Consider the following 54,935-nt stretch of genomic DNA (forward strand, 5'->3'; position numbering starts at 1 on the left):
GGGCAATAAATACAGTGAGTTCCTTTGTAATGGCGAACGGTCAACTTTGAGGCCACTCCCCCGCCACACGGTAATACTTTTGAAAGAGTTTTTGGAATGCGTCTATTCCCTATGGTGTCCTGAGTAGACACAGTGAATTTCAGCTCAATTGCATGAAGTATGCGAGGCGTGAAAAGTTTTGAAGCAGGGCCACAAATAGGCAAAAAATGGCCACAAAAGTCAAAATGGCGGACTTCCTGTTGGGTTTGGAGGGGGGGTCCAAGAGACTTTTTTGTGCGTCTTGGGGTGATACACATGTGTGCTAATTCTCATGATCCTGTGTCAAACTGGCCAGCGGGGCTACGCATTAGGGCAATAAATACAGTGAGTTCCTTTGTAATGGCGAATGGTCAACTTTGAGGCCACGCCCCCGCCACACCGTCAGACTTTTGTAAGAGTTTTTGAATGCGTCTATTCCCTATGGTGTCCTGAGTGGACACAGTGAGTTTTAGCTCATTTGGATGAAGTATGCGAGGCGTGAAAAGTTTTGTAGGAGGGTCACAAATCGCCAAAATTAACAGAAATTTCAAAATTGCGGACTTCCTGTTGGGTTTGGAGGGGGGGTCCAAGAGACTTTTTTGTGCATCTTGGGGTGATACACATGTGTACCAATTTTCATGACCCTACTCAAAACAGGCCAGGGGGGCAGGCAGAAAAACGTATGAAAACACAACATTTTGTGTAGCCAGTAGGTGGCGCTCTGTCAAAGCCTCAATATTGTTGTATAGATGTGTTTAGGGTCAGACTCTGATCATACATGTGACATTTCGTACAGATCGGACAGAAAACGAAGAAGTTATAGAGACTTTCTGTGTCCTCAGAAATGGTCAAACTTTGAGGCCACGCCCCGGCCACACCGTCAGACTTTTGTAAGAGTTTTGGAATGCGTCTATTCCCTATGGTGTCCTGAGTGGACACGGCGAATTTCAGCTCAATCCGTTGAAGTATGCGAGGCGTGAAAAGTTTGGCAGCAGGGTCACACATCGCCAAAAATGGCCACAAACCTTCAAATGGCGGACTTCCTGTTGGGTTTGGATGGGGGGTCCAAGAGACTTTTTTGTGCGTCTTGAGGTGATACATATGTGTGCCAATTTTCATAATCCTGTGTCAAACCGGCCAGAGGGGCTACGCGTTGGGGGCGCTATAGAGCCATTTTTATATGTGCATTTCAAAAGTCAGCAAATTTAAAAATTTTTCGGGCGAATGAATTTTTCTACCAAGTTTGGTGAGTTTTTTGGGCATGTTAAGGCCTCCAAAAATGCGATCTCGGAGGGGGAAAAAAAAAAAAAAAATAATAATCCTAAGGGTTTCAATAGGGCTCTTGCACCATTCGGTGCTCGGGCCCTAAAAATGAAAAATAATAATCCTAAGGGTTTCAATAGGGCTCTTGCACCATTCGGTGCTCGGGCCCTAATTAAAGCTGCAAGCAGCATTGCGGGCCCTCGCGCACCTTGCGATCCGCGGGGTCATCGCAGTCTTCTCTCCTATGCTCTCGTCTCTTATACTCTCCTGTCCTATGCTCTCCTCCTCTCATTTCCACAGATATACAACAAACACATGTTTACAACCAAACTTTCCTGCTACCAGTAGGTGGCGCTATGACCGTATCATCCCATTAGCATATATATTTGTTCAGACTCGGGTCCATAGCAGTACTGTAAGATTTTGTCCACATTGCATGAAGTATATGGGTAGTACTACATAGAATAGAGCGAGTTCCTTTGTAATGGCGAATGGTCAACTTTGAGGCCACTCCCCCACCACACGGTAATACGTTTGAAAGAGTTTTGGAATGCGTCTATTCCCTATGGTGTCCTGAGTGGACACAGTGAATTTCAGCTCAATTGCATGAAGTATGTGAGGCGTGAAAAGTTTTGAAGCAGGGTCACAAATAGGCAAAAAAATGGCCACAAAAGTCAAAATGGCGCACTTCCTGTTGGGTTTGGAGCGGGGGTCCAAGAGACTTTTTTGTGCGTCTTGGGGTGATACACATGTGTGCTAATTTTCATGATCCTGTGTCAAACTGGCCAGCGGGGCTACGTGTTAGGGCAAAAAATACAGGGAGTTCCTTTGTAATGGCGAATGGTCAACTTTGAGGCCACACCCCCACCACACCGTAATACTTTTGTAAGAGTTTTGGAATGCGTCTATTCTGTATCGTGTCCTGAGTGGACACAGTGATTTTCAGCTTGATTGGATGAAGTATGCGAGGCGTGAAAAGTTTTGTAGCAGGGTCACAAATCGCCAAAAATTAACAGACATTTCAAAATGGCGGACTTCCTGTTGGGTTTGGAGGGGGGGTCCAAGAGACTTTTTTGTGCGTCTTGGGGTGATAAACATGTGTGCCAATTTTCGTGACCCTACTCAAAACAGGCCACAGGGGCAGGCAGAAAAACCTATGAAAACACAACATTTTGTGTAGCCAGTAGGTGGCGCTCTGTCAAAGCCTCAATATTGTTGTATAGATGTGTTTAGGGTCAGACTCTGATCATACATGTGACATTTCGTACAGATCGGACAGAAAACGAAGAAGTTATAGAGACTTTCTGTGTCCTCAGAAATGGTCAAACTTTGAGGCCACGCCCGGGCCACACCGTCAGACTTTTGTAAGAGTTTTGGAATGCGTCTATTCCCTATGGTGTCCTGAGTGGACACGGCGAATTTCAGCTCAATCCGATGACGTATGCGAGGTGTGAAAAGTTTGGCAGCAGGGTCACACATCGCCAAAAATGGCCACAAACCTTCAAATGGTGGACTTCCTGTTGGGTTTGGAGGGGGGGTCCAAGAGACTTTTTTGTGCGTCTTGAGGTGATACATATGTGTGCCAATTTTCATAATCCTGTGTCAAACCGGCCAGAGGGGCTACGCGTTGGGGGCGCTATAGAGCCATTTTAATATGTGCATTTCAAAAGTCAGCAAATTTCAAAATTTTTCGGGCGAATGAATTTTTCTACCAAGTTTGGTGAGTTTTTGGGCATGTTAAGGCCTCCAAAAATGCGATCTCGGAGGGGGAAAAAAAAAAAAAATAATAATCCTAAGGGTTTCAATAGGGCTCTTGCACCATTCGGTGCTCGGGCCCTAATAATCCTAAGGGTTTCAATAGGGCTCTTGCACCATTCGGTGCTCGGGCCCTAATTAAAGCTGCAAGCAGCATTGCGGGCCCTCGCGCACCTTGCGATCCGCGGGGTCATCGCAGTCTTCTCTCCTATGCTCTTGTCTCCTATACTCTCCTGTCCTATGCTCTCCTCTTATTTCCACAGAGATACAACGAACACATGTTTACAACCAAACTTTCCTGCTACCAGTAGGTGGCGCTATGACCGTATCATCCTATTAGCATATATATCTGTTCAGACTCGGGTCCATAGCAGTACTGTAAGATTTTGTCCACATTGCATAAAGTATATGGGTAGTACTGCATAAAACACAGCGAGTTCCTTTGTAATGGCGAACGGTCAACTTTGAGGCCACTCCCCCGCCACACGGTAATACTTTTGAAAGAGTTTTGGAATGCATCTATTCCCTATGGTGTCCTGAGTAGACACAGTGAATTTCAGCTCAATTGCATGAAGTATGTGAGGCGTGAAAAGTTTTGAAGCAGGGTCAAAAATAGGCAAACAATTGCCACAAAAGTCAAAATGGCGGACTTCCTGTTGGGTTTGGAGGCGGGGTCCAAGAGACTTTTTTGTGCGTCTTGGGGTGATACACATGTGTGCTCATTTTCATGAACCTGTGTCAAACTGGCCAGCGGGGCTACACATTAGGGCAAAAAATACAGGGAGTTCCTTTGTAATGGCGAATGGTCAACTTTGAGGCCACGCCCCCACCACACCGTAAGACTTTTGTAAGAGTTTTGGAATGCATCTATTCCCTGTGGTGTCCTGAGTGGACACAGTGAATTTCAGCTCAATTGCATGAAGTATGTGAGGCGTGAAAAGTTTTGAAGCAGGGTCACAAATAGGCAAAAAATGGCCACAAAAGTCAAAATGGTGGACTTCCTGTTGGGTTTGGAGGGGGGGTCCAAGAGACTTTTTTGTGCGTCTTGGGGTGATACACATGTGTGCTAATTCTCATGATCCTGTGTCAAACTGGCCAGCGGGGCTACGCATTAGGGCAATAAATACAGTGAGTTCCTTTGTAATGGCGAATGGTCAACTTTGAGGCCACGCCCCCGCCACACCGTCAGACTTTTGTAAGAGTTTTTGAATGCATCTATTCCCTATGGTGTCCTGAGTGGACACAGTGAGTTTTAGCTCATTTGGATGAAGTATGCGAGGCGTGAAAAGTTTTGTAGGAGGGTCACAAATCGCCAAAAATTAACAGAAATTTCAAAATTGCGGACTTCCTGTTGGGTTTGGAGGGGGGGTCCAAGAGACTTTTTTGTGCATCTTGGGGTGATACACATGTGTACCAATTTTCATGACCCTACTCAAAACAGGCCAGGGGGGCAGGCAGAAAAACCTATGAAAACACAACATTTTGTGTAGCCAGTAGGTGGCGCTCTGTCAAAGCCTCAATATTGTTGTATAGATGTGTTTAGGGTCAGACTCTGATCATACATGTGACATTTCGTACAGATCGGACAGAAAACGAAGAAGTTATAGAGACTTTCTGTGTCCTCAGAAATGGTCAAACTTTGAGGCCACGCCCCGGCCACACCGTCAGACTTTTGTAAGAGTTTTGGAATGCGTCTATTCCCTATGGTGTCCTGAGTGGACACGGCGAATTTCAGCTCAATCCGTTGAAGTATGCGAGGCGTGAAAAGTTTGGCAGCAGGGTCACACATCGCCAAAAATGGCCACAAACCTTCAAATGGCGGACTTCCTGTTGGGTTTGGAGGGGGGGTCCAAGAGACTTTTTTGTGCGTCTTGAGGTGATACATATGTGTGCCAATTTTCATAATCCTGTGTCAAACCGGCCAGAGGGGCTACGCGTTGGGGGCGCTATAGAGCCATTTTTATATGTGCATTTCAAAAGTCAGCAAATTTCAAAATTTTTCGGGCGAATGAATTTTTCTACCAAGTTTGGTGAGTTTTTGGGCATGTTAAGGCCTCCAAAAATGCGATCTCGGAGGGGGAAAAAAAAAAAAAAAAAAAATAATAATCCTAAGGGTTTCAATAGGGCTCTTGCACCATTCGGTGCTCGGGCCCTAATAATAATCCTAAGGGTTTCAATAGGGCTCTTGCACCATTCGGTGCTCGGGCCCTAATTAAAGCTGCAAGCAGCATTGCGGGCCCTCGCGCACCTTGCGATCCGCGGGGTCATCGCAGTCTTCTCTCCTATGCTCTTGTCTCCTATACTCTCCTGTCCTATGCTCTCCTCTTATTTCCACAGAGATACAACGAACACATGTTTACAACCAAACTTTCCTGCTACCAGTAGGTGGCGCTATGACCGTATCATCCTATTAGCATATATATCTGTTCAGACTCGGGTCCATAGCAGTACTGTAAGATTTTGTCCACATTGCATAAAGCATATGGGTAGTACTGCATAAAACACAGCGAGTTCCTTTGTAATGGCGAACGGTCAACTTTGAGGCCACTCCCCCACCACACGGTAATACTTTTGAAAGAGTTTTGGAATGCATCTATTCCCTATGGTGTCCTGAGTAGACACAGTGAATTTCAGCTCAATTGCATGAAGTATGTGAGGCGTGAAAAGTTTTGAAGCAGGGTCAAAAATAGGCAAACAATTGCCACAAAAGTCAAAATGGCGGACTTCCTGTTGGGTTTGGAGGCGGGGTCCAAGAGACTTTTTTGTGCGTCTTGGGGTGATACACGTGTGCTAATTTTCATGAACCTGTGTCAAACTGGCCAGCGGGGCTACACATTAGGGCAAAAAATACAGGGAGTTCCTTTGTAATGGCGAATGGTCAACTTTGAGGCCACGCCCCCACCACACCGTAAGACTTTTGTAAGAGTTTTGGAATGCGTCTATTCCCTGTGGTGTCCTGAGTGGACACAGTGAATTTCAGCTCAATTGCATGAAGTATGTGAGGCGTGAAAAGTTTTGAAGCAGGGTCACGAATAGGCAAAAAATGGCCACAAAAGTCAAAATGGTGGACTTCCTGTTGGGTTTGGAGGGGGGGTCCAAGAGACTTTTTTGTGCGTCTTGGGGTGATACACATGTGTGCTAATTCTCATGATCCTGTGTCAAACTGGCCAGCGGGGCTACGCATTAGGGCAATAAATACAGTGAGTTCCTTTGTAATGGCGAATGGTCAACTTTGAGGCCACGCCCCCGCCACACCGTCAGACTTTTGTAAGAGTTTTTGAATGCGTCTATTCCCTATGGTGTCCTGAGTGGACACAGTGAGTTTTAGCTCATTTGGATGAAGAATGCGAGGCGTGAAAAGTTTTGTAGGAGGGTCACAAATCGCCAAAAATTAACAGAAATTGCAAAATTGCGGACTTCCTGTTGGGTTTGGAGGGGGGGTCCAAGAGACTTTTTTGTGCATCTTGGGGTGATACACATGTGTACCAATTTTCATGACCCTACTCAAAACAGGCCAGGGGGGCAGGCAGAAAAACCTATGAAAACACAACATTTTGTGTAGCCAGTAGGTGGCGCTCTGTCAAAGCCTCAATATTGTTGTATAGATGTGTTTAGGGTCAGACTCTGATCATACATGTGACATTTCGTACAGATCGGACAGAAAACGAAGAAGTTATAGAGACTTTCTGTGTCCTCAGAAATGGTCAAACTTTGAGGCCACGCCCCGGCCACACCGTCAGACTTTTGTAAGAGTTTTGGAATGCGTCTATTCCCTATGGTGTCCTGAGTGGACACGGCGAATTTCAGCTCAATCCGTTGAAGTATGCGAGGCGTGAAAAGTTTGGCAGCAGGGTCACACATCGCCAAAAATGGCCACAAACCTTCAAATGGCGGACTTCCTGTTGGGTTTGGAGGGGGGGTCCAAGAGACTTTTTTGTGCGTCTTGAGGTGATACATATGTGTGCCAATTTTCATAATCCTGTGTCAAACCGGCCAGAGGGGCTACGCGTTGGGGGCGCTATAGAGCCATTTTTATATGTGCATTTCAAAAGTCAGCAAATTTCAAAATTTTTCGGGCGAATGAATTTTTCTACCAAGTTTGGTGAGTTTTTGGGCATGTTAAGGCCTCCAGAAATGCGATCTCGGAGGGGGAAAAAAAAAAAAAATAATTAAAGCTGCAAGCAGCATTGCGGGCCCTCGCGCATCTTGCGATCCGCAGGGTCATCGCAGTCTTCTCTCCTATGCTCTCGTCTCCTATACTGTCCTGTGCTATGCTCTCCTCCTCTCATTTCCACAGATATACAACAAACACATGTTTACAACCAAACTTTCCTGCTACCAGTAGGTGGCGCTATGACCGAATCATCCTATTAGCATATATATCTGTTCAGACCCGGGTCCATAGCAGTACTGTAAGATTTTGTCCACATTGCATAAGTATATGGGTAGTACTGCATAAAACACAGCGAGTTCCTTTGTAATGGCGAATGGTCAACTTTGAGGCCACTCCCCTGCCACACGGTAATACTTTTGAAAGAGTTTTGGAATGCGTCTATTCCCTATGGAGTCCTGAGTAGACACAGTGAATTTCAGCTCAATTGCATGAAGTATGTGAGGCGTGAAAAGTTTTGAAGCAGGGTCAAAAATAGGCAAAAAATTGCCACAAAAGTCAAAATGGCAGACTTCCTGTTGGGTTTGGAGGCGGGGTCCAAGAGACTTTTTTGTGCGTCTTGGGGTGATACACATGTGTGCAAATTTTCATGATCCTGTGTCAAACTGGCCAGCGGGGCTACGCGTTAGGGCAATAAATACAGTGAGTTCCTTTGTAATGGCGAATGGTCAACTTTGAGGCCACGCCCCCGCCACACCGTCAGACTTTTGTAAGAGTTTTTGAATGCGTCTATTCCCTATGGTGTCCTGAGTGGACACAGTGAGTTTTAGCTCATTTGGATGAAGTATGCGAGGCATGAAAAGTTTTGTAGGAGGGTCACAAATCGCCAAAAATTAACAGAAATTTCAAAATTGCGGACTTCCTGTTGGGTTTGGAGGGGGGGTCCAAGAGACTTTTTTGTGCATCTTGGGGTGATACACATGTGTACCAATTTTCATGCCCTACTCAAAACAGGCCAGGGGGGCAGGCAGAAAAACCTATGAAAACACAACATTTTGTGTAGCCAGTAGGTGGCGCTCTGTCAAAGCCTCAATATTGTTGTATAGATGTGTTTAGGGTCAGACTCTGATCATACATGTGACATTTCGTACAGATCGGACAGAAAACGAAGAAGTTATAGAGACTTTCTGTGTCCTCAGAAATGGTCAAACTTTGAGGCCACGCCCCGGCCACACCGTCAGACTTTTGTAAGAGTTTTGGAATGCGTCTATTCCCTATGGTGTCCTGAGTGGACACGGCGAATTTCAGCTCAATCCGTTGAAGTATGCGAGGCGTGAAAAGTTTGGCAGCAGGGTCACACATCGCCAAAAATGGCCACAAACCTTCAAATGGCGGACTTCCTGTTGGGTTTGGAGGGGGGGTCCAAGAGACTTTTTTGTGCGTCTTGAGGTGATACATATGTGTGCCAATTTTCATAATCCTGTGTCAAACCGGCCAGAGGGGCTACGCGTTGGGGGCGCTATAGAGCCATTTTTATATGTGCATTTCAAAAGTCAGCAAATTTCAAAATTTTTCGGGCGAATGAATTTTTCTACCAAGTTTGGTGAGTTTTTGGGCATCTTAAGGCCCCCAAAAATGCGATCTCGGAGGGGGAAAAAAAAAAAAAAAAAAAAAAAAAAAATAATAATCCTAAGGGTTTCAATAGGGCTCTTGCACCATTCGGTGCTCGGGCCCTAATTAAAGCTGCAAGCAGCATTGCGGGCCCTCGCGCACCTTGCGATCCGCGGGGTCATCGCAGTCTTCTCTCCTATGCTCTCGTCTCCTATACTCTCCTGTCCTATGCTCTCCTCCTCTCATTTCCACAGATATACAACAAACACATGTTTACAACCAAACTTTCCTGCTACCAGTAGGTGGCGCTATGACCGTTTCATCCTATTAGCATATATATCTGTTTAGACTCGGCTCCATGGCAGTACTGTAAGATTTTGTCCACATTGCATAAAGTATATGGGTAGTACTGCATAAAACACAGCGAGTTCCTTTGTAATGGCGAATGGTGAACTTTGAGGCCACTCCCCCACCACACGGTAGTACTTTTGAAAGAGTTTTGGAATGCGTCTATTCCCTATGGTGTCCTGAGTGGACACAGTGAATTTCAGCTGAATTGCATGAAGTATGCGAGGCACGAAAAGTTTTATAGCAGGGTCAGAAAACGGTAAAAATTAAAGCTGCAAGCAGCATTGCGGGCCCTCGCGCACCTTGCGATCCGCGGGGTCATCGCAGTCTTCTCTCCTATGCTCTCGTCTCCTATACTCTCCTGTCCTATGCTCTCCTCCTCTCATTTCCACAAATATACAACAAACACATGTTTACAACCAAACTTTCCTGCTACCAGTAGGTGGCGCTATGACCGTATCATCCTATTAGCATATATATCTGTTCAGACTCGGGTCCATAGCAGTACAGTAAGATTTTGTCCACATTGCATAAAGTATATGGGTAGTACTGCATAAAACACAGCGAGTTCCTTTGTAATGGCGAATGGTCAACTTTGAGGCCACTCCCCCGCCACACGGTAATACTTTTGAAAGAGTTTTGGAATGCGTCTATTCCCTATGGTGTCCAAAGTTGACACAGTGAGTTTTAGCTCAATTGGATGAAGTATGTGAGGCTTGAAAAGTTTTGAAGCAGGGTCACAAATAGGCAAAAAAATGGCCACAAAAGTCAAAATGGCGGACTTCCTGTTGGGTTTGGAGGGGGGGTCCAAGAGACTTTTTTGTGCATCTTGGGGTGATACACATGTGTACCAATTTTCATGACCCTACTCAAAACAGGCCAGGGGGGCAGGCAGAAAAACCTATGAAAACACAACATTTTGTGTAGCCAGTAGGTGGCGCTCTGTCAAAGCCTCAATATTGTTGTATAGATGTGTTTAGGGTCAGACTCTGATCATACATGTGACATTTCGTACAGATCGGACAGAAAACGAAGAAGTTATAGAGACTTTCTGTGTCCTCAGAAATGGTCAAACTTTGAGGCCACGCCCCGGCCACACCGTAAGACTTTTGTAAGAGTTTTGGAATGCGTCTATTCCCTATGGTGTCCTGAGTGGACACGGCGACTTTCAGCTCAATCCGTTGAAGTATGCGAGGCGTGAAAAGTTTGGCAGCAGGGTCACACATCGCCAAAAATGGCCACAAACCTTCAAATGGCGGACTTCCTGTTGGGTTTGGAGGGGGGGTCCAAGAGACTTTTTTGTGCGTCTTGAGGTGATACATAAGTGTGCCAATTTTCATAATCCTGTGTCAAACCGGCCAGAGGGGCTACGCGTTGGGGGCGCTATAGAGCCATTTTTATATGTGCATTTCAAAAGTCAGCAAATTTCAAAATTTTTCGGGCGAATGAATTTTTCTACCAAGTTTGGTGAGTTTTTGGGCATGTTAAGGCCTCCAAAATGCGATCTCGGAGGGGGAAAAAAAAAAAAAAAAAAAAAAAAAATAATAATCCTAAGGGTTTCAATAGGGCTCTTGCACCATTCGGTGCTCGGGCCCTAATAATAATCCTAAGGGTTTCAATAGGGCTCTTGCACCATTCGGTGCTCGGGCCCTAATAATCCTAAGGGTTTCAATAGGGCTCTTGCACCATTCGGTGCTCGGGCCCTAATAATAATAATCCTAAGGGTTTCAATAGGGCTCTTGCACCATTCGGTGCTCGGGCCCTAATAATAATCCTAAGGGTTTCAATAGGGCTCTTGCACCATTCGGTGCTCGGGCCCTAATAATCCTAAGGGTTTCAATAGGGCTCTTGCACCATTCGGTGCTCGGGCCCTAATAATAATCCTAAGGGTTTCAATAGGGCTCTTGCACCATTCGGTGCTCGGGCCCTAAAAAAAAAATAATAATCCTAAGGGTTTCAATAGGGCTCTTGCACCATTCGGTGCTCGGGCCCTAATGAAAAATAATAATCCTAAGGGTTTCAATAGGGCTCTTGCACCATTCGGTGCTCGGGCCCTAATAATAATTCTAAGGGTTTCAATAGGGCTCTTGCACCATTCGGTGCTCGGGCCCTAATGACTTTTTTATGAGCAATTCTACCTGTGGAGGAAGACCTGGTCAAAGGTGAAGAGGAGCTGATAAACACATCAGAGGGGAGAGGTGAGGCAGATCGTCTAGCTCCAGGCCAGGAGGCCAGCACCTAAAAAAGAAAGAGAGCACAAACACACACATACACACACACACATGTATTCAGTTTTGATGTGATGATATATGTATATATGATATATATGTGATGATATATGCATCAAAACTGAATAAGTATAATAAGTATAATTTTCTATAATTTATTAATTTATTTAATTTATTAATTATAAAAATTATAATAAAAAAATTTGTACTCTACAAACCCAATAACAGAGTGTAGCAAAAGAACTGATTGTGCTCTGTAACAACAAATGAAGTCAAATAAACATATGTTTGAACAAATAAACATATGTTTGAACAAAAATGTTGAAAATATTTTAGACTCAGTGTAAACTCAATAGTCTCACCTTACTGCCCACTGAATAGACACTAACAGTGAACTCTTAGCACACTATTGGTCTATTAATAATTATCTGGTCTGCTTTTGTCCATTTTTTACAATATCTATCTTAGTCAAAATAGGGGGGGGGGGTTCTAACAGTTGTCTGTAACACTACAGAACCGCTATTAGGTGTAAGAAGTTAAAGTAACTACATGTTTCAGGGTCCACTCAGTGAAAACTCCAGCGTTGCATGGAGACTTTAACTGCTCTCCTCTGCCACCTGCTGGTTGTTCATTTTGTGCACTTACAGATTGGGAGGCGCTCCTAATGTCCCAGTTGTTTAGATCTGGATCTGCAGAGTTCAGACTGAGCTGGGCCAGACGCTCGGTGTTTCCAGTCCTAAGCGGTGACAGAGACTGGGATCTGGAAGTATCACACCTGCTACTTCGCCTCCTTTCCAGACTTTGTGGTTGTTTCTTCGGGCGAGATTGCCTCCTGCTTCTCTTCAACACTGGCCTCTGGAATGAAAAGAGCAGCACCTTAAAGGTAGGGTAAAAGATTTTGAAAACTCAGTGAGAGTCAGCCAGATTTGGAAACTAAACACTCGCCCCTTTCTCTCGGAACTCACCCCAAAGCCACACCTATCACACGTCCAATCACATGGACGCACATTACCTGAAGATGAGCTTCATTCGGTCTGTGACTTCAGCCATCATGCACGTACCTCTCTGGTGCGCGCAGAGCAGGAGGAGAGTGACAACCAGCCAATACTCCGCGCAGGGTCGTCCCGGAGGATTGGGTGATGTTTTAGCGTTTTACTGCTTCCACAGATTATTCATATTCTTCATTTTAATGTGAAACTGGATAACTAATTAGTTGCTATCAGAATGTAAAGAGAAGTAATACTAATTTTACAAAAAGTGCGTCAGAATGAAATCTCATACTCTACCCTCAGGTGTCACTCTAAATTACTACCCTTTTGTGTCATTCGTGGACAAAAACGTCCACTTCCAAAAAACTGCTATAAAAACAGATTAATATTTTTTCTTACTTTTTTCTGCATAAATATGTTAAACAACTTCAGCCCTACTCAAAACTACCAAACATTAAATCATTTTGAGGAATTTAACCCTTTAAATGCCAGTTTGATTACTTGATGTCACAGTAATTTTTTATGAAGAAAACACAAAAAATCAGTTATTTTCCACAAAACAAAAGTTAGGTGGCTGAGGCATTATTTTTAAATCTGTCATGGATATGTCAAAGATTAGCCAAAATATTGAGTTTGATGCATTATTAGTTTTTGTGTAGCAGCAGTTTAAAATGGTATTTTCCACTTAGGTCCCATTAACTCTAATTATAATACTACATTTTTTAATATCATAGCTATAACAACATATAACCATGCATTTCTTGATATAAGGGTTTCATTTAAAAAAATAGTTAAATTTGACATTTTCTACTGTTCACCACTAAAATCAGCCATTTCCTCAAAATGATTTAATGTTTGGTAGTTTTGAGCAGGGCTGAAGTTGTTTAACATATTTGAAGCAAGGCGTCTGGACTTGTGGAGTTTTCTAGAAGACGTTTCGCTGCTCATCCAAGCAGCTTCATCAGTTCTAACTGTTTGGTGGGGAAACATGGTTTATATGTGGTTACAGACCTATGTGGTGGGTCTGGGTAAAAACTTAAAAACTGAAAAAACAATAGCACTAAATGTTTCCATACTTACCTGTGATGTTCTGGCTGACTGGGCCAGGTGTGTCTAACGACTGGCTAACGACTATGAAACTGCCGGAGGGGGACTGGTTGACAGCCCTTTGTTCTTGCTGTGAGTATGTGCAAACTTCCTGGGAATGGATGGAATCACTGCATTGTATGTTACCACACACGTTACGGTTCACAGAACACATCAACGCAGTGGATATCCACTGCGTTGATGTGTTCTGTGAACCGTTCCACTTCGTTGGTCTTGATTTTGACCCGGTGTCATCCACATATCTAAACCAGTGGGTGGGGGTGGTTCCAGGAAAGGAACTCAGGGCTCTTCTCTCCACTTCTTCCATGTAGAGGTTGGCCACAATACATACATACAAAACATATGAGACACTGAAGAGGGACCCCACCGGAAACTACAAGAAGAAACTAGTCAGCTACCTACAAAAACTGGAGAAGGACCAAATCATCAACCGCAAGCTCTACTTTCGACTGTATCCTGGGGAAGCCATTCCACGCCTGTATGGACTCCCCAAGATACACAAGGAAGGAGTCCCCCTCAGACCCATCATCAGCAGCACAAACTCAGTCACATACAACATGGCTAAGCACTTGGCTGAACTCCTGACACCACTGGTAGGTAACACACCACATCACATCCACAACTCACAGGACTTTGTGAACAAGGTGGAGAAGATCCAAATGGACCCAGACGACACCATGGTCTCATTTGATGTCACCTCCTTGTTTACTTGCATCCCTACATCAGAAGCCACAGAGATGGTAAGGACGTGCCTCACACAAGACAGCACACTCAAGGAGAGAACCAACCTAATGCCAGACCACATCTGTGACCTGCTGGACCTCTGCCTGACCACCACTTATTTCCAGTACAATGGGAACTTTTACAGACAGAAGCACGGCTGCGCGATGGGATCCCCTGTGTCTCCTATTGTAGCCAACCTCTACATGGAAGAAGTGGAGAGAAGAGCCCTGAGTTCCTTTCCTGGAACCACCCCCACCCACTGGTTTAGATATGTGGATGACACCTGGGTCAAAATCAAGACCAACGAAGTGGAACGGTTCACAGAACACATCAACGCAGTGGATAACAACATCAAGTTCACTCGGGAGGACACTAAGGATAACAATCTGGCCTTCTTGGACTGCACAGTACATATTGAGGAGGACAGGAGCCTCAATGTGGAAGTGTACAGGAAACCCACACACACGGACCAGTACCTGTTGTTTGATTCACACCACCCACTGGAACACAAACTGGGAGTCATCAGGACCCTGCAGCACAGAGCACAAACTGTACCAACCAGCTCAGAGGGGAAGAAGAAGGAGCAACACCACATCAGGAAGGCCCTGCAAACCTGTGGCTACCCGAAGTGGGCACTCATCAAAGCCACAAAAACAAGACCCCCCCAACAACAAGAAGAAGGACAAAACCGGCGGAGAAAGAACATCTCCATTCCATATGTGTCAGGAGTATCAGAGAAACTCCGCAGGATCTTCAACAACCATGACATCCCGGTCCATTTCAAACTGATGACAACACTGAGACAGAAACTGGTTCACCCGAAGGACAAGATTCCCAGGGAGAAACACAGCAATGTGATATATGCAGTCCAGTGCAGTGAGGAATGCTCTGATCTGTACATTGGAGAAACTAAACAACCACTCCACAGAAGAATGGCTCAGCACAGGAGAGCCACCTCCTCAGGACAAGACTCAGCTGTTCACCTCCACCTCAAAGACAAAGGACACTCCGTTGAGGACAACAATGTTCACATTTTAGACAGGGAGGAAAGGTGGTATGAAAGAGGAGTCAAGGAAGCTATCTATGTTAAGCTGGAAAAACCTTCCCTTAACAGAGGTGGTGGCCTCAGACATCATCTTTCTACCACATACAATGCAGTGATTCCATCCATTCCCAGGAAGTTTGCACATACTCACAGCAAGAACAAAGGGCTGTCAACCACACCCCCTCCGGCAGTTTCATAGTCGTTAGCCAGTCGTTAGACACACCTGGCCCAGTCAGCCAGAACATCACAGGTAAGTATGGGAACATTTAGTGCTATTGTTTTTTCAGTTTTTAAGTTTTTACCCAGACCCACCCACATAGGTCTGTAACCACATATAAACCATGTTTCCCCACCAAACAGTTAGAACTGATGAAGCTGCTTGGATGAGCAGCGAAACGTCTTCTAGAAAACTCCACAAGTCCAGACGCCTTGCTTCAATCTTCTCTACGTATGATGACCTGGATGACTGAGAATCTTCATCAACATTTAACATATTTATGCAGAAGAAAGCAGAAAAAAACATTAATCTGTTAAGTTTTTATATCAGTTTTTTGTAAGTGGACATTTTTGTCCACGAATGATACAAAAGGGTAGTAAATTTGTTTCACCATGTTCTGGTGATGTATTTGAAAAATTTAAATTGGAATTTTAAAATGTGTCTAGAGAGATTTTTTGTTACACAAAATTGTGCCATATGCACCAACACAGATAAAATGGTGGCCAGGTAAAGAGGCAAAAATTACCCAAATGGACAAAAAAGTCCCCAATGATGCCCAAGGGTTAAGACTTTGAAAGCTCTCACTACTCAGCAAGTTCTCTTGGACTGTACCATCTATGGTTTCATTCAAATCAAATGAGCCAACTGATAGTATAATTACCATAGGTACATTGGGGTACATGATGATCTGTGCATCAGGTGAGCACTCAATAATGGTTGTTTTGGTAGAAAACTCCAACCTTGGAGCGATACCCTGGAGAAAGAGAAGAAAATATTAGTGTAAAAGCTCATATTTACATGACACATGAACATCACTGTACATAGTAGCATGTTAAAGGGTTGGACAAACGGGAAAATGAGGCGCTCGAGTCATTAGAACTTCTCGTTCCACTCCGGAGAAGGAGGGAACCAACTTGGGTTCTGGGAATAAGAAGCTCCGAGCATCCTCTTCAAAGAAAGCCAGGGTATCCCCCACTGCAAAAACAAACATACCTTCTAACATAATGACATTAATCAATGAATTTTTATGTTTTTATATAAAGGCTGACCTGGAGGACTCAGTTGCACTAGTTCAGTCCTGACTGTCTCATCTGAGGAAACATGGAGAGAAAGTTCCAGTACCATCTCAATGAGACAATATTCAAATGCATATCAGTACTGAAGACTTCAGAATTGTGTCTGTAGGAGCTATTTTGCCAATTTGTTTATTTGAATAATTTGTTTATTTTTGGGTTAGTTTTGGGTATTAATTAGCATGTTTATTTAATGTAAATTTGTTATTGATTAGTTTACTTTGTTTAATTATTGTTGTTATTTAGCATCACTAGGGGGCACCAAGGTTATTTAGGTAGGCACTAGACACGGGTAGACCAGCATGCACCTGGGTGGGCAAATGGTTTTTTACCAGCACAGGAGAGACAGCAGGGAAAAGTTTGTCTGGTTGTCTACCTGAATATGGACAAAATAAACCTGCCATCAAAATGATTTTAAGAGTGGACATTGAGTTTTTCCTACCTGCGTAAACCAGATACCCACGGTGCACAGAAGTGATTGTTTGATTAAGTTGATTGTTTTTGTTTAGTTAAAGTTTCAAACATTTTTGGACAAATAGTCACTACAGTGTCACTTACACTCAAGCATTACAGCAATGTCTCCAGGATCAACTGCATGCCTGAAAATCTAGAAGAAAAGCAAACATACTAAATTTGTTATTTTACAGATTTCATCATCAGTATACTGTATCTATACAATCATAGGTGTCTTGGTAAGTTGTAAAATCAGGTTATTATGTAACCAATTACATTTGTGTAAGTCATAAGCAAATAACTAAATACTAATGTGTGCTTTTACTTTGCATTTAATTAGATATCTTAGCTGTCTTTCTCCCACATGGATCATAATTAAAGACCTGCCTTTTCAAAGGTCATCTTCTCATGGAATAGCAGAGGGAAGACAGCAGGGAGACAGTCAGACATGCGGTACTGGCCCATGAAGCACATGCTTAGGTAGATGCCATATTTAGCAGGCAGGTGAACTCCAGGACAAGACACCTGGCAACAATTAGGAAGTACTGTAATCAGTTAAAGGGCCTGAAAGAGGGTGAAAAAAGTCCTATAGTGCTGAACAGGAATATTTATTGTTTAACAATAACAATAAATACACACAGTAATTGTTCACTCACACAGTTAGCCTTAAAGCTAATGTCTGACTTGGCAACAATTCTAATGTTTATTTATATACATATGTACATACAGTTAGGGAAAAAATTATTTATTGAACCCCTGCTGATTTTGTAAGTTTGCCCACTAACAAAGACATTTTAATTCTATAATTTTAATGGTAGGTTTATTTGAACAGTGAGAGACAAAAAATGCATTTTCAAAAAAGTTTTAATTTGCATTTTTCATGAATGAAATAAATATTTGATCCCTTTACAAAACGTGCTTTACCACTCACGACCCGTTTTCAATGCATTGGCTGAGGGAAGGAGGTTCTCACCCAAGATTTGACGGTACATGGCCCCATCCATCCTCCCTATGATGTGATGCAGTTGTCCTGTCCCCTTGGCAGAAAAACACCCCCAAAGCATAATGTTTCCACCTCTGTGTTTAATGGTGGAGACGGTCCTTACCGTTGTCATTAGCACTGAGATCATTGATGTGAGATCTTGCATGGAGCCTTAGACCGAGGGAGCTTAGCAGTTATTTTATGTTTCTTCCATTTGTGAATAATCAAATAATCAAAACACCAGCTGTTGTCACCTTCTCACCCAGCTGCTTGGTGATGGTCTTGCAGCCCATTCCAGCCTTGTGTAGGTCCAGTTTCGTCCCTGACATCCTTGGACAGCTCTTTGGTCTTGGCCATGGTGAAGAGTTTTGAATAGATTGATTGAAAGCTTCTGTGGACAGGTGTCTTTTATACAGGTAACAAGCTGAGAGGGCTCCCAATGTTAGCTCCTTACCTGTATAAAATACACCTGAGAGCAGAAATCTTGCTGATTGATAGGAGATCAAATACTTATTTCATTCATGAAAATGCAAATTAATTTATAACTTTTTTGAAATGCATTTTTTGTTATTGTTTCATCTCACTGTTCAAATAATCCTATCATTGAAATTATAAACTGCTCATTTCGTTGTAACTGGGCAAACTACAAAATCAGCAGGGGTTTAATTTTGTTTTCCGATATTTGTATCTATTACAATAATCATAGGTGATAGTCAAGATGAGATTAGACAAAACTTTAATATACCAAGAGGAAATTCTTTTGCCAGAGGACATTAAGGAGCAACTTGGACATTGCAAATAAGAAAACTATAAAAAATATATAAAATTCTACAGTACACAGCGAGCAAGGGAGGATGAACAACTGAATAGTAATTTATAGAACATAACATACTATAAAAATTACCAGTATATCAAGACGTCTGCAAGGAGTGATACAATAGTGTTAGTGTTAGTTAGCAATAAACACATATTAAATATTGAAATAACTCCTAATAAGAAGGGTTTATTTATTCTATATATTCTTTACTATGTTGATAGCATATGAACATTTACTTGTCCAGTAGAACTACTTTACTTTATTTTTACTTTACTGTATGTACACAAATAGCACCTAAGAACTTTATTTTTTGTCTCACGCGTATGCCGAATTGTAAATAAAGCTTTTAGACTTCACCGTACTGCAGGTCCAGTGCTAGCATAAACGTATGTTAGCTTGTGGAAAGGAAAACACTAAACCGACGGTGTGAGTCAAAGAACACCGTTTAACGTGCTGTTCTCCCTTAAAAAAGTAATAAAATATTTACTACTTAGTGGTAAGTTTAACCTACCGCTCTGAACTTTAACTCCACCAACACCTTCAGCGCTTTTCGAGACATTTGAAGCTTCTGTCAAAGACAATATGGTGAGTTTACTCCTCTCCGGGCGAGCCTACTTTATCACCATGGATACTACAACTTCTGGGAGTATAGCTTTTTTTGGCTTTATTTAAACATGTTTCAAACATGACATTGAATGAAATTTCAATTTACAAAGAACTCGTTTGAGGAACAAAACTAAGTTAGAAGAAAAAGAAAAAGAAAAATTATAGTAGTTACAGGGGTTGACATTTCAATGAAGCTTAAGCGAGATCAGGATTACAGGAACAGCACTGCGCTGGTTTAAATCATATTTATCTGACAGATTTCATTTTGTTCACACTAACAATGTGTCTTCCACAGGTACAAGGGTTAACCACGGTGTTCCACAGGGTTCTGTGCTCGGACCGATCCTGTTCACCCTCTACATGCTCCCTCTAGGAAACATCATCCAGAAGCACGGCATAAACTTTCATTGTTATGCTGATGATACCCAGCTGTATTTATCCATGAAGCCTGAAGAAACGGAGCCGCTAGTCAGACTACAGGCGTGTCTAAAGGACATAAAGGACTGGATGTCCTCCAACTTTTTACTATTAAACTCGGACAAGACTGAGGTCATTGTTTTTGGACCGAAACATCTCAGAACTAGTTTATCAGATAATACTTTCTCCCTGGATGGAATTACTCTGGCCTCCAGTACGACTGTGAGGAACCTTGGAGTTATCTTTGATCAAGACATGTCGTTTGTCTCTCATATTAAGCAGGTCTCCAGGACCGCTTTCTTTCACCTGCGTAATATTACTAAGATCAGGAGCATCCTCTCTCAGAGTGATGCTGAAAAGCTCATCCATGCTTTTGTCACTTCAAGACTGGACTACTGCAACTCTTTATTGTCAGGATGTCCACATTACTCCATCAACAGTCTGCAGCTGATCCAGAACGCAGCAGCTAGAGTTCTGACAGGAAGCAGCCAAAGGGATCATATCTCTCCTGTCCTAGCGTCTCTTCACTGGCTCCCAGTGGACTCAAGAATACACTTCAAGATCCTTCTTCTAACCTACAAGGCTCTTCATGGACTTGCTCCATTGTATCTGCAGGACCTGATTGTACCATATGTTCCTAATAGGACACTCAGATCTCTGAGTGCAGGTTTACTAGTAGTTCCTAGGATTCATAGAAGTAGAATGGGAGGACGAGCTTTCAGCTATCAGGCACCGCTATTATGGAACCAGTTACCAATCTGGGTCCGAGAGGCAGACACTGCCTCCACCTTTAAGACTAGACTTAAAACTTTTCTGTTTAGTAAGGCGTACAGTTAGCCTTAGACCTAGTGTGTAGCACAGCTATGCTGCTCTAGGCCTACGTTGTCAGGGGGCACAAACATGATCCACTGAGCAGTTTCCCTCTCACCCTCTAACCTCTCCTTTTCTCTCCTTAGTCTGGCTCACACTGGTCTCAAGACCTGGATGATGACCTGCAGTCCGGCCCGTGAAGTCTCTCTTGCTCTACGTTGTCGAGGGGCACAAACACGATCCTCTGAACACCCTCTGACCTCTCCTCCACTCTCCTTAGTCTGGATCATACTGGGTAATATCGTCTCATAATCTGTGTTAACTGTCTTCCTTGTAGTTCTGTGCCTCGCTCTCGCTCTCTCTCTTTGCAGGTCTCAAGACCTGCATACTGACCTGCAGTCTCTCCTGTGCTCATCGACTTCACTAGCCCCTGCTGCTCATCTTTACTATCAAATTACTATTCCTACTTATGGACCGACGATATATATAGATATCTATTGCAATATGATCACTGTTTCATCTTGCTGTCATGTTTGCTCTGTACTGTATCATGTTTGTATCATGTTTGCTCCTCTCTCCCTCTCTCTCTTTCTCCTTCATCCTCTCTGTCTCTCTCTCTCTCTCTCTCTCCCTCATCCTCTCTGACTAGCAGCAGGACTGGTTCCCCCTTAAGTCGACGGGTCCTGCTCAAGGTTTCTTCCTCTTAAAGGGAGTTTTTCCTTGCCACAGTGCTCTTAGGGGGGTTCCTGTGAAGCGCTTTGAGACAATGTCTGATTGTAATATGCGCTATATAAATAAAACTGAATTGAATTGAATTGAATTGAAAATTGAATTAAGCGTGTACAAGGATAAGGGAATGTAAAATTAAAAGACAGACTCAGACATTGTTTCATATAAGTCACTAATTGACTGATTTTCCTCTATTAGTATTTTTATGGATGTTATATAGTTTTTAATTTCGTTTTTAAAACCGTTAATGGTAGGCTTGCTGTTGTTCCACTTATTCTTGTGTATATGATACTTTCCCATAACAAAGATAATGTTTACCATCTTAGATATTTTCTTTGACAAACCTTCCATATAAATCATCACTTGATGTATGTTAAATGAAGAATTATTAATCCCAATATTTAACCATCGGTAAACATCCTTCCAAAACATCATTGTGACTGAACAAGAGAAAAAAAGGTGTTCAATTGTTTCATTATTTGTCTTACAAAAAACACATGGATTGAACCTTTTTCTTATAGTTTCGGCAGCAGGATAAATATTATTTATCAGTTTGAATTGAACTTCTTTTACCTTGGGTAAAATTGGCCATTTAAGATAGCTACAATATATTTTTTTAAAACAACTTCATTATCTGTTATATTTATTTTCATTGTTTTTGAAATCATGGAAAATCTTTTCTTTAAACACACTTCTTATTACTTTGTTGTTACATTTTCTTTCATAAATTTTTAGTTCACCGATTTTTAAATCAGGCAGCTTAACAGACACATTTGAACTTGTGAGGATATTTTTTTATCATGTGTTTTAAGGGAAGTGGAGTGGCTCTACTGATTTTATTAAATTCTCTATAAGAGCATTTTAAATTGAATTTTTCAGCAAATGAATTAAATTGTAACATATTGCCATTTTCATCCATCAAGTCAACAACATACAGAACCTTTTTTTATCATACCATTCTTGTTTAAATAAAGTCTTCCTGTTAATTAATATGGTTCTGTTATTCCACAAGGTGGAGCTATGTGGTGTGAAGTTGTGGGTGAACATCAATTTCCAGTAGAGAAGTATTTGTTTATGGAAGTCAGAAAGTTTGATCGGTAATTTAGTTATTTCATAGTCACATATTAACAAGAACTCTAAAACTCTAACATTTTGGAAAAGATATTTTGGTATGTGGAACCATATAGAATCTCGTGTCAAATAAGCTTTTATTCAGTTCATCTTTAATACACCTATCACGGATTCAAAGTCTGCAGCTTTTAAACCACCATGTTTATAGTCTTTAACCATTATTGATTTTTTTAAGGTAGTGTGTCTTATTTTTCTATATAAAATTAAAGATGATTGAATTTACCTTTTTAATCATTGGGGGGGGGGGGGGGGGGGGGTAAAGAGATTGACAAGGATATACCAATTTTGATAAACCTTCTGCTTTAGTTAATAAGATTCTGCCAAGAATGGACAGATCTCTCATGAGCCAATGGTTGAGAGATTTTTTCATATTGTCTATTTTCCCCTCAATGTTCAATTGTTCTCTTATATTTTTATCTTTAGACATTATTAAACCCAAATATTTCACTTTAGTCTTGACAGGGATAGAACCTATATTTGTCTCAGTACATGGATGAAGAGGTAGTATTTCACATTTTTTCAAGTTTATGTATAGACCTGAAGTTCCGGGAGCAGCTGTGTTTCAATTCAGGGTCTGCATCCTTCGGAGGACGCAGCCGACGAGGCCGCACCCTACTGAGGATCCTCCGGATGATCCTCAACCATTGGTAAATGGGACGGTCTAGCCTTCAAAGCACTTCCTGATTGTGGCGCGACGTCATAAATTTTGCCCCGGGAAAAACAAAAGCAGCGACAGCGACACAACACGGACTACACAACAAACGGGACAACAGTGTTAATTTAGAAATGTGGAATTTTTTAATATATTTATTTGTTGTTGGAGAAAGAGGAGAGGCGGCTCCAGCGGCAGCAAAACCGGTGACGGCTCATTTGTTCAGGCTGGTAGAGCGCATTGGGGAGGTAACGTTAAGCTGCTATTTTAACCCATATTATTGATCATAATTAATATACCAGTTACTGAGCAAACGCTAGCCATATAACCAGTAGATTGACAAATATGATTAAATGTAATTTATATTTTATTAAATTGTAAGACTTGATACAACCTTTTATGCTGCTTACTGAAATATGAAAGCACTATCATTGCTAACAAAGAATTATATTTATGTATAAAATGCAGTCCTATTTTAGTACAGTAAAATATTTTTGTTTTGTCTGAATAAGCAAGGACATATGTTTGATCCAGTACTAGTAGTAGTAGAGCTCTAGTTTACATGCCTTATGTTAGTTTAATTTAAAAAAAAAATATAGACAATGGGGCATTGATTTTTTTTATACCATTTATCATCATATTATCCAATTTGCAACCTGTCATGTTTGTTTTCTGTAATGTTTGTGCATGTTTGTTCCTCTCTCTCTCCTTCATCCTCTCTGTCCTGTCTCTCTCTTCTCCTCCTCTCCTTCATCCTCTCTGTCCTGTCTGCCTCTTCTTCTCCTCCTCTACCTGGCCAACTGGCAGCAGGAAAGTTCTTCCTTATGAGCCGGATCCTGCTCAAGGTTTCTTGCTGTTAAAAGGAAGTTTTTCCTGACACTGTGGCTCTTAAGGGGATTCAGGCTCTGAGTCTCTGTGAAGTACTTTAAGACAATTTCTGATTGTAAAACGTAATATATTAATAAAACTGAATTGAATTGAATTGCAGCCTTCCCCCTTATTTAATGACCTCCGCTTTTTTTTTCCTGGGGGGGTTCTCACAGGGGGTCTCGCCCGGGGAGTCATTCAATGTAGAACCGCCACTGAACAGGACGTCATGTTTGTAAATATAAAACTATCACTTTTTAATGCCGCTGTCACTACTGGCATTTTAAAAATGCAGTAAAAATACTGCCATTTACTTACATTTAAATGTGAATTCGGCACCACTGCCACTGTTGCTCGCTTGTTACTTCATTTTACTGTTGAAAAAAATAGGCCTGCAAAGCATCTTGGGATATGTAAGGCCACGAAGGATGGTAGCGATGCATCCTTAGAATTCAGGCAAAAGGAGGATGCATTTGAAGGACCCTTTGAATTTTGGCGAATTGGGACAGCCTTCGCGCAGCGTTGTGAAGTAAGCAGCCTTAAAATGCGCACTCCGAAGGATGCAGACCCTGAATTGGAACAGAGCTCGTGTAGGCTGCATCCTCCGGGGGATGCAGACCCTGAATTGGAACACAGCCCATGAAGTAAGCAGAACCTTCTTACGGCATGAGCATAATTAAAATAAAGTAAAATAAAGTTATTAGAGAAAAATCATGTTGCATTTTAAACGTATTTCTTTTATCAACTTAGAACTTATTTGATAGCATATTGTGAATCATTGCTTGTCTTTAAATGTGTGTAATGATGTGTTATTTTGTGTGTACTCAGACAAAGCAGGATCAGTCAGGTGTAGTTTCTTTTAAATGGGTTATTTGGCACAGATCTAACAGTTTCAAACAAAATAAATAAAATTCTTGTCTTGAATATAATAACTATACTCCAAAAAAAGGACGGTAATACAACATACTTGAGCAGTTAAACTAATTTATGAGCCATCAGAGCAAAGTAAAAATATTTGTAAAAAATTAAAAATATGAACAGAAAAGTCACACTTTAGACTGAAGTTGTAGCAATGTCCCTCATCTGCTTTGTCCAGTAGTCCTGAGTGTTAATCCATTTTCTCTGTGTGCTCTGCTGTGTCAGAGTCCTCCTCCTCCTCCTCCTCCTCCTCCTCTTCCTTATCCTGAGTGTTTGTTCCAGCCTGGTTGACAGCCACGGCTCCTTTCCTCTGAGGCAGGATGGTGAAGAAGGCCTCTTGCCAGCTGCCCTTCTCCAGATATGCCAGGATGATCTCAAACACTGCATGGGGTGAACAAAACTGGGACATAAAAGTCTGGATGGAAATTGGAGTATTAGTAGTTACAGTGAGAGCCCTGCAGAACCCTCTCAATGACATCATTGAAGTTGAATCCATTTGTTTACAGTCTACATTTAGCTTCCAGATAATCAGCCTATTTAAATGAAAACTTTAAATGGAGTTAGGAAAAAGGACTCGATTTTCGCTTGTTTATAGAAGTCTACACAACAGAGGTAGCTAGGTGTGCCCTAAAGATATTAAAAGATAATAAAAATCATATTTTATTCATTTGAAAAATATTTTTGTAAACATAAAATGTAAGTAACATTGTTTCTGAATCCACAGTCCTTAAGGCTGTTCCATATTCCACGAAAACAGAGAACTCGCTCCACGGGTGGTAAGAGTTAAAAAAGTTTGTTTCGGCACGGAGGTACCATACACGGCATTACTCTGTAATGCCGTGATCAATACTGGGATTAATTTTTATCGCCACCTTTTGGACACAAACTCCTCTGTGTGCCGTGTTTCTCCTTCCAGGAGCTGTTTGCCAGCTGCTCATCTAAACTGTCCATCGTCGTTGTACTTCCTCCTTCTGTCTGTGTGTTCTGCACCCAAAGCCCTTGCGCTTCTCCACATTCATCACACCCACAATAAATTCCGACCAATCACAGCATGGTTGATTGCAGAGCCTTGAGAGAAAAAGTTCTGCCCGGACCCTGTGCACGAGATCGCTGCACAACGGGCGGTCCGAGATAAAAAATGACGTCATTTTGTGGGTGTAACAGGGGGGAGGGAGTTCTCTGTTCTCGCGGAGTATGGATCCAGCTTTACCATGGTTAACTGCTAGAACCTTCCGGCTGTTCATTTTGACAAAGCTGCTCAGAGGCAGCTGGGCGTGTGTGATCCCCAGCTCCTTTGCCTTCTCAAAGGTATAACCCTGCAAAACAACCCCAGGCAGGTTAACAGTCATCCAGCCATGATTGTGTTAACACATTATCGTCAGCAAGCAGACCTTGTGGTGGTTGTGGTCTACAAGACCTCCTATAACATACGCCTTCTTTTGGTCCAGCTCCTCCAGCACGTTGGGAGAGTCTGAGGTCAGGTACACCAGCTCCTCTTTGGCCATAACTTCACTGTAGTGCTCTGTTTTAATGTTGATGTCCTGCTCACATGGTTATATACATATTTGAGATTAAATATAATACAAACGGTGTGTTCATATTGGAACTTATCAAAGTGACTGAATTAGCTATTGGCTAATTAGGTCACATTTGCAATATACTAATGTGCTTACACAGAACTATCACTGACCAACTGTGTTACTGAATAAAAGCTGAATGAAGATTATTAAGCAAGGTTAATATTTCCTCATGACCTGGCTGCTTACCTTCCAGTTTACCCATCCTTTGTCCTTTTCATCCATGCTCTGTTTGAGTTGTCCTCCGAGGCTTGTTAAATAAAGCTAGAGGAGGCAGGAAAGATGATACATCAGACAAAGATGTTTAGGGGCAGTACTCTACAAGCACTTGGAGCAACTGCATATTTTAATTCACCGGCTCTCCTCTTACTTTAATTTACCTGCTCCATTCTTGTTGTTGCTCTTAATGAATAGAAAGCAGCAGGTCTTAGTTAACGGAGCTTTGTCAGATGTTGTGGTTTCAAACACAGACCGTCCACAGTGTTGTTATTTATCTAAGAAAGCTGAACTCCTTTAAGGTCTGTAAGAGAATTGTGTGTTTTTTGGTTTTGTCTGCTGGTTTGGTGGTGTGACTGAAAAAGACAAACAGCCTTTGCAGCATTGTGATGGTCTGCTTTAAAATCACTGGGTTCCAGCAGAGGGTTTTCAATTCTTTATGGGAGAGGCAGGTGGTCCATAAAGCTCAAGGAATAACTTCTCAACATGGCCACATCCTGTCCTCCGAGTTCATGGTGATGCCTTTAGGCTTCCGTTTCATAGCACCTATCAAGAAAGACAAACGGGTACGCTAAATCTTTCATCCCTTCAGCCATCAGGCTCCTAAACTTGGACAGTGGTAGTCATACTTTGGAGTGAAAACTGTAATTGGGTTTATGTAACTTATGGGGCAATGCATCTATGTATGCCCACCTATTTATTATTATACATCTTATTTTTCTGTTCTTTAATTGTGCCACTAGGCTAATTATGTAATTATGTAGACAGTGGCTTCAAACAGAGCTCCCCTGTGCAAGTACATACTGTACTCCTGTCTGCTGCTCGTTGTTGGTAACCTCTTTTTTTACGTTTGGGAACTGCTTGAACTGAATTTCCCTCTTGGGGACTAATAAAGTTTGAATTGAATTGATATTTGTTGTTAAACAAGCCACTGACCTGCACTGGGTGTAAGGCTCGTCTGTTCTCAGCATAGCAACGCTGGATCTGTTTGTGAAGCTTCCTGACATCCTGAAAAAAAAAAAAAAAGAAACAGATATTCTCTCAGTGTTGCTGCCTATAAACATAAAGGTATCAATCTTTGCAGTGACTCCCTGCATTGTTTACCTTGATCAGCATGAGGTCATCGAAGCTGCAGTCCAGCACCAGCCTCAGAGAGCTAGGCGTCACTTCTCTGCGTGGACGCTTCTTGGCACTCTGACTGTCTTCTCCCTCCTCCTGATGATTCTGCCTCTGCAGGCGACGCAGCTGCTTCCTCTCCTTTCTTTTCTGCCTGTAGTGCAGACAAGACACCCAAAACAAGTCAGTGTTTAACATTGCCAAAAGGAACAATTTAATAGTGATCATGGTGTTTGTGTGGGTTGTGTGGAGAGCATAGACTATAATCCTGAGTTAGTTATAGCTTTAGTCAAACATAAAAAAAAGTTTTGAGTTTTTCTCTTCCAAATAGGCCTGTCGCGATAAGCAATAAATCAATTAATTGCACGATAACTTTAAATTGGCTCGATACGTTTTTCGGCCGCGATGAATTACACTTGCACGCTCGTTTGTTTTCCTTTCTCTGTATCTCTCCCCCTCCCTGCCAAAGAGACTGGATGGCAAAAGGCGTCACTCCGGTGCGTCGTAGCGTATAAAGTGTGCAAAGTCCGGCCGTCGGACTTTATATGGCCCGCGGCTTCTGTCTTAAAATGTGTCAAATCAACAGGTAGCTCTAATTTTGTAACTCATGGTAACATGTTTACATGATGTGCTGAGCAGACCACGGTCAGCTCGCTGTCTGCGTCGCCACGGTGCGTCACAGTGCTGCAGGGCTTGGACGCTGGTTACAGCAACGCAGAGGGCTGTGAAGCTGCACAACACCGGTTCAACACTTCGACACAATTCACCACGAGACCAAACATGCTTATGTATACAACCAGCTTTCAGAGAGTCTGCGTTGTATGAGTGAAGTTCCCTGCCTTCTAACTGGCGGCACTCGCGGCAGCGCACCCATTAGTTCTCTTGGTCAGTCCTCCTGTTGCCATCTCTGCTAACAGTTTCTTTTATGTGTTTCTGTCTACATGGTCGCGTTTTAAAATTCACACACACACACACACACACACACACAAACGCTTGTGTACACAAACACACATGCAGACACATGTGCGCACATACAGCTGAGCCCACTCCCACCAGCAGGTAGAGAGTGCGTGCTGTTTTGCTCTCTGTTGCTCATGACATACTAGTTGGTTTGACTTAACTCCATTGACTACGCTCTTTTCGAGCCTTTGTTGAAGCTTCGACACATGATTCAAGAAAAAGGTTCATTACTCGAGGCTTCAATGACACAGTGCTCGAGTAGGACATCTAGTGGTGAATAAAATGAATTGCGGTGTGTGTTACTGGTTCATGGATTGTTTGGGATTTGAATCGCCATGCACAGTAGTCTCGTTCGACTACACTACATGGTTAAACGGTTTCAGGCTGACACAATAAAATACATTAAACTTTCAGTTTCACTGCACAAAATTGTTATACAAAGTTACATTTGAAGTGGATACATAATAATTAGGGCTAATCCAACGTCATGATTAATCCAATCATGATTAATCCAATCAGTTTGAATGCTTTGCAGCAATCAAACTGATAAAAATATATTTATTCTATATTCTATATATATTTACTTATACTATCTAACCGATTGATCTATAACTATATATTGATATAGCTACATTGATTGCTAGGGATGTCTTATCCCTGAACACACTCGGTCCCACCAAGCGATTCACAACCCGAACCAATCACGAGGGGTCCTCCAAGATGGCGACCGTAGCAGACGCATGTTCTTATGGTTGAGCAGTTTTTTCGAATCTCTATCCTCTGATATCGTTCCGTTAGTCCTAATATGATGCTATAAATACCTACAGTGTTAAAACAGTCTCTTGACATTTCTAAGACTCGTTCTTTAGTTGATACAAAGTTAATTGCTTTTTTTAAACCAACGACCGGAGTACTCAATCACAGCTAGCCTAGAGGGAGCGACGGTGTTTCTGTGTGGAGCCCCAACCTTTTTTCAACACGATGCAAACGAAAAGGGGTCAAAACGCAAAGAGAAAGAACCTCCTATCTACAGGGAAGGTATGGTTTTTGGAGTTCCTTTAAATGCTAACAAGACACCAACAAGCTCTTCAGCTGATGCACCTACTGCCTCAGTCAACATGGATCATGACTGTTTAAGCTCTGGAACTCGCTGTGACCGAGATGATGATTTTCCACACCGGTCAAACCAAAGGAGAAAAGGCAAAGAGCTGAGATATCTTTAGCAGACTTACAGAACAACATTGTAGCCGCAATTAACGTGCCTGCTGATAATCTGGGGGGCATGATCACAAAGAATGCAGTGAGCATCGAAGCTTTGAAAAAAAAAAGAATCAGTGGATTTTGCATTTGCAGAAGTTGAGTCACTTAAGTGTGATGTGAAGGAAATCCAAACTGCCAACAAAAGATATGAACAGCAGATAGCTGACCTGCAGCAAAAGCTCAATGAGGCTGAAAGATACGGTAGGAGATGGAACCTCAGACTCCATGGTGTCCCTGAAGGTAACGCAGAAGACATCAAAGCTAAAGTCATCAACATCTGCTGCGCCATGTTGCCTGATTCTCAGCAGAAAACATTGATATTGTCCACCGCCTAAGGAAATACCAGGGGCCTGAAAACAGACCCAGGACCACCTTTGTCCGCTTTACTAACAGGTCTACAAGAGGTCTACTTCTGTGGCAAATGGCAAAAAAGAGCGAATACCTCAAAAATAACAAGCTGAGGTTCGCTGAAGATCTAACAGCGGATGATAAGGCATCAGGCAACAAGCTGTGGCCCATGATTGAAGCGGCAAAAAAAGATGGAAAGAAGGCTCACTTTGCAGGTACTCGAGTTATCATTGAAGGGAAAGAAATCCGCCCAGAACATCTTGACTGTTCTCAGGTGAACACATTACCCTCTAATGTGGCTCCCCACGCCTAAAGGACTTTATTTTGAATTTTTTTTTTTGAGGTTACTGATCCTTATTGCACTATTGTATTTGTAAAACTATTGCGTCTTCTTTCTAGAAGAAGCAGTATGCTAAAGATGTAACAAAACTCAAAAGACACTACTACATTACATTGGTTTATTACTATAGTAGCAGAGGACAAGTTAAGGTGTTAAAAATACAAAACCTTTTTTGTTTTTTCCTTTATATACATTTTAAAGATGGTCTTTAATCTCCCACTCTGCACCTTTATAATACAGAAGCTGAAAAGTGTTGCCACACTATTAATATTTTTTACTTCACAGGGAGACTGTTATACAGCTTAATTTATAACCCTTTAATGGATAGTGATTATTTCTTTTGGTACTTAAGACCTTTCTTCTTCATAGTATTTGATCTTAGCATTTTTTGTTACATTGTCTTTCTCTGTTTTTTTTTAATGCCAGGGGGAGACAGAATGTAAAACGAAAAGCTTTATTTTTATTTGCAAAACAACAAAAAACTGATTTTTCTTTTTTTCACATTCAGTTATGGATGATGCACAGTTATGGAGGGCTCAGTGGGGCAATGACATTTGGTTATCTCATGGCTCAGAGCGAGCGGCAGGTACTGCTATTTTGAAAAACTCCTTTAATGGGGCTATTTTACATTCTGAAGGTGATCCTACAGGTCATTTCCATTTTTTGGTTATTAATACCAATGAATTTTACTTGTTAACCTTGTTGAAAATGACAAATTGTTTGATGCTTTAGAATCTCGCTTCTTACATTGGCTTTCTATGTATCCAAACGCAATGATAATGGGGGGAGACTTCAATGTTGCTCTAAATGGTCTTCAGGACAGGTGGCCTCCTCAATCTGATTATCCAAAGGCCTCTACCTTAATACAATTTATGCATAAATTTGATTTAATCGATATATGGAGAGAAAAAAAACCCTGGTGTGATCTCTCATACTTGGAACAATAAAACATATACTAGCTTATCACGCATAGAATTTTGGTTGATCTCCAATTGTTGGGATAAAAATACCGTTAGGGTTAATATCCTCCCTACTCCTTTAACAGATCACAAAGCAATTTCGATACAAATCTCTCTGAATTCTAATATTCATCATAGAAGCTCTTACTGGAAACTGAAAAGTTCCATCCTCACACATGAAATGGTTTCTAAAATGGTTAAGTCTCTAATTGAACATTACTGGAAAAAATCTCTATCAGAAAATCAATTCTGCAATAACTGGGAACTTTTAAAATTTGAGTTATCAAAATTCTTGAGAATATACGGTAGTTCACTTGTCAAGGCAAAAAGGGCTGAAGAAGAAAACATTGTCTCAAAAATAACATCTTTATCACAAGCTCATGGAAACTTAACTGAAAATGATTCTCACCAATTAATCAACCTACAAAACAAGTTAGATGACATTCATAGGTCGAAGGCTGAGGGGGCTTATGTAAGAAGTAGGAGGAGATGGCTAGAGGAAGGAGAGCAGAATACTGCTTATTTTTTTCGGCTTGAAAAATTTCAAGCTAAAAGCATTACCATACAAAAATTAAATATTGATGGTAATGTTACAGATGACCCCAGAGAAATAGCTAAATATTGCTCTGACTTTTACACTAAACTTTATGATTCTAAATACTGCAAAGAACTTACCTTTCAATTCATGTATTCTCTCACAGAAACTAAAAAAAAAAACTAATTGACACTGATTCAAAAGAATCTTGTGATAAATCACTTACTCTACAGGAAGTTATATCTGCTATTGAACATCTCAAACTTAATAAATCTCCAGGCACTGACGCTATTACCTCTGATTTTTACAAAATCTTCTCTAAAGAGCTAGCACCTTTCCTTCTTGGTCTTTTCTCCGAATGCATAAGCAAAGAATCCCTGCCTCCTACTCTGACCCAGAGCCTTATAACTAATACCTAAACCAAAGAAAGATTTACTCCTCATCGACAACTGGCGCCCTATCTCTTTACTTAATAATGATTACAAAATATTTGCTTTGATATTTGCCAAAAGAATCAAATTTGTTCTAGATGACATAATTGATGAGTCTCAGTCTGGTTTCATGAGGAACAGACATATCCAATAATGTAAGATTAGTACTTGACTTAATTGATTACTCTGATTTATGCCTTGATGAAAGTTTCATTCTTTTTTTAGATTTTTACAAAGCTTTTGACACAATTGAACATCATTTTATATTCCATGCCCTAGAAAAATTTGGTTTTGGTCATTTTTTTAGCAGTGCTATCAAAACAATGTATAAAAATGGAAACTCCTCGATCAAACTGCATCATGGGACTTTTTCTCTTCTTTCTCAAACGTGGGGTCAGACAGGGATGCCCCATATCACCTTATCTTTTTTTGCTTTGTACGCAACTACTCACAGACTCTATAAAACTTAGTCCATTAAAAGGAATCCTGATAGCAAACAATGAAATTATCATCAGTCAACTGGCTGATGATACAACCTTGTTTCTAAAAAATAGCTCTCAAGTTCCTTTAGCCATCGATGTGATAAATACTTTTTCTCTTGCATCTGGACTTTGCTTAAATATTAAGAAATGTGAACTGCTTGCTCTTAAACCCTGTAATACCCCTCTATTTGTAGTATACCTATAAAAGACTCTATTACTTACCTAGGAATAGTCATTAATAAAGATAAGGAAAACAGATGTGATTTAAATTTTAACTCAGTTATTGATAAAACCCCCCAAAAAACTTAATCAGTGGCTTCAGAGAGATTTGTCGTTGAGAGGCAGAATCTTATTAACCAAAGCTGGGGGCATATCCCGCCTCACATACGCTGCTTTATCCCTTGACATTAACAAAAGGGTTTTAAAAGTTATTGACGAAATGCTGTTTAACTTTGCATGGAAAAACAAAACTCATTACATACGATAAAGGTGGCCTTAACTTTTTAGACTTTAACACCTTAAATAATACCTTAAAAATCAATTGGCTTAGACAATTTGTCAAGAACCCATCTTCTATTTGGAATTTCATACCAAACTTTATTTTTTCTCAAGTAGGTGGTTTGAACTTTATTTTATTTTGTAACTACAATATCGAAAAAGTCCCTTTAAAGTTATCTTATTTTCATAAACAGATGCTTCTTTCCTGGTCATTAACTAAACACAACTTTTCTCCTCATAGATATCACATTTGGAATAATAAGGACATCTTACACAGGAACAAATCTTATTTTACCCTTTCTGGTTTAATCACTACTGGTCCATCAGTTATTTAACTCCAACGGTTCACTTTATACATATGAAGAATTTACTTTAAGATACAATGTCTTAATTCCTTTTAGTGAATTTAATGTTGTTATAAATGCAATCCCTGCTGGTATTCTTATGTTACTTAGAAGCACAATAGGACAGAATCCAACATTATTGCCTATAGATCCTACCAAACTTGCAATTGGCCAGATTTGTTTCTCCTCAACACGCAACAGTAACCGAGCTATACATGCTTTATTCCAAAGAGAAAAATGTTTCTATTCCATATGTGGTTTCTTACTGGAATAATTTAAAAAGCAACCTTGACTGGAAGAAGATCTGGAGCTTACCTGCCAGATACATGATAAATAATAAAATAAAAGAAGTGTCTTTCAAAATAATTCACAGAATTTACCCCTCTAAAATATTTTTTGCACAGCGTTTTAAAAATATTACTGATACCAGTTGCTCTTTTTGTTTGGGTTCCTCTGAAGATGTCTTTCATTTGTTTTGGTCTTGCCCTTCTTCTACCAGCTTTTGGACAGATGTCTGTAATTTGATTTCATCTTCTATTGATCCTGATTTCTCCCTTTGTTTGGAGAATGTACTGTTTAGCTTCATATGCAATTTCGCCATTGTGGGACTAATAAAGGTTTCTTAATTACCTTTTCACTTACAAAGACTAATCAATATTACCTTATTAATCTTATTATTTTGTTATCTAAATGGTATATTCACAAATGTCATTACACAAATCAAAAACCTTTTGTAGCATTTAGGAATGAGACCAAACAGTACATCCAAACTATAGAAAAATCTCATAATTTGAAAGCTATAAAGACTTTATGTTTATGTGCTCTATACAATATTTTTTTGCACTGTTCCTTTTTCAAGTTCTAATAAAAAAACAGAAAAAAACCCCGATCCCCCAATCACATGACTCGTATGCCGTTCGAAGCACTCAACTGCTTCAAACGTCACTGAAGTGGTTCAAACGTCACTAGTCACGTGACCCAAGCAAGCCTCGGCACAGTGGTTCGAAACAATTGCTTCATGAGCAAAAAAAAAAATAATTAAAGCTGCAAGCAGCATTGCGGGCCCTCGCGCACCTTGCGATCCGCGGGGTCATCGCAGTCTTCTCTCCTATGCTCTCGTCTCCTATACTCTCCTGTCCTATGCTCTCCTCCTCTCATTTCCACAGATATACAACAAACACATGTTACAACCAAATTTTCCTGCTACCAGTAGGTGGCGCTATGACCGTATCATCCTATTAGCATATATATCTGTTCAGACTCGGGTCCATAGCAGTACTGTAAGATTTTGTCCACATTGCATAAAGTATATGGGTAGTACTGCATAAAACACAGCGAGTTCCTTTGTAATGGCGAATGGTCAACTTTGAGGCCACTCCCCCGCCACACGGTAATACTTTTGAAAGAGTTTTGGAATGCGTCTATTCCCTATGGTGTCCTGAGTGGACACGGTGAGTTTCAGCTCAATTCGATGAAGTATGTGAGGCGTGACAAGTTTTGAAGCAGGGTCACAAATAGGCAAAAAATGACCACAAAAGTCAAAATGGCGGACTTCCTGTTGGGTTTGGAGGGGGGTCCAAGAGACTTTTTTGTGCGTCTTGGGGTGATACACATGTGTGCTAATTTTCATGATCCTGTGTCAAACTGCCCAGCGGGGCTACGCGTTAGGGCAAAAAATACAGGGAGTTCCTTTGTAATGGCGAATGGTCAACTTTGAGGCCACACCCCCACCACACCGTAAGACTTTTGTAAGAGTTTTGGAATGTGTCTATTCCCTATGGTGTCCTGAGTGGACACAGTGAGTTTTAGCTCAATTGGATGAAGTATGCGAGGCGTGAAAAGTTTTGTAGCAGGGTCACAAATCGCCAAAAATTAACAGAAATTTCAAAATGGCGGACTTCCTGTTGGGTTTGGAGGGGGGGTCCAAGAGACTTTTTTGTGCATCTTGGGGTGATACACATGTGTGCCAATTTTCATGAGCCTCCCCAAAACAGGCCACAGGGGCATGCAGAAAAACCTATGAAAACACAACATTTTGTGTAGCCAGTAGGTGGCGCTCTGTCAAAGCCTCAATATTGTTGTATAGACGTGTTTAGGGTCAGACTCTGATCATACATGTGACATTTCGTACAGATCGGACAGAAAACGAAGAACTTCCTGTTTCCTCTGAAATGGTCAGACTTTGAGGCCACGCCCCGGCCACACCGTCAGACTTTTGTAAGAGTTTTGGAATGCGTCTATTCCCTATGGTGTCCTGAGTGGACACAGTGACTTTCAGCTCAATTCCATGAAGTATGCGAGGCGTGAAAAGTTTTGCAGCAGGGTCACACATCGCCAAAAATGGCCACAAACTTTCAAATGGCGGACTTCCTGTTAGGTTTGGAGGGGGGGTCCAAGAGACTTTTTTGTGCGTCTTGAGGTGATACATATGTGTGCCAATTTTCATAATCCTGTGTCAAACTGGCCAGAGGGGCTACGCGTTGGGGGCGCTATAGAGTCATTTTCCTATGTGCGTTTCAAACGTCAGCAAATTTCAAAATTTTTCAGGCGAATGAATTGTTCTACCAAGTTTGGTGAGTTTTTGGGCATGTTAAGGCCCCCAAAAATGCGATCTCGGGGGGGGGGGGGGGGGGGGGGGGGAATAATCCTAAGGGTTTCAATAGGGCTCTTGCACCATTCGGTGCTCGGGCCCTAATAAAAAAAATTGCTTCATGAGCTACCGCGCATGTGTCGGAGCCTCGGGTGTCAGAGGACCACCCTTAATGGTAATAGGCCAACCACTACTCATAATAATAAGAATATTATTAATAATAATAATAATAATGTTGATGATTGGGGGCCTTTCCAGTGTTAAATTAGTTGAACATGGTCTCAAAACAACAATGTTATGCTTATCGCAATAGTTTCTCTTGGCAATTAATCGGCCAGCAAAACTTGTTATCGTGACAGGCCTACTTCCAAATGAATGAACATACAATCGAAAAACCTTAAATTGATAGATATCTGGGTGTGGCATGACGGATGTTACCATAACAAGCAAGACACATAGTAATGGCTGTGACAGCTCTGCTGACACAGTTAAAATGATCTTACTTTCGTAGTTCCCTCTCTTCTTCCCACTTATGGTGCTTCAGTAGCTTCTTCTTTTGTCTTTTCGACAGACCCTGGTTCCCTGCTGCAGTTGCTTTTCCGTTGGTGTTAGCAGGCTTTTCACAGCCAGTATTATTCACGTTTTTATCCTCCTGCTGGGCTGAAGCCTCACTTTTCACGCTGTCATCGGCCATCTGTGAAAGAAATACCTGCTAACTAAAGCTACTCTGAATGTTAGCTGTTGATGTTAGCCTGCTTGCTGCTCTACTCAGAACTAAATGACGGCATTTAACAACAGCCTATCAATCTCACGTTCTAATTTCTCTAAGTCGTTATAAGGTATATCAGTCAGGTGTCCATATACAGTCTAAAAAAATAAAAAGGAGTCTATAATATAAACTAACAAGCTGCTCAACTTAGCAACACAATTCCACATGTTATAGTTTGTCGCATTTGTGACGTTCTTTAACCGCGTCAGCCACATTCACATGCACGCGGAAGTAAATTATTCCGGAAATAGGCTGTAAAATTAAATGACCCGGAAGTAGTGTCTTTTCCACTTTCGTTTAATATATATATTTATATATATATATATATATATATATATATATATATATATATATAGAGAGAGAGAGAGACACACACAGAGGTGTATAAGCACAGCACGTAATGAAAAACAATTTAATTAAAAAAATGCCATAAAATAACACAACTATATGTCTTGTCATCTCAGCAGAAAGTGTGAAAGCAGATCCTGATAAATAAAGGTAACACATTAAAGGTGTTACCCATTTACTTAATTGGCACATAGCAGAAATATTAACATTACAAAGAAAGAATTTTATATATATATATATATATATATATATATATATATATAAGAATTATATATATGTATGTGTGTGTATATATATATATATATATATATATATATATATATATATATATATATATATATATATATACTACACAGGCCTGCAGCCAGCACAGAAGCCTTTAACACTGACTGCTGATTTAGCACACATTCCAGCATTAATGGTTCTTAGCCAGTTCCTGCCTCCGCATGCCAATTCTTTCTTTGTAATGTTTATATTTCTGCTATGTGCCAGTGCCAATTAAGTAAATGGGTAACACCTTTATTGTGTTACCTTTATTTATCAGGATCTGCTTTCACACTTTCTGCTGAGATGACAAGACATATAGTTGTGTCATTTTATGGCATTTGTTTTATTAAATTGTTTTTCATTACGTGCTGTGCTTATACACCTGTGTGTGTCTCCTCATGAAGATGCCAGAAGAAGGCATGTGCATTATGATTATTTTGGATTATCTCCTCCTACAAATTTCAAGCTACAGACCATTTTAGTCTTAAAACGCTCATTAGATGCTGCTCTATCAAACTTGTATTCAGAATTTTCTAATTCCGAATCGTTTCCGCAAGCAAAACCAGTACATAGAACTGCACATTTTGCTTATTTTACTTTTCTTAGTGCTTATTCGTAGTTTTATTTATTCTTATGCCTAAAATTTTTATCTTAGTTTAGTTGTGTATAAAGTCATGTGAAGGGAACTAGCAAAGTAAGAATTTCATTGCTCAGTGTAACTGTAAAGTGCTGTGCATTTGACAATAGATTTCTTGAATCTCTTGAATTTCCAAAGAATCTAGTAGCCCGTAGGGCCCCAGTGGTACCTTCTTGCCTAGTGCCCCTATATTGTCTAGCAAGAGTACATTAGCTGTGCCACATTGTTTCTGACTTTGTGGACTTTCAGCTCTGTCTCTCTCCGTTTCGGTCGTCTCTGGCTGTCAGAGGACTCAAGCATAGGGTTGCGAGTCTGAAATGAAATGAGGCGAGGCAAACTGCACTGGCCTAAAGTGCTTGCTCGAGGGTCAGGCATAAAAGGGTTTAATGTGACCTGCCATAGAACCAACTCTGCCAGAGCATATTTTACATTTTTACCTGCTGTGGTGCCATTTTTTGGGGTATTTTAATTTGCCATACATCAATACAACCCTTATATCCTAGATTTTAATAATATATATGGAGTTAGGTCAATATTAACTGAAGAAAGTGTCAAAACTACAATAAACCACAAAAAATTAAAAATCGTTTTTTTCTCCACATATTTTTTTTAAATACAGGTATGTCATAGCTTTATCCCTGAAAATTGTAAATGTAAAAAAGTTGCACAAAAAAACACAGTAACTTTATTCTGAGTGTATTCATTGCTTAGTTTTTGAGATACACTCAAATGTATAAAGTAAGACAAAAAAAGAAAAACATGCACATTTTGCAGAAAACATACCATGAACATCAAAATAAACTATTTACAACTGTGCAAACAAATTGCAAATTGCAAAGTGTTTCTAAGATACTTATGATCATAGATAGCTTTGTATTAGACAATACTCATCAATATACAGTGCAATAAATAACGAAAATAAAACTTGATTTTTATTGTGGTGAAACTTCAGAACAGGAGAACACAACATACACAATCAGGCATAAATATATACATGAAAGCACAATCTGCAGAAAGATAACATGAAAATCCAATACTAGTTACTATACAAACTATTTACAGTGCAACAGTATTGTACTGCACTCAAGAGCTGTGGTAGGAGCCAGCTAAATCACCAGGGAGTGACTCTGACCTGGGATGCTTGCTGGTGGAGCGGCTGCCTTGTCTTGCCTTAGCTGGAGGCAGACTCCTTCCTCTCCCTCTGCCTACCTCCATGGAAGCTGCTTCAGGGGCACAGGGGAGCTCCATGTCCTCATCATCAACCTCAACACTGCACATATAGATTACACAGCATGTTAGATATGTATTACAATAATGATGCATATTTTGCACGAAACGCTTTCAGATGAATATGTTCCTTACTTTTCTCTGACTCAAAATAAAAGGAAAACATTTCATAAATATATATACTTACATGTCATGGGCCGGGTCTATCCCGTCGATGAAATCAGCTTCCTCTCCACTGTCGACAGAATTCGGATCAGATGAATCGACAATAGCGCCATCATTGTCAGATGCGGTAATTTGCTTGAAAGCCTCTTGCCAGGTGTACCACCGTTCGGCACGACGAGGTGGATCCATAAGTGTGTGGAAGTGTGTAGGCAATCAATCAATCAATCAATACAAACAACATTGAATAGAAGTGAAAATAACATACATTATAAACATTATTGTTTTATTGCTGCTTTCTTCTTCATGGATGTATAGATGTCTCTATAAAGGAACCAATAGATGTTTCATGCATGTTGAAAAAATGTATTGAAAATGCATTGGTGTGGGCTTTTTTGTGGCAGAGCAGTCAACAAGAGAGCATTTGTCATCTAAATAAAAGAATGTCCAAGACAAAGCTATTAAGTATATGTACACTAGCAGTGGAATTTACTGCAATGAAATGGGGCACCACCTGAAATGTTGCCTAGGGTGCCAATTTGGTTAGGGCTGGGCCTGTTTTCTGAAGACAAACCCTAACCTAACCCTAATACCTAGTTTTAAGAATAGTGGAAGTTTTTTTCTTCCTCCATATTCTTATGCTCTTAGCATTTGCCTATACTGCCTATGCCACAGGCCGGCCCTGGCTGCTACAGACACACATAGGACAAAGGCATGAACGTTTCGAGCTAACCATGAGACGGATTTGCAAAATTGTTTCATTAGGGCCCGAGCACCGAATGGTGCAAGAGCCCTATTGAAACCCTTAGGATTATTAGGGCCCGAGCACCGAATGGTGCAAGAGCCCTATTGAAACCCTTATGATTATTAGGGCCCGAGCACCGAATGGTGCAAGAGCCCTATTGAAACCCTTAGGATTATTAGGGCCCGAGCACCGAATGGTGCAAGAGCCCTATTGAAACCCTTAGGATTATTATTTTTTTTTTTTTTTTTTTTTTTTTTTTTTTCCCCCCTCCGAGATCGCATTTTTGGAGGCCTTAACATGCCCAAAAACTCACCAAACTTGGTAGAAAAATTCATTCGCCCGAAAAATTTTGAAATTTGCTGACTTTTGAAATGCACATATAAAAATGGCTCTATAGCGCCCCCAACGCGTAGCCCCTCTGGCCGGTTTGACACAGGATTATGAAAATTGGCACACATATGTATCACCTCAAGACGCACAAAAAAGTCTCTTGGACCCCCCCTCCAAACCCAACAGGAAGTCCGCCATTTGAAGGTTTGTGGCCATTTTTGGCGATGTGTGACCCTGCTGCCAAACTTTTCACGCCTCGCATACTTCAACGGATTGAGCTGAAATTCGCCGTGTCCACTCAGGACACCATAGGGAATAGACGCATTCCAAAACTCTTACAAAAGTCTGACGGTGTGGCCGGGGCGTGGCCTCAAAGTTTGACCATTTCTGAGGACACAGAAAGTCTCTATAACTTCTTCGTTTTCTGTCCGATCTGTACGAAATGTCACATGTATGATCAGAGTATGACCCTAAACACATCTATACAACAATATTGAGGCTTTGACAGAGCGCCACCTACTGGCTACACAAAATGTTGTGTTTTCATAGGTTTTTCTGCCTGCCCCCCTGGCCTGTTTTGCGTAGGGTCATGAAAATTGGTACACATGTGTATCACCCCAAGATGCACAAAAAAGTCTCTTGGACCCCCCCTCCAAACCCAACAGGAAGTCCGCAATTTTGAAATTTCTGTTAATTTTTGGCGATTTGTGACCCTCCTGCAAAACTTTTCACGCCTCGCATACTTCATCCAAATGAGCTAAAACTCACTGTGTCCACTCAGGACACCATAGGGAATAGACGCATTCAAAATCTCTTACAAAAGTCTGACGGTGTGGCGGGGGCGTGGCCTCAAAGTTGACCATTCGCCATTACAAAGGAACTCACTGTATTTATTGCCCTAATGCGTAGCCCCGCTGGCCAGTTTGACACAGGATCATGAGAATTAGCACACATGTGTATCACCCCAAGACGCACAAAAAAGTCTCTTGGACCCCGCCTCCAAACCCAACAGGAAGTCCGCCATTTTGACTTTTGTGGCCATTTTTTGCCTATTTTTGACCCTGCTTCAAAACTTTTCACGCCTCACATACTTCATGCAATTGAGCTGAAATTCATTGTGTCCACTCAGGACACCACAGGGAATAGACGCATTCCAAAACTCTTTCAAAAGTATTACCGTGTGGCAGGGGAGTGGCCTCAAAGTTGACCATTCGCCATTACAAAGGAACTAGCTGTGTTTTATGCAGTACCACCCATATACTTTATGCAATGTGGACAAAATCTTACACTACTGCTATGGACCCGAGTCTGAACAGATATATATGCTAATAGGATGATACGGTCATAGCGCCACCTACTGGTAGCAGGAAAGTTTGGTTGTAAACATGTGTTCGTTGTATAACTGTGGAAATGAGAGGAGGAGAGCATAGGACAGGAGAGTGTAGGAGACGAGAGCATAGGAGAGAAGACTGCGATGGCCCCGCGGATCGCAAGGTGCGCGAGGGCCCGCAATGCTGCTTGCAGCTTTAATTAGGGCCCGAGCACCGAATGGTGCAAGAGCCCTATTGAAACCCTTAGGATTATTATTAGGGCCCGAGCACCGAATGGTGCAAGAGCCCTATTGAAACCCTTAGGATTATTATTAGGGCCCGAGCACCGAATGGTGCAAGAGCCCTATTGAAACCCTTAGGATTATTATTTTTTTTTTTTTTTTTTTTTTTTTTTTTTTTTTTTTTTTTTTTTTTTTTTTTTTTTTTTCCCCTCCGAGATCGCATTTTTGGAGGCCTTAACATGCCCAAAAACTCACCAAACTTGGTAGAAAAATTCATTCGCCCGAAAAATTTTGAAATTTGCTGACTTTTGAAATGCACATATAAAAATGGCTCTATAGCGCCCCCAACGCGTAGCCCCTCTGGCCGGTTTGACACAGGATTATGAAAATTGGCACACATATGTATCACCTCAAGACGCACAAAAAAGTCTCTTGGACCCCCCCTCCAAACCCAACAGGAAGTCCGCCATTTAAAGGTTTGTGGCCATTTTTGGCGATGTGTGACCCTGCTGCCAAACTTTTCACGCCTCGCATACTTCATCGGATTGAGCTGAAATTCGCCGTGTCCACTCAGGACACCATAGGGAATAGACGCATTCCAAAACTCTTACAAAAGTCTGACGGTGTGGCCGGGGCGTGGCCTCAAAGTTTGACCATTTCTGAGGACACAGAAAGTCTCTATAACTTCTTCGTTTTCTGTCCGATCTGTACGAAATGTCACATGTATGATCAGAGTCTGACCCTAAACACATCTATACAACAATATTGAGGCTTTGACAGAGCGCCACCTACTGGCTACACAAAATGTTGTGTTTTCATAGGTTTTTCTGCTTGCCCCTGTGGCCTGTTTTGAGTAGGGTCATGAAAATTGGCACACATGTTTATCACCCCAAGATGCACAAAAAAGTCTCTTGGACCCCCCCTCCAAACCCAACAGGAAGTCCGCCATTTTGAAATTTCTGTTAATTTTTGGCGATTTGTGACCCTGCTGCAAAACTTTTCACGCCTCGCATACTTCATCCAATCAAGCTGAAAATCACTGTGTCCACTCAGGACACGATACAGAATAGACGCATTCCAAAACTCTTACAAAAGTCTGACGGTGTGGTACGGGCGTGGCCTCAAAGTTGACCATTCGCCATTACAAAGGAACTCCCTGTATTTTTTGCCCTAACGCGTAGCCCCTCTGGCCAGTTTGACACAGGATCATGAAAATTAGCACACATGTGTATCACCCCAAGACGCACAAAAAAGTCTCTTGGACCCCCCCTCCAAACCCAACAGGAAGTCCGCCATTTTGACTTATGTGGCCATTTTGTGCCTATTTGTGACCCTGCGTCAAAACTTTTCACGCCTCACATACTTCATGCAATTGAGCTGAAATTCACTGTGTCCACTCAGGACACCATAGGGAATAGACGCATTCCAAAACTCTTTCAAAAGTATTACCGTGTGGCGGGGGAGTGGCCTCAAAGTTGACCATTCGCCATTACAAAGGAACTCGCTGTGTTTTATGCAGTACTACCCATATACTTTATGCAATGTGGACAAAATCTTACAGTACTGCTATGGACCCGAGTCTGAACAAATATATATGTTAATGGGATGATATGGTCATAGCTCCACCTACTGGTAGCTGGAAAGTTTGGTTGTAAACATGTGTTCGTTGTACAGCTCTGCAAATGAGAGGAGGAGCGCATAGGACAGGAGAGCATAGGAGACGAGAGCATAGGAGAGAAGACTGCGATGACCCCGCGGATCGCAAGGGGCGCGAGGGCCCGCAATGCTGCTTGCAGCTTTAATTAGGGCCCGAGCACCGAATGGTGCAAGAGCCCTATTGAAACCCTTAGGATTATTATTTTTTTTTTTTTTCTTTCCCCCCCTTAGATCGCATTTTTGGGGGCCTTAACATGCCCAAAAACTCACCAAACTTGGTAGAAAAATTCATTCGCCCTAAAAATTTTGAAATTTGCTGATGTTTGAAACGCACATAGGAAAATGACTCTATAGCGCCCCCAACGCGTAGCCCCTCTGGCCGGTTTGACACAGGATTATGAAAATTGCCACACATATGTATCACCTCAAGACGCACAAAAAAGTCTCTTGGACCCCCCCTCCAAACCCAACAGGAAGTCCGCCATTTGAAGGTTTGTGGCCATTTTTGGCGCTGTGTGACCCTGCTGCCAAATTTTTCACGCCTCGCATACTTCATCAGATTGAGCTGAAATTCGCCGTGTCCACTCAGGACACCATAGGGAATAGACGCATTCCAAAACTCTTACAAAAGTCTGACGGTGTGGCCGGGGCGTGGCCTCAAAGTTTGACCATTTCTGAGGACACAGAAAGTCTCTATAACTTCTTCGTTTTCTGTCCGATCTGTACGAAATGTCACATGTATGATCAGAGTCTGACCCTAAACACATCTATACAACAATATTGAGGCTTTGACAGAGCGCCACCTACTGGCTACACAAAATGTTGTGTTTTCATAGGTTTTTCTGCCTGCCCCTGTGGCCTGTTTTGAGTAGGGTCACGAAAATTGGCACACATGTGTATCACCCCAAGATGCACAAAAAAGTCTCTTGGACCCCCCCTCCAAACCCAACAGGAAGTCCGCAATTTTGAAATTTCTGTTAATTTTTGGCGATTTGTGACCCTCCTACAAAACATTTCACGCCTCGCATACTTCATCCAAATGAGCTAAAACTCACTGTGTCCACTCAGGACACCATAGGGAATAGACGCATTCCAAAACTCTTACAAAAGTCTGACGGTGTGGCGGGGGCGTGGCCTCAAAGTTGACCATTCGCCATTACAAAGGAACTCACTGTATTTATTGCCCTAATGCGTAGCCCCGCTGGCCAGTTTGACACAGGATCATGAGAATTAGCACACATGTGTATCACCCCAAGACGCACAAAAAAGTCTCTTGGACCCCCCCTCCAAACCCAACAGGAAGTCCACCATTTTGATTTTTTTTTGTAATTTTTACCGTTTTCTGACCCTGCTATAAAACTTTTCATGCCTCACATACTTCATGCAATTGAGCTGAAATTCACTGTGTCCACTCAGGACACCATAGGGAATAGACGCATTCCAAAACTCTTTCAAAAGTATTACCGTGTGGTGGGGGAGTGGCCTCAAAGTTGACCATTCGCCATTACAAAGGAACTCGTTGTGTTTTATGCAGTACTACCCATATACTTTATGCAATGTGGACAAAATCTTACAGTACTGCCATGGAGCCGAGTCTAAACAGATATATATGCTAATAGGATGATACGGTCATAGCGCCACCTACTGGTAGCAGGAAAGTTTGGTTGTAAACATGTGTTTGTTGTATATCTGTGGAAATGGGAGGAGGAGAGCATAGCACAGGAGAGTATAGGAGACGAGAGCATAGGAGAGAAGACTGAGATGACCCCGCGGATCGCAAGGTGCGCGAGGGCCCGCAATGCTGCTTGCAGCTTTAATTTTTCATTTTTTTTCCTTCCCCCCCTAAGATCGCATTTTTGGAGGCCTTAACATGCCCAAAAACTCACCAAACTTGGTAGAAAAATTCATTCGCCCGAAAAATTTTGAAATTTGCTGACGTTTGAAACGCACATATAAAAATGGCTCTATAGCGCCCCCAACGCGTAGCCCCTCTGGCCGGTTTGACACAGGATTATGAAAATTGGCACACATATGTATCACCTCAAGACGCACAAAAAAGTCTCTTGGACCCCCCCTCCAAACCCAACAGGAAGTCCGCCATTTGAAGGTTTGTGGCCATTTTTGGCGATGTGTGACCCTGCTGCCAAACTTTTCACGCCTCGCATACGTCATCGGATTGAGCTGAAATTCGCCGTGTCCACTCAGGACACCATAGGGAATAGACGCATTCCAAAACTCTTACAAAAGTCTGACGGTGTGGCCGGGGCGTGGCCTCAAAGTTTGACCATTTCTGAGGACACAGAAAGTCACTATAACTTCTTCGTTTTCTGTCCGATCTGTACGAAATGTCACATGTATGATCAGAGTCTGACCCTAAACACATCTATACAACAATATTGAGGCTTTGACAGAGCGCCACCTACTGGCTACACAAAATGTTGTGTTTTCATAGGTTTTTCTGCCTGCCCCTGTGGCCTGTTTTGAGTAGGGTCACGAAAATTGGCACACATGTTTATCACCCCAAGACGCACAAAAAAGTCTCTTGGACCCCCCCTCCAAACCCAACAGGAAGTCCGCCATTTTGAAATGTCTGTTAATTTGTGGCGATTTGTGACCCTGCTACAAAACTTTTCACGCCTCGCATACTTCATCCAATCAAGCTGAAAATCACTGTGTCCACTCAGGACACGATACAGAATAGACGCATTCCAAAACTCTTACAAAAGTATTACGGTGTGGTGGGGGTGTGGCCTCAAAGTTGACCATTCGCCATTACAAATGAACTCCCTGTATTTTTTGCCCTAACGCATAGCCCCGCTGGCCAGTTTGACACAGGATCATGAAAATTGGCACACATGTGTATCACCCCAAGACGCACAAAAAAGTCTCTTGGACCCCCCCTCCAAACCCAACAGGAAGTCCGCCATTTTGACTTTTGTGGCCATTTTTTGCCTATTTGTGACCCTGCCTCAAAACTTTTCACGCATCACAAACTTCATGCAATTGAGCTGAAATTCACTGTGTCCACTCAGGACACCATAGGGAATAGACGCATTCCAAAACTCTTTCAAAAGTATTACCGTGTGGCGGGGGAGTGGCCTCAAAGTTGACCGTTCGCCATTACAAAGGAACTCGCTGTGTTTTATGCAGTACTACCCATATACTTCATGCAATGTGGCCAAAATCTTACAGTACTGCTATGGACCCGAGTCTGAACAGATATATATGCTAATAGGATGATACGGTCATAGCGCCACCTACTGGTAGCAGGAAAGTGTGGTTGTAAACATGTGTTTGTTGTACATCTCTGCAAATGAGAGGAGAGGAGGGCATAGCACAGGAGAGTATGGGAGACAAGAGCATAGGAGAGAAGACAGCGATAGCCCCGCGGATCGCAAGGTGTGCGAGGGCCCGCAATGCTGCTTGCAGCTTTAATTTTTCATTTTTTTTTCCTTCCCCCCCTAAGATCGCATTTTTGGGGGCCTTAACATGCCCAAAAACTCACCAAACTTGGTAGAAAAATTCATTCGCCCGAAAAATTTTGAAATTTGCTGACTTTTGAAATGCACATATAAAATGGCTCTATAGCGCCCCCAACGCGTAGCCCCTCTGGCCGGTTTGACACAGGATTATGAAAATTGGCACACATATGTATCACCTCAAGACGCACAAAAAAGTCTCTTGGACCCCCCCTCCAAACCCAACAGGAAGTCCGCCATTTGAAGGTTTGTGGCCATTTTTGGCGATGTGTGACCCTGCTGCCAAACTTTTCACGCCTCGCATACTTCAACGGATTGAGCTGAAATTCGCCGTGTCCACTCAGGACACCATAGGGAATAGACGCATTCCAAAACTCTTACAAAAGTATGACGGTGTGGCCGGGGCGTGGCCTCAAAGTTTGACCATTTCTGAGGACACAGAAAGTCTCTATAACTTCTTCGTTTTCTGTCCGATCTGTACGAAATGTCACATGTATGATCAGAGTCTGACCCTAAACACATCTATACAACAATATTGAGGCTTTGACAGAGCGCCACCTACTGGCTACACAAAATGTTGTGTTTTCATAGGTTTTTCTGCCTGCCCCCTGTGGCCTGTTTTGAGTAGGGTCACTGAAAATTGGCACACATGTGTATCACCCCAAGATGCACAAAAAAGTCTCTTGGACCCCCCCTCCAAACCCAACAGGAAGTCCGCCATTTTGAAATTTCTGTTAATTTTTGGCGATTTGTGACCCTGCCTACAAAACTTTTCACGCCTCGCATACTTCATCCAAATGAGCTAAAACTCACTGTGTCCACTCAGGACACCATAGGGAATAGACGCATTCCAAAACTCTTACAAAAGTCTGACGGTGTGGCGGGGGCGTGGCCTCAAAGTTGACCATTCGCCATTACAAAGGAAGTCACTGTATTTATTGCCCTAATGTGTAGCCCCGCTGGCCAGTTTGACACAGGATCACAAGAATTAGCACACATGTGTATCACCCCAAGACGCACAAAAAAGTCTCTTGGACCCCCCCTCCAAACCCAACAGGAAGTCCACCATTTTGACTTTTTTTTGTAATTTTTACCGTTTTCTGACCCTGCTATAAAACTTTTCGTGCCTCGCATACTTCATGCAATTCAGCTGAAATTCACTGTGTCCACTCAGGACACCATAGGGAATAGACGCATTCCAAAACTCTTTCAAAAGTATTACCGTGTGGTGGGGGAGTGGCCTCAAAGTTGACCATTCGCCATTACAAAGGAACTCGCTGTGTTTTATGCAGTACTACCCATATACTTTATGCAATGTGGACAAAATCTTACAGTACTGCCATGGAGCCGAGTCTAAACACATATATATGCTAATAGGATGATACGGTCATAGCGCCACCTACTGGTAGCAGGAAAGTTTGGTTGTAAACATGTGTTTGTTGTATATCTGTGGAAATGAGAGGAGGAGAGCATAGCACAGGAGAGTATAGGAGACGAGAGCATAGGAGAGAAGACTGCGATGACCCCGCGGATCGCAAGGTGCGCGAGGGCCCGCAATGCTGCTTGCAGCTTTAATTAGGGCCCGAGCACCGAATGGTGCAAGAGCCCTATTGAAACCCTTAGGATTATTAGGGCCCGAGCACCGAATGGTGCAAGAGCCCTATTGAAACCCTTAGGATTATTATTTTTCATTTTTTTTTTTTTTCTTCCTTCCCCCCCTTACATCGCATTTTTGGGGGCCTTAACATGCCCAAAAACTCACCAAACTTGGTAGAAAAATTCATTCGCCTGAAAAATTTTGAAATTTGCTGACGTTTGAAACGCACATAGGAAAATGACTCTATAGCGCCCCCAACGCGTAGCCCCTCTGGCCAGTTTGATACAGGATTATGAAAATTAGCACACATATGTATGACCTCAAGACGCACAAAAAAGTCTCTTGGACCCCCCTTCCAAACCCAACAGGAAGTCCGCCATTTTACCTTTTGTGGCCATTTTTGGCGATGTGTGACCCTGCTGCAAAACTTTTCACGCCTCACATACTTTATGGGATTGAGCTGAAAGTCACCGTGTCCACTCAGGACACCATAGGGAATAGACGCATTCCAAAACTCTTACAAAAGTCTGACGGTGTGGCCGGGGCGTGGCCTCAAAGTTTGACCATTTCAGAGGAAAAAGGAAGTCTCTATAACTTCTTCGTTTTCTGTCCGATCTGTACGAAATGTCACATGTATGATCAGAGTCTGACCCTAACCACATCTATACAACAATATTGAGGCTTTGACAGAGCGCCACCTACTGGCTACACAAAATGTTGTGTTTTCATAGGTTTTTCTGCCTGCCCCCCTGGCCTGTTTTGAGTAGGGTCATGAAAATTGGCACACGTGTGTATCACCCCATGATGCACAAAAAAGTCTCTTGGACCCCCCCTCCAAACCCAACAGCAAGTCCGCCATTTTGAAATTTCTGTTAATTTTTGGCGATTTGTGACCCTGCTGCAAAACTTTTCACGCCTTGCATACTTCATCCAATCAAGCTAAAAATCACTGTGTCCACTCAGGACACCATAGGGAATAGACGCATTCCAAAACTCTTAAAAAAGTCTGAAGGTGTGGTGGGGGCGTGGCCTCAAAGTTGACCATTCGCCATTACAAATGAGCTCCCTGTATTTTTTGCCCTAACGCGTAGCCCCGCTGGCCAGTTTGACACAGGATCATGAAAATTAGCACACATGTGTATCACCCCAAGACGCACAAAAAAGTCTCTTGGACCCCCCCTCCACACCCAACAGGAAGTCCGCCATTTTGACTTTTGTGGCCATTTTTTGCTTATTTGTGACCCTGCTACAAAACTTTTCACGCCTCGCATATTTCATCCAATTGAGCTGAAATTCACTTTGTCCACTCAGGACACCACCGGGAATAGAAGCATTCCAAAACTCTTACAAAAGTCTTACGGTGTGTTGGGGGCGTGGCCTCAAAGTTGACCATTCGCCATTACAAATGAGCTCCCTGTATTTTTTGCCCTAACGCGTAGCCCCGCTGGCCAGTTTGACACAGGATCATGAAAATTAGCACACATGTGTATCACCCTAAGACGCACAAAAAAGTCTCTTGGACCCCGCCTCCAAACCCAACAGGAAGTCCGCCATTTTGACTTTTGTGGCAATTGTTTGCCTTTTTTTGACCCTGCTTCAAAACTTTTCACGCCTCACATACTTCATGCAATTGAGCTGAAATTCACTGTGTCTACTCAGGACACCATAGGGAATAGATGCATTCCAAAACTCTTTCAAAAGTATTACCGTGTGGCGGGGGAGTGGCCTCAAAGTTGACCGTTCGCCATTACAAAGGAACTCGCTGTGTTTTATGCAGTACTACCCATATACTTTATGCAATGTGGACAAAATCTTACAGTACTGCTATGGACCCGAGTCTGAACATATATATATGCTAATAGGATGATACGGTCATAGCGCCACCTACTGGTAGCAGGAAAGTTTGGTTGTAAACATGTGTTCGTTGTATCTGTGGAAATAAGAGGAGGAGAGCATAGCACAGGAGAGTATAGGAGACGAGAGCATAGGAGAGAAGACTGCGATGACCCTGCGGATCGCAAGGTGCGCGAGGGCCCGCAATGCTGCTTGCAGCTTTAATTAGGGCCCGAGCACCGAATGGTGCAAGAGCCCTATTGAAACCCTTAGGATTATTATTTTTCATTTTTTTTCCTTCCCCCCCTAAGATCGCATTTTTGGGGGCCTTAACATGCCCAAAAACTCACCAAACTTGGTAGAAAAATTCATTCGCCCGAAAAATTTTGAAATTTGCTGACTTTTGAAACGCACATAGGAAAATGGCTCTATAGCGCCCCCAACGCGTAGCCCCTCTGGCCGGTTTGACACAGGATTATGAAAATTGGCACACATATGTATCACCTCAAGACGCACAAAAAAGTCTCTTGGACCCCCCCTCCAAACCCAACAGGAAGTCCGCCATTTGAAGTTTTGTGGCCATTTTTGGCGATGTGTGACCCTGCTGCCAAACTTTTCACGCCTCGCATACTTCATCGGATTGAGCTGAAATTCGCCGTGTCCACTCAGGACACCATAGGGAATAGACGCATTCCAAAACTCTTACAAAAGTCTGACGGTGTGGCCGGGGCGTGGCCTCAAAGTTTGACCATTTCTGAGGACACAGAAAGTCTCTATAACTTCTTCGTTTTCTGTCCGATCTGTACGAAATGTCACATGTATGATCAGAGTCTGACCCTAAACACATCTATACAACAATATTGAGGCTTTGACAGAGCGCCACCTACTGGCTACACAAAATGTTGTGTTTTCATAGGTTTTTCTGCCTGCCCCTGTGGCCTGTTTTGAGTAGGGTCACGAAATTGGCACACATGTGTATCACCCCAAGATGCACAAAAAAGTCTCTTGGACCCCCCCTCCAAACCCAACAGGAAGTCCGCCATTTTGAAATTTCTGTTAATTTTTGGCGATTTGTGACCCTGCTACAAAACTTTTCACGCCTCGCATACTTCATCCAATCAAGCTGAAAATCACTGTGTCCACTCAGGACACGATACAGAATAGACGCATTCCAAAACTCTTACAAAAGTATTACGGTGTGGTGGGGGCGTGGCCTCAAAGTTGACCATTCGCCATTACAAAGGAACTCCCTGTATTTTTTGCCCTAACGCGTAGCCCCGCTGGCCAGTTTGACACAGGATCATGAAAATTTGCACACATGTGTATCACCCCAAGACGCACAAAAAAGTCTCTTGGACCCCCCCTCCAAACCCAACAGGAAGTCCGCCATTTTGAATTTCTGGCTAATTTTTGGCGATTTGTGACCCTGCTACAAAACTTTTCAAGCCTCACATACTTCATCCAATTGAGCTAAAACTCACCGTGTCCACTCAGGACACCATAGGGAATAGACGCATTCCAAAACTCTTTCAAAAGTATTACCGTGTGGCGGGGGAGTGGCCTCAAAGTTGACCATTCGCCATTACAAAGGAACTCGCTGTGTTTTATGCAGTACTACCCATATACTTTATGCAATGTGGACAAAATCTTACTGTACTGCTATGGACCCGAGTCTGAACAGATATATATGCTAATAGGATGATACGGTCATAGCGCCACCTACTGGTAGCAGGAAAGTTTGGTTGTAAACATGTGTTTTTTGTATATCTGTGGAAATGAGAGGAGGAGAGCATAGGACAGGAGAGTATATGAGACGAGAGCATAGGAGAGAAGACTGCGATGACCCCGCGGATCGCAAGGTGCGCGAGGGCCCGCAATGCTGCTTGCAGCTTTAATTTTTTTTTTTTTTCTTCCCCCTCCGAGATCGCATTTTTGGAGGCCTTAACATGCCCAAAAACTCACCAAACTTGGTAGAAAAATTCATTCGCCCGAAAAATTTTGAAATTTGCTGACTTTTGAAATGCACATATAAAAATGGCTCTATAGCGCCCCCAACGCGTAGCCCCTCTGGCCGGTTTGACACAGGATTATGAAAATTGGCACACATATGTATCACCTCAAGACGCACAAAAAAGTCTCTTGGACCCCCCTCCAAACCCAACAGGAAGTCCGCCATTTGAAGGTTTGTGGCCATTTTTGGCGATGTGTGACCCTGCTGCCAAACTTTTCACGCCTCGCATACTTCAACGGATTGAGCTGAAATTCGCCGTGTCCACTCAGGACACCATAGGGAATAGACGCATTCCAAAACTCTTACAAAAGTCTGACGGTGTGGCCGGGGCGTGGCCTCAAAGTTTGACCATTTCTGAGGACACAGAAGTCTCTATAACTTCTTCGTTTTCTGTCCGATCTGTACGAAATGTCACATGTATGATCAGAGTCTGACCCTAAACACATCTATACAACAATATTGAGGCTTTGACAGAGCGCCACCTACTGGCTACACAAAATGTTGTGTTTTCATAGGTTTTTCTGCCTGCCCCCCTGGCCTGTTTTGAGTAGGGGCATGAAAATTGGTACACATGTGTATCACCCCAAGATGCACAAAAAAGTCTCTTGGACCCCCCCTCCAAACCCAACAGGAAGTCCGCAATTTTGAATTTCTGTTAATTTTTGGCGATTTGTGACCCTCCTACAAAACTTTTCATGCCTCGCATACTTCATCCAAATGAGCTAAAACTCACTGTGTCCACTCAGGACACCATAGGGAATAGACGCATTCAAAAACTCTTACAAAAGTCTGACGGTGTGGCGGGGGCGTGGCCTCAAAGTTGACCATTCGCCATTACAAAGGAACTCACTGTATTTATTGTCCTAATGCGTAGCCCCGCTGGCCAGTTTGACACAGGATCATGAGAATTAGCACACATGTGTATCACCCCAAGACGCACAAAAAACTCTCTTGGACCCCCCCTCCAAACCCAACAGGAAGTCCACCATTTTGACTTTTTTTTGTAATTTTTACCGTTTTCTGACCCTGCTATAAAACTTTTCATGCCTCGCATACTTCGTGCAATTCAGCTGAAATTCACTGTGTCCACTCAGGACACCATAGGGAATAGACGCATTCCAAAACTCTTTCAAAAGTATTACCGTGTGGTGGGGGAGTGGCCTCAAAGTTGACCATTCGCCATTACAAAGGAACTCGCTGTGTTTTATGCAGTACTACCCATATACTTTATGCAATGTGGACAAAGTCTTACAGTACTGCCATGGAGCCGAGTCTAAACAGATATATATGCTAATAGGATGATACGGTCATAGCGCCACCTACTGGTAGCAGGAAAGTTTGGTTGTAAACATGTGTTTGTTGTATATCTGTGGAAATGAGAGGAGGAGAGAATAGCACAGCAGAGTATAGGAGACGAGAGCATAGGAGAGAAGACTGCGATGACCCCGTGGATCGCAAGGTGCGCGAGGGCCGCAATGCTGCTTGCAGCTTTAATTTTTTTTTTTTTTTTTTTTTCTTTCCCCCCCTTAGATCGCATTTTGGGGGCCTTAACATGCCCAAAAACTCACCAAACTTGGTAGAAAAATTCATTCGCCCGAAAAATTTTGAAATTTTCTGACGTTTGAAACGCACATAGGAAAATGACTCTATAGCGCCCCAACGTGTAGCCCCTCTGGCCAGTTTGACACAGGATTATGAAAATTGGCACACATATGTATCACCTCAAGACGCACAAAAAAGTCTCTTGGACCCCCCCTCCAAACCCAACAGGAAGTCCGCCATTTGAAGGTTTGTGG

At 42.2% G+C, this 54,935-nt stretch overlaps 2 protein-coding genes across 2 annotated transcripts; both read right to left on the minus strand.

The window, feature by feature from the left end:
* Positions 1 to 11,979: 11,979 nt before the first annotated feature.
* spata6l (spermatogenesis associated 6-like) lies at positions 11,980 to 19,299 on the minus strand (the record flags this gene model as incomplete). Its single annotated transcript, XM_028398329.1, has 7 exons — positions 19,252 to 19,299; positions 17,329 to 17,466; positions 17,047 to 17,095; positions 16,465 to 16,506; positions 16,266 to 16,390; positions 16,077 to 16,169; positions 11,980 to 12,189 (listed from the first exon to the last, which is right to left on the minus strand). Coding segments are annotated over exons 1-7 (705 nt in total), but the record flags the coding sequence as incomplete, so codon positions are not given.
* Positions 19,300 to 24,919: 5,620 nt separating this feature from the next.
* On the minus strand, positions 24,920 to 37,490 carry trmt10a (tRNA methyltransferase 10A). Its single transcript, XM_028398331.1, has 7 exons — positions 37,030 to 37,490; positions 27,768 to 27,933; positions 27,600 to 27,671; positions 26,637 to 26,711; positions 26,262 to 26,411; positions 26,081 to 26,186; positions 24,920 to 25,251 (listed from the first exon to the last, which is right to left on the minus strand). Exons 1-7 carry the CDS (start codon positions 37,218 to 37,220, stop codon positions 25,061 to 25,063), a joined length of 951 nt encoding a protein of 316 aa, XP_028254132.1. The 5' UTR covers positions 37,221 to 37,490; the 3' UTR covers positions 24,920 to 25,060.
* Positions 37,491 to 54,935: the final 17,445 nt, after the last annotated feature.

Source organism: Parambassis ranga, unplaced genomic scaffold (assembly GCF_900634625.1).
Source record: "Parambassis ranga unplaced genomic scaffold, fParRan2.1 scaffold_176_arrow_ctg1, whole genome shotgun sequence".
NCBI lineage: Eukaryota > Metazoa > Chordata > Actinopteri > Ambassidae > Parambassis > Parambassis ranga.

Bases quoted from the DNA above. Each gene is read 5' to 3' on its own strand.
- trmt10a (XM_028398331.1), bottom strand. From the start codon at position 37,220: ATGGCCGATGACAGCGTGAAAAGTGAGGCTTCAGCCCAGCAGGAGGAT. The intron at 27,672-27,767 runs GTAAACAATGCA...TTTTTTTTTCAG, and splicing joins ATGACCTCATGCTGATCAAG to GATGTCAGGAAGCTTCACAA. The intron at 25,252-26,080 runs GTAAAGCTGGAT...CACCCCATGCAG, and splicing joins GGTTCTAGCAGTTAACCATG to TGTTTGAGATCATCCTGGCA.